General features: G+C 39.4%; 1 long non-coding RNA gene across 1 annotated transcript; it reads right to left on the reverse strand.

Moving 5' to 3' along the window:
* Nucleotides 1-34,521: 34,521 nt before the first annotated feature.
* LOC123851466 (uncharacterized) lies at nucleotides 34,522-60,519 on the reverse strand. The gene is made up of 4 exons (XR_006792608.3): nucleotides 60,287-60,519; nucleotides 57,660-57,771; nucleotides 39,362-39,457; nucleotides 34,522-35,521 (listed from the first exon to the last, which is right to left on the reverse strand). It is a non-coding gene; the product is annotated as an uncharacterized LOC123851466 (long non-coding RNA).
* Nucleotides 60,520-65,654: the final 5,135 nt, after the last annotated feature.

Raw genomic sequence — 65,654 nt, forward strand, 5'->3', positions numbered from 1 at the left:
GGTGAGAATTTTTGCATCCATGTTCATCAGGGATATTGGTCTGTAATTCTCCTTTTTGATGGGGTCTTTATCTGGTTTTGAGATCAAGGTAATGCTGGTCTCATAAAATGAGTTTGGAAGTTTTCCTTCCGTTTCTATTTTTTGGAACAGTTTCAGAAGAATAGGTATTAATTCTTCTTTAAATGTTTGGTAGAATTCCCCTGGGAAGCCATCTGGCCCTGGGCTTTTGTTTGTTGGCAGATTTTTGATGACTGCTTCAATTTCCTTAGTGGTTATAGGTCTGTTCAGGTTTTCTATTTCATCCTGGTTCAGTTTTGGTAGTTGATACATCTCTAGGAAAGCATCCATCTCTTCCAGGTTATCTAATTTGCTGGCATAGAGTTGCTCATAATATGTTCTTATAATTGTTTGTGTTTCTTTGGTGTTGGTTGTGATCTCTCCTCTTTCATTCATGATTTTGTTGATTTGGTCCATTTCTCTTCTCTTTTTGATAAGTCTGGCCAGGGGTTTATCAATCTTGTTAATTCTTTCAAAGAACCAGCTCCTAGTTTCGTTGATCTGTTCTACTGTTCTTTTAGTTTCTATTTCATTGATTTCTGCTCTGATCTTTATTATTTCTCTTCTCCTGCTGGGTTTAGGCTTTATTTGCTGTTCTTTCTCCAGCTCCTTTAGGTGGAGGGTTAGGTTGTGTCCTTGAGACCTTTCTTGTTTCTTGAGAAAGGCTTGTATTGCTCTATACTTTCCTCTTAGGACTGCCTTTGCTGCATCCCAAAGATTTTGAACAGTTGTGTTTTCATTTTCATTGGTTTCCATGAATTTTTTTAATTCTTCTTTAATTTCCTGGTTGACCCATTCATTCTTTAGTAGAATGCTCTTTAGCCTCCATGTATTTGAGTTCTTTCCGACTTTCCTCTTGTGACTGAGTTCTAGTTCCAAAGCATTGTGGTCTGAAAATAGGCAGGGAATGATCCCATCTTTTGGTACCGGTTGAGACCTGATTTATGACCTAGGATGTGATCTCTTCTGCAGAATGTTCCATGGGCACTAGAGAAGAATGTGTATTCCATTGCTCTGGGATGGAATGTTCTGAATATGTCTGTGAAGTCCATTTGGTCCAGTGTGTCATTTAAAGTCTTTATTTCCTTGTTGATCTTTTGCTTAGACGATCTGTCCATTTCAGTGAGGGGGATGTTAAAGTCCCCCACTATTATTGTATTGTTGTCGATGTGTTTCTTTGCTTTTGTTATTAATTGCCTTATATAATTGGCTGCTCCCATGTTAGGGGCATAGATATTTACAATTGTTAGATCTTCTTGTTGGATAGATCCTTTAAGTATGATATAGTGTCCTTCCTCATCTCTTATTACAGTCTTTGGTTTGAAATCTAATTTGTTTGATAGAAGGATTGCCACCCCAGCTTTCTTTTGGTGTCCATTAGCATGGTAAATGGTTTTCCACCCCCTCACTTTCAATCTGGGGGTGTCTTTGGTTCTAAAATGAGTCTCTTGCAGACAGCATATCAATGGGTCTTGTTTTTTAATCCAGTCTGTTAGCCTGTGTCTTTTGATTGGGGCATTTAGCCCATTTACATTCAGGGTAACTATTGAAAGATAGGAATTTAGTGCGATTGTATTGCCTGTAAGGTGACTGTTACTGTATATTTCTGTGTTCCTTTCTGGTCTATGTTGCTTTTAGGCTCTCTTTGTTTAGAGGACCCCTTTCAAGATTTCCTGTAGGGCTGGTTTTGTGTTTGCAAATTCCTTTAGTTTTTGTTTGTCCTGGAAGCTTTTTATCTCTCCTTCTATTTTCAATGACAGCCTAGCTGGATATAGTATTCTTGGCTGCATATTTTTCTCATTTAGTGCTCTGAATATATCCTGCCAGTCCTTTCTGGCTTGCCAGGTCTCTGTGGATAAGTCTGTTGCCAATCTAATGTTTCTACCATTGTAGGTTACATATCTCTTCTCCCGAGCTGCTTTCAGGATTTTCTCTTTGTCTATGAGACTCGTAAGTTTTACTATTAGATGTCGGGGTGTTGACCTATTTTTATTGATTTTGAGAGGGGTTCTCTGTGCTTCCTGAATTTTGATGCCTGTTTCTTTCCCCAAATTAGGGAAGTTCTCTGCTATAATTTGCTCCAATATACCTTCTGCCCCTCTCTCTCTTTCTTCTTCTTCTGGAATCCCAATTATTCTAATGTTGTTTCATCTTATGGTATCGCTTATCTCTCGAATTCTGCCCTCGTGATTCAGTAGTTGTTTATCTCTCTTTTTCTCAGCTTCTTTATTTTCCATCATTTCATCTTCTATATTACTGATTCTCTCTTCTGCCTCATTTATTCTAGCACTTAGTGCCCCCATTTTTGATTGCACCTCATTAATAGCCTTTTTGATTTCTACTTGGTTGGATTTTAGCTCTTTTACTTCTCCAGAAAGGGTTTCTCTAATAACTTCCATATTTTTTTCAAGCCCAGCTAGTATCTTTAAAGTGATGATTCTGAACTCTAGATCTGACGTTGTACTAATGGCCGTATTGAGTAGGTCCCTGGCAGTCGGTACTACCTCTTGTTCTTTTTGTTGAGGTGATTTTTTCCGTCTTGTCATTTTGTGCAGAGGAGAATAGATTAATGAGAGAACAAAATGCTAGCACAGTAACCACATCCCCAGAAAATATACTCTAAACAAATCAGAAAAGACATGAAGTAGTGGGATAAGAAAGGGAAAGAGAGAAAAAAGAAAAAGAAAAAAGAGAAAAAGAAAAAGATAAAGTTAAAAACAAAAACAAACAAAACAAAACAACAACAACAACAAAAAACCAGAATGTGATCAAATATGATCAGGCTGGTATATAGATCAGTGCCACACACTAGATTTGGGGTGTATTTTGGTCTTTTAGAAGAAAGTACCTCCCAAAATTTTAAAGAAAGAAAAACTTATATAGGTACAAAAATAAGGGTTGATATGATGAAGGGATGGAATATGACTGTAAAGATGGAAATTATAAAAAAATTTATAAAAGGAATTGATAAGAAGTTGTTTGAAAAAAGAAAGAAGAGGATTCAAAAAAAGAGAAAAGAAAAAAAAAGGGGAGAGGATGTGATCAGGCAGGGCAATAGAAAACACCATATACTAGAGATTTAGGGTATATTTTAATCTGTTAGAAGAAACTATCTCAAAATTTTAAAGAGAGAACCACTTATATATATAAGCCAAAAATATGGGTAACTACTATTAAGGGATAAAATATGACTCTAAAAATGAAAAATAAAAATGTTTTTTTTTTTTAAAAAGGGATTGATAAGATGTTGGTTGAAAAGGGAAAAATAAAAATTTAAAAAGAAATAAAAAGACAAAAAGACAGTTAAAAAAAAATTAACTTAAGAATCATGGTAAAAAAGCTGTGAATTCTATGTGCAGTAGTCCCCTAGCGCTGGAGTTCTGCCGTCCTCATTGATCGGTAAACTTGGTCTTGGCTGGCTGTTCTCACTGATCTTCTGGGGAGGGGCCTGTTGCCGTGTTTCCAAATGTCTCTGCCGGAGGCGGAATTGCCCCGCCCTTGCCCCCTCCCGGCTAAGTAATCTGCTCGGGTTTGCTCTCCGGGGCTTTTGTTCCCTGCGAGCTTTCCGTACAGCTTTGGAGGCGGAGAGTGAAAATGGTGGCCTCCCAATCTCTGCCCTGGAGGAGCCGAGAACTCGGGGCCCCGCTCCTCAGTGAGCCCCCAGAGAAAAGCGGTCAGTCACTCCCATCTCCCCGGTCTCCAGCCGCACTCCGTGCTCACCCGGCCTGTGACCGCACGTTTCTACCTCTGGCACCCGACCCTGTGTGGAGTCTCCAAACCCAGCAGATCCCTGTGGTGCACTCCCGCGCGGCTCTTCCTGGGGGAGGAAGGTGAGTCTCCCCGGATCTGCCGCTTGTCGGGTCCCTGCTGGAGGAGCAGGGGCCCGACTGTGCCGCGGATCACGGTTTATGGCAACCCCGAGCTGAGAGCCCGCGCCTGGGCTCTGCTCTGCAGCCAGCTTCCCTGCTCAGATACCTGGGAGCTCTGCCACACTCAGGCACCCCCGGTCTTTCTGTGACCCCGAGGGTCCTGAGACCACACTGTCCCGGAGGGTTCCACCCCCCGCTTAGGCACCCGAGTGACGTCCCTCAGCGGAGCAGACTTTTTAAAGTTCCGATTTTGTGCTCCGTGGTTCTATCACTTGCCAGAAGCGGCCAACGGAGGCCCCTCCCCCGCCGTCTATCCTCCCAAATATCGCCTTGGATTCACTTCTCCGCACGTCCTACCTTCCAGAAAGTGGTCGCTTTTCTGATGAGAGAGTTGTTGCTCTTCTTTTCTTCAATCTCCTGTTGAGTTTGTAGGTGTTCAGAATGGTTTGATCCCTATCCAGCTGAATTCCTGAGAGGAGACGAAATCCAGGTCTCCTACTCATCTGCCATCTTGCTCCGCCTATCAATAATGATTAACTTTTATAATGCACAACCAAAGCCCTAACCACTTACTGGAATTCCTTTTGTTTTGAGTATCTATAATTAGTACCTAAAGGAGTACCACAGAAAAGATCTGGAAGTTAAATATCTTGGAAGATAAGGATAAAATTTTAAATGTTTATGGAACAAGGTGAGAAGGAAGCTTTCAAGCATCACTATATATCCCAGATTTTTCAAGCTACATGTGTGCTTTTGCTAAATGAATTTAGAGGTACCTCTGATGCATAGGAGTCTCTCATTTACTTACTTCTAAACCCTTTTTGCTGGTTTATAGTAAGAAAGTTTTCAATATACAGCTAACCCTTGGATAGTGTGGTGTTGGAAGCAGTGACGTTCCACCCCCATGCAGTTGAAAATTCTGAGTATAACTTTGGACTCCTGAAAAACTTAACTACTAATAGCCTACTTTTGACCAGAAGCCTTACCAATAATACAAACAGCCAAGTAACACATATTTTGTATGTTATACATATTTTATACTGTATTCTTACAATAAAGTAAACCAGAGAAAAGAAAATGTTATTAAGGACATCATTAAGGAAGAGAAAATACATGTACAGTCCTATGCTGTGTTCACTGATTCCAAAAGTTTATGTCATCTGTTTGTAGGATGAGTTGTCAATACCTAGTCAATATTGTCTTATACGACACAAAACACTGCAGATGTTATACATATTACTAACACTAGACATCAAAAATGAAAAGATAATTTGAAACAAATTCCTATTTATTTACAGGTGTAACGATTTATGCATTGATCATGAAGAAGCAGCAATATGATTGCTTTACAGTCACCTAATGTAATTGATACAATTGCTTCATGGTTGCCTAGACTATACACTAATAAATGAATGATTACAAAATTTTATGGCATACAGTATTACAGTCATATTCATAATATAGCATTGCAAACATTGTTACATTTAAAAAAACTTACCTGTGATGATGATAGGCTGATATGCAGTTTCTCCAATTTCAAGAGAGAAGGCATACTGTATGGTAATTCTTTGAAAACAAAGTTATAAAACCATAAGAAACTAACACATTAATTTTGTATTAAACATCATTCACCTTAATGCTTATGTAAGGATCGTCTATTCTCTTCCACAAAAGTCTTGCACAAGATGTTCTACAGGATGAATACTTAGGCCATGATGATGGTGACACAAAAGTGTCTCATACAGCTCTTCCCATAGAGTCGCACTACATTTCCACACAGAGATACACATGCACACCAGATAAGTTTGTTAACTACACAGCATGATGATTATTTACCACTCACTGAGTGGAAGTGGGTCATCATAGAGGGCTTCTTTGTTGTTGTCCACTTGATTTCTGACACTGCTTCTTCTACGTCTTCTTCCTCATTGTCCAGCACTGGTTTGGAGGCACTCATCACCATCAAGTCTGTTAATTCCTCTGATGTGGTATCTATTAGCTCTTGAATTTCATCAAGACCCATACTTGAAAGCTTTCATCCTCACCTTTCTTGCCATATCCACAATCTTTTTTCAGGATTTCCTTGATTGGTTCTGTCATAAATCCTGTAAGGTCATTTGCAACATCTGGACACAGTTTTCTCCAGCAGGAATTCATTGTTTCGGGCTCAGTGGCTTTCATGGCTTTTTCTATAATGATGGCATCTTCAGTAGTATAATCCTTCCAGACTTTCATGATGTTCTTCCATAGCATTGACAATCCTTTTCACAGAGTACCATATGTAAAGAATCTTTATGATCCTTATGATCCTCAGATCTAGAGGCTGAGATAGAAATACTGTGTTTGGGGGCAAGTAGACCACTTTGATACCTTTAGTGTTGAGGTCATGGGATTCTGGATGGCCAGGGGCATTGTCTAATGTCAAAACAACTTTAAAGGGAAGTCCTTACTGACAAGGCACTTCCTGACTTCAGAGAGCATCAATGGAACCAACTTGGGAAAAGGTTGCTCATTGTCCAGGCTCTCCTGTTGTGCAATCAAAAGACAGGCAGCTGATACTTACTTTTCCCTTCTATAACAGCTTTATAGATAAGGGCAGTCCTGATCATAAACCTGACTACATTTGCACAAAACAGTAGAGTTAACCTATCCCTTCCTGCCTTAAATTCCAGTGCTTGCTTCTCTTCCTTACTAATAAATGTCCTTTGTGACATTTTTTTCCCCCAGAATAGGGCACTTTTCATCTGCACTAAAATCTGTTCAGGCAGACATCATTTCTTCTCAATGATTTTCTTAATGGTGTCTGGGAACTCATCAGCTTTTAGCTGGCAGACATGATTCTCCTGTTATCTTGACATTTTTTTTAAGTTCAGCCTCTTTCTAAAATTATCAAACCATCCTTTACTGCTATTAAAATTCCCCAGTTTTAGATTATTCACCTGCCTTTTGCTTTGTCATATGACTTTGCTTTTCCTCAAATTATATTCGAGTCTATAGGTATGCCTTTTCTACAACAATTCTGCACCCAGAGAAAAGCTGAATTTTTAATATGAGATAAAAAATTATGTTGCAAAAAGTGCAAGGTTTTTATACCTGCTGGTATAGCTGTAGCGACAGCTTGACAAATTTCCCTTTCCTTTTTTTTTTTTTTTTTTTTTTTACAATGGTCCTTACTTTAGATTCATTTATTTTGAAATGGTGGGCAACTGCAGTTACAGACCTCAATCTATGGTACATATCAAGCAATTCAACTTTTTCTTGTAATGTCGTGACTTTCCTCTGCTTCTTGAGACCACTTCCAGCATCATCAGTGGCACTTCATATGGGTCCCATAGTGTTATTCAAAGTTTACAATATTGTACTAAACACAATGAAAAATACGGGAGAACTGCAAGAGATCACTTTTCACTGGGATATGCAATTTACTGGAGAGATGAACTGCTCACGTAGAGATGATTAGTGTCACAGGGAATTTTAAGCAGATACTCACAATACTTGAGCTCACTGAAATAGCAACAGGAAGTGGCTGCTAAATTATTATGGTAGTACAGTATGAACTACAGTTAATTTTATGCAGTTATGATTTAATACAGTATCTTTGCATTTGTTTGCATTTCTCTAGACTTCAAATGGTGCCATTTAAGTCTGTGTTTGTGTGCATAAGTTTGATAAGCTAACTTTTTATATAGATTTGTGTATATTTTATGGCAGTAAATGATAAAATAGTTTAGTATCTACATATATTTTGTGCATTCATGACATATCTGACTTTTTCTTAATTTTTTGATATCCTAAGCTATGCAATTTGTCTGAGTATTTTCAAATTATTTCAATTGTCCAAAATTTTTTTCAGTGTATTTATTGAAAAAACAGAGTTCAAACTCATGTTGCTCAAGGGCCAACTGTATATTCTTAAATGTGGTATAGCTTGGAGACATGGAAGTATTACTGTCACTTATCAATTGGATATCTATTGTATAATGTATAAGCTTCATCCAAACACTAACACAATAGATTCTGCTCAATATAGAGGCATAGTTCTGGCACCTGGGTGGCTCAGTCAGTTGTCTGCCTTCGGCTCAGGTCATGATCCCAAGGGTCCCGGGATTGAGTCCCACATCGGGCTCCCTGCTCAGCTAGGAGCCTGCTTCTCCCTCTCCCTCTGCCTGCCACTCCCTCTGCTTATGCTCTCTCTCTCTGTTAAATAAATAAATAAATAAATAAATAAATAAATAAATAAATAAATAAAATCTTTAAAAAATATAGAGACATAGTTAATGTGCAAGGAATTATAGGTTATTTTAGTCTTCAAAGAATTTATAATCTAGGATATTGAAAAACATAAGATATTTTTCCCTTGTCATGCAAGCATTTCCTTGTCCTCTGTGAAAAGATAATTGGAAAGAGGATATTAGTGGTACAAATACAATATGCTCAAAGACATAATATCCCCTGCATATTGAATCTTCTATCTGATATGAAACATATGGATATGACCTTCACATGAGGGTAGAGACCACATGGTTAGATTTATGTTTGGGGGAATTATTCCTAGCTGCTTTGTGGAGAAGTGATTGGGAGTTGGGCATGGTTTTCTAGGTAAAAAGTGAAAACAACGCCTACTAGAACACGGTTGTGCCTGCCTGGTGAATGTAAGCAATGGCTTGGATTGGGGCGGGAGGGGGATGAAGAAGATTGCTAGTTATGAAACATTTTGGAGGTAGAATTAGAACAATTTGTGTTTGTAAAAGACCTGTAAAATGAGTGAAGGGGAGGGATTCCCAGGTTTAGGTTTTGAAAAATCATGAAGATGGTGATACATTTTATTGTCAATGAGACAACCAGAAGGTGAGCTAGTTGGGGACAGATATTATGAACCTGAGAGCCCGACATGAAGCCCACAGATAATGAACTCAAGTAAAAGATTTGCTACACCATTTAGGTCTTAGAGGAGAAGTCTGGATGAAGATGTATGTCAGGGAATTACCAGCATATATGAATGGATTTTTGAGGTTAGGAATAAATAAGTAAGTTTAAAGAAAGAGTACATATAGATGTAAGAAAGAGCCTGGGAATGAGCCCTGAGGACTCCAGGATGTAAATGCTACATAGAGAAAGAGAAACCAGAAAAGGAGTGGCATATGAGTTAAAGGAAACTAGAAATGTACTGAAAAGAGGAGTGGTCAATACACTGAAGGCATTGTTTAGTGGGGAAATCTGGGGGGGGGGGGGCGGGCAACTACCTATAACTGATACACCTTGCTGGTACAGTTTGCATCACATATTTCTATGGACAAAAAAGAACAAATAGAAGCAAAATTGCTGCAGTCCTGCCCCCCACCAACGCATGGCATTAGGGTTCATTGCTATAGGGCCTCCTTGGCCATGGGAACAAATAAAAGGAAATTACTAACATTTTGTATGAACACAACATGTCTTTCAATGTGTTAGCACTTTTAAAGTTAGTAGTACTTTTATATTAAAAACTCACCACATCAAAAACAAATGATGTATTGTATGGTGACTAACATAACATAATAAAATTAAAAAAAAAAGAATCACTTCAAAAAAATTTTTGCCCTTTTTAAAAAATTTTTTATTATTATGTGAATCACCATACATTACATCACTAGTTTTTGATGTAGTGTTCCATGATTCATTGTTTGTGCATAACACCCAGTGCCCATGCAGAACGTGCCCTCTTTAATACCCATCACCAGGCTAACCCATCCTCCCAACCCCCTCCCCTCTAGAACCCTCAGTTTGATTTTCAGAGTCCATCATCTCTCATGGTTCATCTCCCCTTACGATTTTCCCCGTTCATTCATCCCCTCCTGCTATCTTCTTCTTCTTTTTTTTTCCTTAACATATATTGCATTATTTGTTTCAGAGGTACAGAACTGTGATTCAACAGTCTTGCACAATTCACAGTGCTCACCATAGCACATACCCTCCCCAACGTCTATCACCCAGCCAACCCATCCCTCCCACCCCGCACATACTCCAACAACCCTCAGTTTGTTTCCTGAGATTAATAATTCCTCATATCAGTGAGGTCATATGATACATGTCTTTTTTTGATTGACTTATTTCACTCAACATAACACCCTCCAGTTCCATCCACACAGTTGCAAATGTCAAAATCTCATTCCTTTTGATGGCTGCATAATATTCCATTGTATATATATATACCACCTCTTCTTTATCCATTCATCTATCAATGCACATCTTGGCTCTTTCCACAAATTGGCTATTGTGGACATTGCTGCTATAAACAAAGGGATGCACGTACCCATTCCGATTCCTATATTTGTATCTTTGGGGTAAATACCCAGTAGTGCAATTGCTGGATCATACGGTAGCTCTATTTTCAACTTTTTGAGGAACCTCCATAGTGTTTTCCAGAGTGGTTGTACCAGCTTGCCTACCCACCAACAGTGTAGGAGGGTTCCCCTTTCTCCACATCCTGGCCAACATCTGTCATTTCCTGACTTGTTAATTTAAGCCATTCTGACTGGTGTGAAGTGGTATCTCATTGAGGTTTTGATTTGGATTTCCCTGATGCCGAGCAATGTTGAGCACTTTTTCATTTGTCTGTTGGCCATTTGGATGTCTTCTTTGGAAAAATGTCTGTTCATGTCTTCTGCCCATTTCTTGATTGGATCATTTGTTCTTTGAATGTTGAGTTTAAGAACTTCTTTAAAGATTTTGGATACTAGCCCTTTATCTGATATGTCATCTGCAAATATCTTCTCCCATTCTGTCAATTCTCTTTTGGTTTTGTTGACTGTCTCCTTTGCTCTGCAAAAGCTTTTTGTCTTAAAATCCCAATAGTTCATTTTTTCCCTTGCTTCCCTTGCCTTTGCTGATGTTTCTAGGAAGAAGTTGCTGTGGCTGAGGTCGAAGAGGTTGCTGCTTGTGTTCTCCTTTAGGATTTGGATGGACTCCTGTCTCACATTGAGGTCTTTCAACCATTTGGTGTCTATTTTTGTGTGTGGTGTAAGGAAATGGTCCAGTTTCATTCTTCTGCATGTGGCTGTCCAATTTTCCCAACACCATTTGTTGAAGAGATTGTCTTTTTTCCATTGGACATTCTTTCCTGCTTTGTCAAAGATGAGTTGACCATAGAGTTGAGGGTCCATTTCTGGGCTCTCTATTCTGTTCCATTGATCTATGTGTCTGTTTTTGTGCCAGTACCATACTGTCTGTGTGATGACAGCTTTGTAATAGAGCTTGAAGTCCGGAATTGTGATGCTGCCAGCTTTGCTTTTCTTTTTCAACATTTCTCTGGCTACTTGGGGTCTTTCCTGGTTCCATACAAATTTTAGGATTATTTGTTCCATTTCTTTGAAAAAAGTGGATGGTATTTTGATGGGGATTGCACTGAATGTGTAGATTGCTCTAGGTAGCATTGACACTTTCACAATATTTGTTCTTCCAATCCATGAGCATGGAACGTTTTTCCATTTCTTTGCATCTTCCTCAATTTCTTTCATGAGTATTTTATAGTTTTCTGAGTACAGATTCTTTGCCTCTTCAGTTAGAATTATTCCTAGGTATCTTATGGTTTTGGGTGCAGTTGTAAATGGGATCGACTCCTTAATTTCTCTTTCTTCTGTCTTGTTGTTGGTTTATAGGAATGCCACTGATTTCTGTGCATTGATTTTACTTCCTGCCACTTGACTGAATTCCTGTATGAGTTCTAGCAGTTTTGGGGTGGAGTCTTTGGGGTTTTCCACATAAAGTATCCTATCATCTGCAAAGAGTGAGAGTTTGACTTCTTCTTTGCCTATTTGGATGCCTTTGATTTCTCTTTGTTGTCTGATTGCTCTGGCTAGGACTTCTAATACTATGTTGAATAGCAGTGGTGATAGTGGACATCCCTGCCGCGTTCTTGACCTTAAGGGGAAAGCTCTCAGTTTTTCCCCATTGAGAATGATATTTGCTGTGGTTTTTTCATAGGTGGCTTTTATGATATTGAGGTATGTACCCTCTATGCCTATACTCTGAAGAGTTTTGATCAAGAAAGGATGCTGTACTTTGTCAAATGCTTTTTCTGCATCTATTGAGAGGATCATATGATTCTTGTTCTTTCTTTTGTTAATGTATTGTATCACATTGATTGATTTGCGGATGTTGAACCAACCTTGCAGCCCAGGGATAAACCCCACTTGGTCGTGTTGAATAATCCTTTTAATGTACTGTTGGATCCTACTGGCTAGTATTTTGGTGAGAATTTTTGCATCCATGTTCATCAAGGATATTCGTCTGTAATACTCCTTTTTAATGGGGTCTTTGTCTGTTTGGGGGATCAAGGTGATGGTGGCCTCATAAAACAAGTTTGGAAGTTTCCCTTCCATTTCTATGTTTTGGAACAGTTTCAGAAGAATAAGTATTAATTCTTCTTTAAATGTTTGGTAGAATTCCCTGGGAAGCCATCTGGCCCTGGGCTTTTGTTTGTTGGCAGATTTTTGATGACTGCTTCAATTGCCTTAGTGGTTATAGGTCAGTTCAGGTTTTCTATTTCTTCCTGGTTCAGTTTTGGTAGTTGACACATCTCTAGGAACACATCCATTTCTTCCAGGTTATCTAATTTGCTGGCATAGAGTTGCTCATATTATGTTCTTTTTTTTGTTGTCTTTCCTTTTTTTTTTTTCTGTTTTCTTAAATATTTTGAATATCACTCAGATTATATATACACATATATTCTTAGGGAAGAGGAATCACTTAAGGCATAAAAATATCTATTTTGGCACTATAAGGTTTTTCATAAACTATGTAATTAATTTGAGTAAGCTGTGTGATTCAAAATTCCATGAGAGGAATACATTTAAAACCTTATATCTTAGGTAGAAGAAAGACAAAATATTCTGGCCTGCTTTGACTAAGAAGAACATAAGGAAAGTGAGAAAGCAATCAAAGAAAGGAAGGACTACTGAAGCAGGAAAAGTGAGGTTTATCTGATATTAGAACAATGACTCTCAATGCTTCTTCTCTTTCCTGTCCACAACTTTGAATAACAGAGAAAACCCAAAAACACACAGATAATGTTTAGGACTCTGCCCCTTATCTACATTTAAGTCACTCCACATAACAGGAGTCAATTTAGATGAAGTCTGGGGGATATAATATAATAATATAAATTTCTACCTTCTGAAAGAGGGAGCTTGAACCTTTGCCTTCTATTTCAGTCTTACATCACTCTCCTTCAAACTGCTTCATTGCCCCATCACACTATCGGACTCCAAGATCTAACATGCCATCTACTTCTTAACACTACAGATGGCTCCCTCTTCCCTCCCTGCCCTGAAAGTTTTCTCATCAAGGTCAATTGCCTAATGACAAGTAATTCAAAAAATACATATATTTTTAGTTCTGATCTTACTTAACCTTTATGCAGATTTACTACATTTTAGCTCTCTTTCTGTTTGGAAAAGCTTTCTTCATTCAAGCCACACTACACTCTCCATAATTTGTCTCTCCTCTTTGGTTTCTTCTGTGAGCTCCTTTGCCCATCCTTTAAGGAACACACTCCTCGGAAATCTGTCTTGGGTTTTATTTTCTTCTTATGCATATTTCCTATGGACAATTTTACTCACTTCCATGGTTTTAATGGTCAACTCTAGGCTGATAAACCCAAATCTCAACATTGCTAGTTCAAGTCTCTTTTCTGAGTTCCAGACATGAATACAACTCCCTGCTGATCAGTTTTACTGACGGTCCATTGAGCAACAGGATGAAACTTAGTGCCAACAACTAAACCAGAAAACCTAAAAAGAGGGTTAATTTGGAGACGGGTAATGACATAAGCAATGAATTCAGTTTTAGATTTGTGAAATTTGATATCTCTATAGACCGTCATATTATGTTCTGGTAATTGTTTGTATTTCTTTGGTGTTGGTTGTGATCTCTCCTCTTTCATTCATGATTTTGTTGATTTGGGTCATTTCTCCTTTCTTTTTGATAAGTCTGGCCAGGGGTTTATCAATCTTGTTAATTCTTTCAAAGAACCAGCTCCTAGTTTCGTTGATCTGTTCTACTGTTCTTTTGGTTTCTATTTCATTGATCCCTGCTCTGATCTTTATTATTTCTCTTCTCCTGCTAGGTTTAGGCTTTATTTGCTGTTTTTTCTCCAGCTCCTTTAGGTGTAGGGTTAGGTTGTGTATTTGAGACCTTTCTTGTTTCTTGAGAAAGGCTTGTGTTGCTATATACTTTCCTCTCAGGACTGCCTTTGCTGCATCCCAAAGATTTGGAACAGTTGTGTTTTCATTTTCATTGGTTTCCATGAATTTTTTTAAATTCTTCTTTAATTTCCTGGTTGACCCATTCATTCTTTAGTAGGATGCTCTTTAGCCTCCATGTATTTGAGTTCTTTCCAACTTTCCTCTTGTGATTGAGTTCTGGTTTCAAAGCATTGTGGTCTGAAAATAGGCAGGGAATGATCCCAATCTTTTGGTACTGGTTGAGACCTAATTTGTGACCTAGGATGTGATCTATTCTGGAGAATGTTCCATGGACACTAGAGAAGAATGTGTATTCTGTTGCTTTGGGATGGAATATTCCGAATATGTCTGTGAAGTCCATTTGGTCCAGTGTGTCATTTAAAGTCTTTATTTCTTTGTTGATCTTTTGCTTAGATGATCTGTCCATTTCAGTGAGGAGGGTGTTAAAGTCCCCCACTATTATTGTATTATTGTCAATGTGTTTCTTTGCTTTTGTTATTAATTGCCTTATATAATTGGCAGCTCCCATGTTAGGGGCATAGATATTTACAATTGTTAGATCTTCTTGTTGGATAGACCCTTTAAGTAGGATATAGTGTCCTTCCTCATCTCTTATTACAGTCTTTGGTTTAAAATCTAATTTGTCTGATAGACGGATTTCCACCCCAGCTTTCTTTTGCTGTCCATTAGCATGGTAAATGGTTTTCCACCTGCTCACTTTCAATCTGGGGGTGTCTTTGGTTCTAAAATGAGTCTCTTGCAGACAGCATATCAATGGGTCTTGTTTTTTTATCCTATTTCATAGCCTGTGTCTTTTGATTGGGGCATTTAGCCCATTTACATTCAGGGTAACTACTGAAAGATATGAATTTAGTGCCATTGTATTGCCTGTAAGGTGACTGTTACTGTATATTGTCTCTGTTCCTTTCTGGTCTATGTTGCTTTTAGGCTCTCTCTTTGCTTAGACGACCCCTTTCAATATTTCTTGTAGGGCTGGTTTTGTGTTTGCAAATTCCTTTAGTTTTTGTTTGTCCTGGAAGCTTTTTATCTCTCCTTCTATTTTCAATGACAGCCTAGCTGGATATAGGATTCTTGGCTGCATATTTTCCTCGTTTAGTGCTCTGAATATATCCTGCCAGTCCTTTCTGACCTGCCAGGTCTCTGTGGATAGGTCGGTTGACAATCTAATGTTTCTACCATTGTAGGTTACAGATCTCTTCTCCCAAGCTGCTTTCAGGATTTCCTCTTTGTCTTGGAGACTCATAAGTTTTACTATTAGATGTCGGGGAGTTGACCTATTTTTATTGATTTTGAGAGAGATTCTCTGTGCTTCCTGGATTTTGATGCCTGTTTCCTTCCCCAAATTAGGGAAGTTCTCTGCTATAATTTGCTCCAATATACCTTCTGCCCCTCTCTCTCTTTCTTCTTCTAATGGGATCCCAATTATTCTAATGTTGCTTCATCTTATGGTATCGCTTATCTCTCGAATTCTGCCCTCATGATCCAGTAGTCGTTTATCTCTTTTTTTCTCAGCTTCTTTATTTTCCATCATTTGGTCTTCTATATCACTGATTTCTCTTCTGCTTCATTTATCTAGCAGTTAGTGCCCCCATTTTTGATTGCACCTCATTAATAGCCTTTTTGATTTCGACTTGGTTAGATTTTAGTTCTTTTATTTCTCCAGAAAGGGTTTCTCTAATATCTTCCATGCTTTTTTCAAGCCCAGCTAGTATCTTTAAAGTGATGATTCTGAACTCTAAATCCGACACCGTACTAATGTCCGTATTGAGTCAGTCCCTGGCAGTCGGTACTACCTCTTGTTCTTTTTGTTGAGGTGATTTTTTGTCTTGTCATTTTTTCCAGAGAAGAATAGGTGAATGAGAGAACAAAATGCTAACAGGGTAACAACGTCCCCAGAAAATATACTCTAAACAAATCAGAAAAGAGCTGAAGCCGGGGGAATAGAAAGGGAAAGAAAGAACAAAGAAAAAGAAAAAGAAAAAGATAAAAACAAACAAAAACAGAACAAAACAAAAAACCCAGAATATGATCAAATATGATCAGGCTGGTGCATAGATCAGTGCCACACACTAGATTTTGGGTGTATTTTGGTCTGTTAGGAGAAAGTGCCTCCCAAAATTTTAAAGAAAGAAAAACTCATATATGTACAAAAATAAGGGTTGATATTATGAAGGGATGGAATATGACTGTAAAGATGAATATTAAAAAAAAATTTTATAAAAGGAACTGATAAGAAGTTGTTTGAAAAAAGAAAGAAGAGGAATTAAAAAAAAGAAAAGAAAGGGGGGAGAATGTGATCAGGCAGGAGAGTAGAACAAAACCATACACTAGAGATTTAGGGTATTTTTTGATCTGTTAGAAGAAACTGTATCTCAAAATTTTAAAGTCAGAACAACTTATATATATATATATTTGCCAAAAATAAGGGTAACTACTATGAAGGGATAGAATATGACTCTTAAAATGAGAAATAAAAATATTTTTTAAAAAAAAGATTGATAAGATGTTGGTTGAAAAAGGGAAGAAGAAAAATTCACACACAAAAAAAGACAGTTAAAAAAAATTTAACTTTGAAAGACTAAAGAATCATGGTAAAAAAGGTATGGATTCTATGTGCAGTATTCCCCTAGTGCTGGAGTTCTGCCATTCTCATTGATCGGTAAACTTGGTCTTGGCTGGCAGTTCTTGCTGATCTTCTGGGGGAGGGGCCTGTTGCTGTGGTTCCCAAATGTCTTTGCCGGAGGCTGAATTGCCCCACCCTTGCCAGTCAGGGCTAATTAATCTGCTCGGGTTTGCTCTTGGGAGCTTTTTTTCCCTGCAAGCTTTCTGTCCAGCTTTGGAGGCAGAGAGTGAATATGGCGGCCTCCCAATCTCCACCCTGGAGGAGCTGAGAACTTGGGGTCCCACTCCTCAGTGCGCCCCCAGAGAAAAGCAATCAGTCATTCCCATCTCCCTGGTCTCGGGCCGCACTCCGCGCTCACCTGGCCTGTGACCGAGTGTTTCTATCTCTGACACCCGACTCCGTATGGAGTCTCCAAACCCAGTAGATCCCTGCAGTGCGCTCTCACGCCGCTCCTCCCGGGGGAGGAAGGGGAGTCTCCCAGATCTGCTGCTTGTTGGGTCCTTGCTGGAGGAGCAGTAGCCCAACTGTGCCGCGGATCATGGTTCATGGCAACCCCGAGTTGAGAGCCCGCACCTTGGCTCCATCTCTGCAGCCAGCTTCCCCGCTCCAATACATGGGAGCTCTGCTGCACTCAGGCACCCAAGGGTCCTGAGACCACACTGTTCCGCGAGGGTTCCACCCCCTGCCTAGCCGCTGGAGTGACGTCCCTCAGCGGAGCTGACTTCTAAAAGTTCTGATTTTGTGCTCAACTGCTCTATCACTTGCCAGAAGTGGCTGATGGAGGCCCCCTCCCCCACCATCTATCTTCGAATATTGCCTCAGATTCACTTTTCTGTACGTCTTACCTTCCAGAAAGTGGTTGCTTTTCTGTTCAGAGTTGTTGCTATTCTTTTCTTCGATCTCCTGTTGAATTTGTAGGTGTTCAGAATGTTTTGATCCCTATCCAGCTGAATTCCTGAGACCAGACAAAATCCAGGTCTCCTACTCCTCCACCATCTTACTCCGCCCCCTCCCCCCCCAAATTTCTTTATTGTTTTTTTTTTTTTTAATTGAAGCATAACTGACATCATATTAGTTTTGGATATACAACATGATGATTCAATATTTGTATATATTGCAAAATTATCACCACAATAAGTCTGGTTAACATCCATCACTGTATATGGTTATGGAACTGCTTTATCTTATGATGAGAAATTTTAAGATCGACTTAGTTAGCAACTCTCAGATATACAGTGCAGTATTATCAACTATAGTCACCGTGCTATACATTACATCCCCAAGACTTATTTATTTTATAACTGGATGTTTGTACCTTTTGACCCCTTTACCCATTTCCCCCACTCTCCACCTCCCATCTCTGGCAACCACCAATCCGTTCTCTGTATCTATGAGTGTGTTTTGGGTTTGTTTGTTTGTTTTAATTCCACATATATGTGAGATCATATGGTATTTCTCTGTCTGTCTTATTTCACTTGGTATGATGCCCTCAAGGTCCAGCCATGTTTTTACAAATGACAAGGTTAGATTCTTTTTTATGACTAAATAATATTCCATTGTGTGTATTTGTGTGTGTGTGTGTGTGTGTGTGTCACATTTTCTTTATCCATTCATCCATTGGTGGACACTTAGGTCCATATCTTGGCTATTGTAAATAATGCTGCAATAAATATGGGGGTGCTTATATCATTTTGAATTCAGTGTTTTTATTTCCTTCATGGATACTCAGAAGTCAAATTGCTGGATCATATGGTAATTTTATTTTTAATTTTTTGAGAAACCTCCATGCTGTTTTTCATAATGGCTGCACCAATTTACATTCCCACCAACAGTGCACAAGCATTCCCTTTTCTCCACATACTCACCACCATTTGTTATCTCATGTCTTTTTGATGATGGCCATCCTAACAGGTGTGAGGTGATATCTCACTGTGGTTTGGATTTGCATTCCCCCGATGGTTAGTGAAGTTGAGCTTCTTTTCATATACCTGTTGGCCATCTGCATGTCTGCTTTGCAAAAATGTCCAATCAGATCCTCCGCTCATTTTTTTTTTTTTAGTTGGATCATATGGGTTTTCCAGTATTCAGTTGTATGAGTTCTATATATATTGTGGATATTAATTATGTACCAAATATATGATAAGCAATTTTTTCTCCCATTCAGTATGCTGCTTTTTCATTTTGTTGATGGTTTCCTTTGCTGTGCAGAAACTTTTTAGTGGGATGTAATGTCACTTGTTTATTACTGTTTTTGTTGCCTTTGTTTCTGGTGTCACATCCAAAATTCATCACCAAGACCAATGTCAAGGAGTTACTCACCTACATTTTCTCCTAGAAGTTATGTTGTTTCTGGTCTTACATTCAAATCTTCAAGTCATTTTGAGTTAATTATTTTATGGCTTAAGATAGTGGTCCAGTTTCATTCTTTTGCATGTGGCTGCCCAGTTTTCCCACACCACTTATTAAAGAGACTGTCCTTTCCCCATTATATATTCCTGTCAACTTTGTCATAGTTTGATAATACATGCATGGGTTTATTTCTGGGCTCTCTATTCTGTTTTATTGATCTGTGTGTCTGTTTTTTGCCAATACCATACTGTTCTGAACATAGTTTTGTAATAGAGATTGAAATCAGGGAGTGTGATGCCTCCATCTTTGTGTTCTTTCTCAAAATTGCATTGGCTATTCAGGGTGTTTTGTGGTTCCATACAAATTTTAGGATTGTTTGTTCTATTTCTGTGTAAAATGCCATTGGACTTTTGATAGTGCTTACATTGACTCTGTAGATTGTTTTGGGTTATTAAGACACTTTAACAGTATTCTTTCTTCCAATCCATAAGCATGGAATATCTTTCCATTTATTTCTGTCTTCAATTTCTTTCATCAATGTCTTACAATTTTCAGTGTACAGATCTTTCACCTACTTGGTTAAATTTATTCCTAGGTATTTCATTTTTTCAGTGCAGTTGTAAGTGGAATTGTTTTCTTTATTTCTCTTTCTGATAGTTTGCTATTAGTGTATAGAAACACAACAGATTTTTATACACTGGTTTTGTATTTTGCAACTTTCTATAATTCATTTATTAGTTCTACAAGTTTTTTGGTGGAGTCTTTAGGATTTTTTATATGTAATATCATGTCAACTGCAAATGACAACTTTACTTCTTCCTTTCTGATTGATTGCCATTGATTTGTTTGTTCATTTAATTAATTCATTAATTTGCCTACTTGCTCTGATTAGGACTTCTAAAACTATGTGGAAAGAATGTGGCAAGAGCGGGCATCCTTGCCTTGTTCCTGACCTTAGAGGAAGAGCTTCCAGCTTCTCATCAGTGAGTATGACCTTAGCTGTAAGCTTGTCATATATGGCCTTTATTAAGGTGAGGTATATTCCCTCTATATCCAGTTTAAGAGTTTTTATATTAAATAAGTGTTGAATTTTGTCATATGCTTCTTCTGCATCTATTGAGATGATCATATAATTTTTATCCTTCCTATTTGTTAATTTGGTGCATCATATTGATTGATTTGCAGATGTTGAAACATACTTGTATCCCTGGAATAAATCCTTCTTGATCAAGATATATGATCTTTTTAATGTATTGTTGAATTTGGTTTGCCAATATTTTGTTAAGGATTTTTGCATCTACTTTCATCAGAGATATTGGCCTTTAATTTTGTTTTCTTGTGGTGTCCTTATCTGGTTTTGGTTTCAGAGTAATAGCGGTCTTGTAAAATAATTTTGGAAGTGTTCCATCCTCTTTTATTTTGGGATGAGTTAAAGAAGGGTGTGTATTAATTCCTCTTTGAGTGTTTGCTAGAATTGACCAGTGATGCCATCTAGATCTGGACTTAGGTTTTTTGATTACTGATTCAATCTCCTTACCAGTAATTGGTCTGTTCAGATTTTTCTATTTCTTCACGATTCAATATTGATAGGTTGTATGTTTCTAGCAATTTATCCATTTTTTTCTAACTTGTCCACTTTGTTGGCATATAATAGTTCTTAGCAGCTCTTAGTTGTTTTGTATTTCTTTGATATCAGTTGTAATATCTCATCTTTCATTTCTCATTTATTTGAGTCCTTTTTTTTTCTTGGTGAATCTAGCTAAAAGTTTGTTTGTCTTCTCAAAGAATGAGCTCTTAGTTACACTGATGTTTTCTATTGTCTTCTTAATCTCTAGGTCATTTATTTGCACTCTGTTTTTTATTGTTTCCTTTATTCTGCTAACTTTTGGCTTCATTTGTTCTTCTCTTTCTAGTTTCTTTTTTTTTAATATTTTATTTATTTATTTGATAGAGACACAGTGAGAGAGGGAACACAAGCAGGGGGAGTGGGAGAAGGAGAAGCAGGCTTCCCGCTGATCAGGGAGCCCGATGCAGGGCTCGATCCCAGGACCCTGGGATCATGACCTGAGCCAAAGGCAGAAGCTTAATGACTGAGCCACCCAGGCGCCTCTCTTTCTAGTTTCTTGAGGTGTAAAATTAGGTTGTTCGAGATTTTTAGTTCTAGAAGTAGGCATTTATTGTTATGAACTTCCCTCTCAGAACTGCTTTTGCTACATCCCATAAGTTTTAATATGTTGTATTTCCATTTTCATTTGTCTTGAGGTATTTTTTGTTTTCTCTTTTGATTTTGTACTGGCCCATTTGTTGTTCAGTACTATGTTGTTCAATCTCTACATATTCATGAATTTTCCAAATTTTTGTAATTGATTTCTAGTTTTATACCATACTTGTGGTTAGAAAATATGGTTGATATGATTTCACTCTTCTTAAATTTGTTAAGACTTGTTTTGTGGCCTAACATATGATGTATCCTGGGTAATATTCCAAGAGCACTTGAGAAATATATATATTCTCTTGCTTTTGGATGAAATGTTTTGTATATATTTGTTAAGTCTGTATGGTCTAACATTTAAGGCCAATATTTCCTTATAGATTTTTTTTTTTTTTTGGTCTGGATGATCTATCTATTGATGTAAGTGGGGTGTTAAAATTGTCCACTATTATTGTAGTGCTGATACTCACTTGAAGTCTGTTAATATTTGCTTTATATATTAGGTGTTCATATTGGTATTCTTTTTAAATATTTTATTTATTTATTTGACAGAGAGAGACACAGTGAGAGAGGGAACACAAGCAGGAGGAGTGGGAGAGGGAGAAGCAGGTTTCTCGCTGAGCAGGAATGCCAGTATCTCCATGACCTGAGCTGAAGGAAGACTCTTAACGACTGAGCCACCCAGGTAACCCTTTATTGGTATTTTTTAAGAACAGAATTTTCTAATCTTTTGGGCACTGTTACAATGCTTCCTTTGTTAAAACAAACGAATTCCACCTTAACTTCTTGTCCCACCAAGATGGAGTAGCCCCATTTCTTCCAGGTCTTCCATTTATAACTAAAAATGTTGAACCTGACACATCAAATGAGGATAGGAATAGGCTGAAAGGTGGAAAAAAGAAGATGGACTGAATTTGAGGAGCAACGTGAACTCGAATTCCTCGAGTTTCCTTGTCACACCCATATGTCCTGGACAGGGAGCTACAGAGCTTCCAACTGAAACTACCAATAGACAAAGACAAAACACCTCCAAAAAAGAGTCTGTTCAAAGGACTTGGAAAAGATGGTCTAACAACAGAGAACTTTTTTGTTTATGTCTGCCCTTCTCCAGCCAAACACCAACAGTAAAGCACATACTCCCACATGGTTTTAGTGGGACTGAGCAGAAAGCTGCTCTTCCTCCTGATTCTCCTGACAGAGCAGGGTGCTGGATTCCTCTGCCAGTGTGTTGGTGGGACTGGGAAGTGCTATCTTTCTCTTTTGTCTGGTAAAAACAGGCAGTGCTCTGATAATCCAGCCAAAGGAGTATCAGCAGAGTGTGAGAACCTGCAGCAAAGAGACATATTCAGGCTGTATGAGGTACTAGGATTCTCACACTTCTCATGTCAGTAAAACTTTGTGGGGGAGCTGAGCTTCTGTCCCAGCCCTGCAACAACAAAGTGAAGTGGCTTATGCTAGGCCCTTCCCCCTTCCTGGTGGCAGCTAAGCTCAAAGAGAAGTTGTTCTTCATTAGAGCCAATGAGATGGTGTTGGTTGATGCTGTTTTCATCCAGAAGATGTCCAGGAGGGTGGAGGAGGGAGATGAACTTCCACACACTTGTCTGCACTAAGGCAGCAGGAGTCCATCCTCCATTCTGCTAGGGTGATGTTGGCGAGGTCCAGTGGGAAGCTGAAAATACACACCCACTGATCCTCACACTATAACTCAACAGAAAGACTGCTCAAAAAAGGGTTTAAATAACATCAGGATTCTCTTAACATAATATTCAATATGTCCAAATCACTTATCTGGCAGGGACTAGTATCTATTGTATATAAAGAATCCTCAAAACTTAATAATTAAAAATCACCAATACACTGAAAATTCACTCATCTTACCAAGAACCAGGAAAATTATAACATGAATGAGAAAAGATAATCAACTGATACCAACATCAAGATGAATCAGATGATAGAATTCCAACAAGGATTTTTAAACAGCTATTAAAAAAGCTTCAACAAGAAGCAAAGTTTTGTATGCTTCCAAAGTTAAGTTGCGTCAATTCAAACTACATTATTAGAAGCTTGGGGTGTTAATTATAATTTTCAGGATAACTACTAAGAAAATACATTTTAAAGTATATAGAAAAGGAAAAAAAGGAAGGAATCAAAATGGTACACAAGAAAAAAAAATCATTTAAACACAAAAAAGGACAGCAATGGAGGATGTGAGAAACAAAAAGATATGACAATTATATGGGGTGCCTGGGTGGCTCAGATGTTAAGCGTCTGCCTTCAGTTCAGGTCATGATCCCAGAGTCCTAGGATTGAGCCCCATGTAGGGCTTGCTTCTCAGCGGGAAGCCTGCTTCTCCCTCTCCCTCTGCCCCTGCTTGTGTTCCTTCTCTCACTGTGTCTCTGTCAAATAAATAAAATCTTTAAAAAAAAAAAAGATATGACAATTATGAAACAAAACAAAATGGCAAAAATAAGTGCTGTATGAGTCAGGGTCCTCCAGAAAAACAGAAACAACAGAAGCTATATCTATAGCGAGATTTATAAGAAATTGGCTCATGCAATTTTGAAGGCTGAGAAGCTCTAAGATCTGCAGACAAAGCATGAGAGACTATGGACTCTGAGAAACAAACTGAGGGTTCTAGAGGGGAGGAGAGTAGGGGGATGGGTTAGCCTGGTGATGGGTATTAAAGAGGGTACATATTGAATGGAGCACTGGGTGTCATACACAAACAATGAATCATGGAACACCACATCAAAAACTAATGATGTAATGTATGGTGATTAACATAATATAAAAAAAAAGATCTGCAGTCAGCACAAACTCGAGACTCAGGAGAGCCAATGATGTAGATTCTGGGATTAAAGGCAGCCAACTCACAACCCAAGAGGAGCCCGTGTTTCAGTTGGAGTCGGAAGGCAGGAAAAGACCAATTTATGCAAGAATTATTTTTTGAAATTTACTATGTTGTCTGAGTAATTTGTGAGACATGCTGAAGGCTACATAAAATTCAATGTTGAGAAACATGTAACCAGGATTTTTTATAAAAAGCCATGCAGCATCTTAAAAAATAGCAACACTCCCCCAAATGGCTTCCAGTGACATCTATACAAAGGAAGAAAATGAAAATGATTTTTCTCACCTAATCTTCTAGGTTTTCTCATAATGCACTTTTATTTTAAGCTTAGCTAATGCAAATAAGTGATTCACTGTTGAAAGTCTCACAAATATCCTTCATAAAATACCGCACTGATTTAGTATGAATCCTCTCAGCAACGTCTTCTCCCACCATGACTGAGTCTATTAAAAGTTGTTCAGGCTGACCTCTTACAAAGACAATTACTAGGGAAGTAAGTCCCTGTGACAATTCATGTCTTTACACATTTCTGAGAACTGTCATTTTCTCAGGCAAGAAAAAGGTATCCTGTCATCTAATAGGAACTTCCTATCTGAGAAGTGATTTCACAGCCTTTCTTTTCAAATGTGCTAATAGTGGCTGGTCCCTGTGCACATTACTAAATGCTTTAACTGCAGACATATGGTGAAAGGACATGATTTTCTTGTTTCCTTTTTCCAGAATGGTTGGCAACAGTAAAACATCCTGAAATAAGTGTATGTCATAGGGTTACTGCAGGTTCATTCCTACCCATATGAAAGTCACTTGGATTTGCTCTGATTTCCAGTAACTTCCTTTAGGTAGATGCCTGGAGATAAGCACCTGTAGTCCCTGGTATGGTCTACATGGTAGTAGGTATGGTCGGTAAACTTGTCTTCCAGTGAACTCTGCCAGCCACCTCTACCTGTCCCCAGTCTGACTCTAATCTGCACTGAAATCATGCTTTATGTTAAACAAAATTCAATTCCATAATTGTGCTAATGTTTAATCCTGTATTTAACAAAGAACTCTAATTTCTACAAATGAAATCCACATTATGAAAGTAGAAATACCTGTATCAGAAAAGATAATAATACTGGCAAACAAAGTGTGAGATTTTCTGACCTAGGTCCTTTTGTTGTTATGATACCAACTAGAATGCCCAGTGGCCCCTCCACCTGCAAGCTGGTGTTGATCAAAGGGGTGAATACAGTCAGTTCCTTCCATATTCTACCCCACTGTCGCCAGCCCTCCCAGCTGCCTTCCTTTGCAATTCCCTCAGTGGGTGCCACATGCATCAGCATCATTTTGTCTTCTCAAACTAATGAGAAAATGATGTCATAACCTCTGCCTGAGACAGGAAAATCCGAGGATATCTTCAACATCAGTCCTTTTAGACAGACACAGATTAAATAACTTAGTCAAAGATATAAAGTTCATCACAAGTGATGGAGGAATTCCAGAAACCCATTTGCCTGCCTCTTCACATTCTGTTCTTCTCAATTATGCTGGTCTTGGCTGATAGCATCTTCTTTATTTCTCATGTTGTTATTTACTTTTCACTTTTCTTATTTCTAAACACACCTATTTTATAGTTTCTGTCCATATTACTTTCATTATCTGTAATTGTTAGGACACAACGTTCTATTATTTGTAGTTTGTGTTGATTCTTGCTCACTGTAGCACATGTACCCATGTTTTGTAATTTTGGATTGTGAATACATTTCCAGTAGGCCTGTACTTGTAGAATAGCATGCTACCTGGATTTAAAAAGTATGGCTCCAAATAAATTCCTTATTTGCTTTTGTAGGCACCTCACTGGCTATTATGTTACTTTTTCATTTGGGAGATTTGGGATCATAAGATAATATAAATTCAAACTTTAAACCCATCTTTATGGGAGACTTGTGATTACAGATTTTTAGGGAGAGTATGGATAGTTTTATTGCACCAAACCCATATAATGATAAACAATCTTCCACACTTTCTCCTTTTATCAATGAGCAATTTCTTTTTACTTAAGACTTCCATTTGGAGGGGGACGGAGCAGGATGGCAGAGGAGTAGGAGACCTGGATTTCGTCTCCTATCAGGAATTCAGCTGGATAGGGATCAAACCATGCTGAACACCTACAAACTCAACAGGAGATTGAAGAAAAGAAGAGCAACAACTCTCTCATCAGAAAAGCGACCACTTTCTGGACGGTAGGACATGAGGAGAAGTGAATCAGAGGCGATATTCGGGAGGATGGACGGCGGGGGAGGGGCCTACGTCAGCCGCTTCTGGCAAATGATAAAGCCGTGGAGCACAAAATCGGAACTTTTAAAAGTCTGCTCCACTGAGGGACGTTGCTCCAGTGGCTAAGTGGGGGGTGGAACCCTCGCAGGACAGCGTGGTCTCAGGATCCTCGGGGTCACAGAAAGACCAGGGGTGCCTGAGGGTGGCAGAGCTCCCAGGTAACGGAGCAGGGAAGCCGGCTGCAGAGGCGGAGCCCAGGCGTGGGCTCTCAGCTCGGGGTTGTCATAAACCATGATCTGCAGCACAGTTGGGCCACTGCTCCTCCAGCAGGGACCCAACAAGTGGCAGATCCAGGGAGACTCACCTTCCTCCCCAGGGAGGAGTGGCGTGGGAGTGCACCACAGGGATCTGCTGGGTTTGGAGACGGGACCCAGGGTCGGGTGCCAGAGATAGAAACACACGGTCACAGGCCGGGTGAGCATGGAGTGCGGCCAGAGACTGGGGAGACGGGAGTGACTGACTGCTTTTCTCTGGGGGCTCACTCAGGAGCGGGGCCCCAAGTTCTCGGCTCCTCCGGGACAGAGATTGGGAGGCCGCAATTTTCACTTACCTCCTCCAAAGCTGTACGAAAAGCTCACAGGGAACAAAAGCTCTGGAGAGCAACCCGAGCAGATTACTTAGCCCGGACCGGGCAAGGGAGGGGCAATTCCGCCTCTGGCAAAGACATTTGGAAACCATGGCAACAGGCCCCTCCCCCAGAAGATCAGCAAGAACAGCCAGCCAAGACCAAGTTTACCCATCAATGAGAATGGCAGAACCCCAGTGTTAGGGGAATACTACACATAGAATTCATGGCTTTTTTACCATGACTCTTTAGTCTTTCAAAGTTAATTTTTTTTAACTGTCTTTTTTTCTTTTTCTTTTTCTTTTTTTTAATTTTTATTTTTCCCTTTTCAAGCAACAACTTATCAATCCCTTTTTTAAAAAAACATTTTTATTTTTCATTTTTTAGAGTCATATTCTATCCCTTCATAGTAGTTACCCATATTTTTGGCATATATACAGAAGTTGTTCTCTCTTTAAAATTTTGAGATAGTTTCTTCTAACAGATCAAAATATACCCTAAATCTCTAGTATATGGTTTTTTTCTACTCCCCTGCCTGATCATATTCTCTCCTTTTTTTTCTTTTTTTAAATCCTCTTCTTTCTTTTCTCAAACAACTTCTTATCAATTCCTTCTATAAAATTTTTTATAATTTCCATCTTTACAGTCATATTCCATCCCTTCATCATAACAACCCTTATTTTTGTACATATATAAGTTTTTCTTTCTTTAAAATTTTGGGAGGCACTTTCTTCCAACAGACCAAAATACACCCCAAATCTAGTGGGTGGCACTGATCTGCATACCAGCCTGATCATATTTGATCACATTCTGGTTTTTTTGTTGTTGTTGTTATTTTGTTTTGCTCTATTTTAGTTTATTTTAACTTTATCTTTTTCTTTTTTTTCTTTTTCTTTTTTCTCTCTCTCCCTTTCTTTTCCCACTGTTTCAGGTCTTTTCTGATTTGTTTAGAGTATCTTTTCTGGGAACGTTGTTACTCTGCTAGCATTTTGTTCTCTCATCAATCTATTCTCCTCTGCACAAAATGACAAGATGGAAAAAATCACCTCAACAAAAAGAACAAGAGGTAGTACCGACTGCCAGGGACCTACTCAATACAGACATTAGTACGATGTCAGATCTAGAGTTCAGAATCATCACTTTAAAGATACTAGCTGGGCTTGAGAAAAGCATGGAAGTTATTAGAGAAACCTTTTCTGGAGAAGTAAAAGAACTAAAATCTAACCAAGTCAAAATCAAAAAGGCTATTAATGAGGTGCAATCAAATATGAGGGCACTAAATGCTAGGATAAATGAGGCAGAAGAGAGAATCAGTGATATAGAAGAACAAATGATGGAAAATAAAGAAGCAGAGAAAAAGAGAGATAAACAACTACTGGATCACGAGGGCAGAATTCGAGAGCTAAGTGATACCATAAGACGACACAACATTAGAATAATTGGGATCCCAGAAGAAGAAGAAAGAGAGAGGGGGACAGAAGGTATAATGGAGCAAATTATAGCAGAGAACTTCCCTAATTTGGGGAAGGAAACAGGCATCAAAATCCAGGAAGCATAGAGAACCTCTCTCAAAATCAATAAAAATAGGTCAACACCCCAACATCTAATAGTAAAACTTATGAGTCTCATAGACAAAGAGAAAATCCTGAAAGCAGCTCAGGAGAATAGATATGTAACCTATAATGGTAGAAACATTAGATTGTCAACCGACCTATCCACAGAGACCTGGCAGGCCAGAAAGGAGTGGCAGGATATATTCAGAGCACTAAATGAGAAAAATATGCAGCCAAGAATACTATATCCAGCTAGGTTGTCATTGAAAATTGAAGGAGAGATAAAAAGCTTCCAGGACAAACAAAAACTAAAGGAATTTGCAAACACAAAACCAGCCTTACAGGAAATCTTGAAAGGGGTCCTCTAAACAAAGAGAGCCTAAAAGCAACATAGACCAGAAAGGAACACAGACAATATACAGTAACAGTCACCTTACAGGCAATACAATCGCACTAAATTCCTATCTTTCAATAGTTACCCTGAATGTAAATGGGCTAAATGCCCCAATCAAAAGACACAGGCTCTCAGATTGGATTAAAAAACAAGACCCATCGATATGCTGTCTGCAAGAGACTCATTTTAGACCCAAAGACACCCCCAGATTGAAAGTGAGGGTGTGGATAACCATTTACCATGCTAATGGACACCAAAAGAAAGCTGGGGTGGCAATCCTTCTATTAGACAAATTAGGTTTTAAACCAAAGACTGTAATAAGAGATGAGGAAGGACATTATATCCTACTTAAGGGTCTATCCAAGAAGAAGATCTAACAATTGTAAATATCTATGCCCCTAACATGGGAACAGCCAATTACATAAGGCAATTAATAACAAAAGCAAAGAAACACATCGACAACAATACAATAATAGTGGGGGACTTTAACACCCCCCTCACTGAAATGGACAGATCATCTAAGCAAAAGATCAACAAGGAAATAAAGACTTTAAATGACACACTGGACCAAATGGACTTCACAGATATATTCAGAACATTCCATCCCACAGCAACGGAATACACATTCTTCTCTAGTGCCCATGGAACATTCTCCAGAATTGATCACATCCTAGGTCATAAATCAGGTCTCAACCGGTACCAAAAGATTGGGATCATTCCCTGCCTATTTTCAGACCACAATGCTTTGAAACTAGAAGTCAATCACAAGAGGAAAGTTGGAAAGAACTCAAATACATGGAGGCTAAAGAGCATCCTACTGAAGAATGAATGGGTCAACCAGGAAATTAAAGAAGAACTTAAAAAATTCATGGAAAACAATGATAATGAAAACACAACTGTTCCAAATCTTTGGGATGCAGCAAAGGCAGTCCTAAGAGGAAAGTATATAGCAATACAAGCCTTTCTCAAGAAACAAGAAAGGTCTCAAATACACAACCTAACCCTACACCTAAAGGAGCTGGAGAAAAAACAGCAAATAAAGCCTAAACCCAGCAGGAGAAGAGAAATAATAAAGATCAGAGCAGAAATCAATGAAATAGAAACCAAAAGAACAGTAGAACAGATCAACGAATCTAGGAGCTGGTTCTTTGAAGGAATTAACAAGATTGATAAACCCTTGGCCAGACTTATCAAAAAGAAAAGAGAAATGACCCAAATCCACAAAATCATGAATGAAAGAGGAGAGATCACAACCAACACCAAAGAAATACAAACAATTATAAGAACATATTATGAGCAACTCTATGCCAGCAAATTAGATAACCTGGAAGAAATGGATTCATTCCTAGAGATGTATCATCTACCAAAACTGAACCAGGAAGAAATAGAAAACCTGAACAGACCTATAACCACTAAGGAAATTGAAGCAGTCATCAAAAATCTCCCAAAAAACAAAAGCCCACAGCCAGATGGCTTCCCAGGGGAATTCTACCAAACATTTAAAGAAGAATTAATACCTATTCCTCTGAAACTCTTCCAAAACATAGAAATGGAAGGAAAACTTCCAAACTCGTTTTATGAGGCCACCATTACCTTGATCCCCAAACCAGACAAAGACCCCATTAAAAAGGAGAATTACAGACCAATATCCCTGATGAACATGGATGCAAAAATTCTCATCAAAATACTGGCCAATAGGATCCAACAGTACATTAAAAGGATTATTCACCACGACCAAGTGGAATTTATCCCTGGGCTGCAAGTTTGGTTCAACATCTGCAAATCAATCAATGTGATACAATACATTAACAAAAGAAAGAACAAGAATCATATGATTCTCTCAATAGATGCAGAAAAAGCTTTTGACAAAGTACAGCATCCTTTCTTGATCAAAACTCTTCAGAGTATAGGGATAGAGGGTACATACCTCAATATCATAAAAGCTATCTATAAAAAACCTACAGCAAATATCATTCTCAATGGGGAAAAACTGAGAGCATTCACCCTAAGGTCAGGAACACGGCAGGGATGTCCACTATCACCACTGCTATTCAATATAGTATTGGAAGTCCTAGCCACAGTAATCAGACAACAAAGGAAATAAAAGGCATCCAAATCGGCAAAGAAGTCAAACTCTCATTCTTTGCAAATGATATGATACTTTATGTGGAAAACCCAAAAGACTCCACCCCAAAACTGCTAGAACTCAGACAGGAATTCAGTCAAGTGGCAGGATATAAAATCAATGCACAGAGGTCAGTGGCATTCCTATACACCAACAACAAGACAGAAGAAAGAGAAATTAAGGAGTCGATCCCATTTACAATTGCACTCAAAACCATAAGATACCTAGGAATAAATCTAACCAAAGAGACAAAGGATCTGTACTCAGAAAACTATAAAATACTCATGAAAGAAATGGAGGAAGACACAAAGAAATGGAAAAACGTTCCATGCTCATGGATTGGAAGAACAAATATTGTGAAGATGTCAATGCTACCTAGAGCAATCTATACATTCAGTGCAATCCCCATCAAAATACCATCCACTTTTTTCAAAGAAATGGGACAAATAATCCTAAAATTTGTATGGAACCAGAAAAGACCCCACATAGCCAGAGGAATGTTGAAAAAGAAAAGCAAAGCTGTTGGCATCACAATTCCGGACTTCCAGCTCTATTACAAAGCTGTCATCATCAAGACAGTATGGTACTGGCACATAAACAGACACATAGATCAATGGAACAGAATAGAGAGCCCAGAAGTAGACCCTCAACTCTATGGTCAACTAATCTTTGACAAAGCAGGAAAGAAGGTCCAATGGGAAAAAGACAGTCTCTTCAACAAATGGTGTTGGGAAAATTGGACAGCCACATGCAGAAGAATGAAACTGGACCATTTCCTTACACCACACACAAAAATAGACTCCAAATGGTTGAAAGACCTCAATGTGAGACAGGAGTCCATCCAAATCCTAAAGGAGAACACAGGCAGCAACCTCTCCGACCTCAGCCACAGCAACTTCTTCCTAGAAACATCACCAAAGGCAAGGGAAGCAAGGGCAAAAATGAACTATTGGGACTTCATCAAGATAAAAAGCTTTTTGCAAAGCAAAGGAAACAGTCAACAAAACCAAAAGGCAACCTACAGAATGGGAGAAGATATTTGCAAATGACATATCAGATAAAGGGCTAGTATCCAAAATCTATAAAGAACTCATCAAACTCAACACCCAAAGAACAAAGAATCCAATCAAGAAATGGGCAGAAGACATGAACAGACATTTTTCCAAAGAAGACATCCAAATGGCCAACACACACATGAAAAAGTGCTCAATATCGCTCGGCATCAGGGAAATCCAAATCAAAACCTCAATGAGATACCACCTCACACCAGTCAGAATGGCTCAAGTTAACAAGTCAGGAAACGACAGATGTTGGTGGGGATGCGGAGAAAGGAGAACCCTCCTACACTGTTGGTGGGAATGCAAGGTGGTGCAGCCACTCTGTAAAACAGTATGGAGGTTCCTCAAAAAGTTGAAAATAGAGCTACCATATGATCCAGCAATTGCACTACTGGGTATTTACCCCAAACATACAAAAGTAGGGATCCAAAAGGGTACGTGCACCCCGATGTTTATAGCAGCAATGTCCACAATAGCCAACTGTGGAAAGAGCCAAGATATCCATCGACAGATGAATGGATAAAGAAGAAGTGGTATGTATATACAATGGAATATTATGCAGCCATCAAAAGGAATGAGATCTTGCCATTTGCAATGGCGTGGATGGAACTGGAGGGTATTATGTTGAGCAAAATAAGTCAAACAGAGAAAGACATGTATCATATGACCTCACTGATATGAGGAATTCTTAATTGCAGGAAACAAACTGAGGGTTGCTGGAGTGGGGGGTGGGGTAGGAGGGAGGGGGTGACTGGGTAATAGACTCTGGGGAGGGTATGTGCTCTGGTAAGTGCTGTGAATTGTACAAGACTGTTGAATCTCAGATCTGTACCTCTGAAACAAATAATGCAATATATGTTAAGAAAAAAAAAAAGAAGAAGAAGAAGGTAGCAGGAGGGGAAGAATGAAGTGGGGGAAATCGGAGGCGTAGACGAACCATGAGAGACGATGGACTCTGAAAAACAAACTGAGCATTGTAGAGGGGAGGGGGGTGGGAGGATGGGTTAGCCTGGTGATGGGTATTGAGGAGGACACATTCTGCATGGAGCACTGGGTGTTATGCACAAACAATGAATCATGGAACACTACATCAAAAACTAATGATGTAATGTATGGGGATTAACATAAGAATAAAAAAAAGAAAAAGAAAAAAGAAAATACAAAAGTAAAACCAAGAAAAAAAAAAAGAAGTAGAATTTAGGGATTTATCACTTACATATAACACCCAGTGCTCATCACAAGTGCCCTCCTTAATGTCCATCACCCATTTAGCCCATCCCCCTAACCGCATCCCCTTCAACAATTACTTAGAAAGAAAACAGAGCATAAGAAGCAGAGTAATATTCAAATAATGGTGGAAAACTTATAAATAATTGAAAAAAATTAATAATTTCAGGAAAATTGTTATTTATAATCCCTGCTGACTTTTAAGAAGGGTTATGTTGTTGAACAGTAAATAATCCCACAGAAAGTGAAAGTCCTGTATTCAAGTAAAGGGACAGAGAAAAGCATGGGAATTAGAGAACAAGTTGGAGGAAGCAAAGGCTAGAGCCAGTGAAATAGGGAACACAAGGCAGCTGAGAATTGAGAGAGGGAAAAAAAAAAAAGATCTAAAGTGGGTATTTGGGGATTTAAATGATGTACTTTCCAGGAGTGCTTGGGTAGCTCAATTGGTTAAGCCTCTGACTCTTGGTGTCTCAGGTCATGATCTCAGGGTCATGGGATGGAGCCCCAGCACTGGGCTCTATGCTTATCGGGGAGACTGTTTGAGATTCTCTCCCTCTGTCCTCCCCTGTCCACCCCCACACTCCCCCTCTAAATAAATAAATAAATAAATAAATAAATTTTAAAAATAAAAAAAAAGACTTCCATTTGAAGGCCAAAGTTTAATGCGAGGTTCTCAGTTCCAGTCCCCCATCTTGATTGTGCACATAATTTTCTTTTAATGGCCATTAAGTATATGCTTCCTGGTTATGGAAATGACGAAATTTCCACGGCAGCTGTGCTGGGTACCTGCTGACCATTGTTTGTCATTTTCTCCTTGCTTTGGGTCCTTGGGAATTTCTCTTACTTTCTTACAAGTTCACCTCTGCCTTTAAAAGTGTATTTGCTGGGGGTGCCGGGGTGGCTCAGTTGGTTAAGCATCTGACTCTTGATTTCAGCTCAGGTAGTCAGATCCAGCCCATGTTGGGCTCCATGGTCAGTGCGGAGCCTGCTTAGGACTCTGTCTCCGTCTCTCTGCCCCTCCCACATCCCTCTCTAAAATAAATATAAATCTTTTTTTTTTAAGATTTTATTTATTTATTTGGCAGAGAGAGACACAGTGAGAGAGGGAACACAAGCAGGTGGAGAGGGAGAAGGAGAAGCAGGCTCCCGCAGAACAGGGAGCCCGATGTGGGGCTCGATCCCAGGATCCTGGGATCATGACCTGAGCCAAAGGCAGACGCTTAACAACTGAGCCACCCAGATGCCCCAATAAATAGATCTTTAAAAAAATAAAATAAAAGTATATTTGCTGCATCACATCCAGCATTTCTAGGTGTCTTGGCAGCAGGAATAGTTCAGATTACCTAATTGGCCAACTTGCTTATGTAGTGATGCTACCATTCTCCTCCACCTCTCCCTGCTACACACACACACACACACACACACACACACACACGCATACACGCACACACCATGGACCCACACTGTTGTGCCTTTACTCTGTGTTTTCTGTTGGTAAGGTATCCCAGAAATAGTTTCTATTTACTCAATGATCAATCATTCCTCTTAGACATTATTTAGACAGCTCCTCCTTCTGTATCTATTTCCATTTTATAGCTCACTGATACCTCCTCCAGAGGAATGGCAGAGAAAGGAATGAGATAAGCACTGACAAGTCTCATTCTATCAGAACTAGTAAAAACAAAAACAAACAAAAAAAAACAGTAGCAGAACTCTAACAACAGTTTGCCAAATTATCTGAAGATCAAATCATCTGGTTTCTCTATTTTTAGCTATAAAATTGTTTAGAAATCACTAAGTCTCTTTAGCATAGGTAAGTCTTTTTTTTTTTAAGATTTTTTTTAATTTATTTATTTGAGACAGAGAGAATGAGAGAGAGAGAGCACATGAGAGTGGGGAGGGTCAGAGGCAGAAGCAGGCTCCCTGCCGAGCAGGGAGCCCAACGCGGGACTCGATCCAGGGACTCCAGGATCATGACCTGAGCCGAAGGCAGTCGCTTAACCAACTGAGCCACCCAGGCGCCCAGCATAGGTAAGTCTTTCATTATGCTGTGTCTCTCTCTATTCTGTTCATTGCACCTGTCCAAGAAAAAAAAAAAGTCTCATTAGCAGACCCACAAGAATAGCAAGCAGATTATCTTTGCTTTTCATGCATTGAGGGGAGGAAAAGCCACTGTTAACCTGAATTGCAAAGGTGTGCCTGGCCTTAATAGACCTGTAGAAACAAGGAAATCCCTTTGCACTCTATTTATAAAGTGACTGAGGAGGGCGGGGGGGAATGGCAGTCAGGGCACATGGCATGTGGTTGCACTCAGAATGTGTCATTAAAAAAATAATTTTCCCCTCAGGAATGGTGAGCCCTGACCCTGATGGGCCCTGCTCCGCACAGATATAATCAGAGGGTTATAGAGGTCTGTGCTACAGAAGGACAGACAAAACTCATCATGTCTCAGTCTTAAAGAGCTTGGTTCTGCTATTTAGTTAACAAAAGGCTGCCTGTGTCATCTCCTGGCAGGTTCCTGAGAATCTTTGTATTTTCAACCCACTTCTCCCTTTTCTCGGTACCATCAGTCCCTCTTCTAAACTTATGTATTCAACATTACCCCTCCTAGTCTTATAAACACCTCCTGGAATTTTAGGGCTTTTTATTTTGCTTTATTTTCTGATTTTTTTAAATTTATTTCTCAAAACAATAGCTCTGGAAGTTCTAAATCCATGCCTGTGTTTTTCATTCAGATTTTTTTTTGTTTAATTTTAACCATAAACACCCCAGGCAATTCTGATGCAGATGGATCTCTAAAATAATCTTTGAGAAACATTGCATTTCTACATGTCTACTTGAAATAAAAATATCATTTTTAATTTAAAAAATTAATAAATTAACCAGAGCACTTCTTACTGTAAAATAATCATGAAATGTCACAAAGAGTATCATAACTGGTGACTGAAGGAGAAACTATTGAAGTTCTCCATCTTAAGCAACTGGCTGAGTTATGATGAGAAACAAATTGCAGTTTTCTCCTCAGTATTAACTTGAAGTCACTGCCCAGGAAGGCATTTCTAATAAAATCACTGATCTCTAATATATTATATATATATCAGACTTCCCCTTGGATTGACAGGGAGTCAGGGATGGGACAGTTCAACCTTGTGAAAGAAATTCCAAGGAGCTTGGTTATAACCTCCACGTGATCCTCAGGAAAATAGTTGTGATATTTACTACACGCCTAGAATGAGTTGAAGTTGTAGATAATAAAACAACAATCATTACTGATCATGTGATATGTACCAAGGAGTATATTATATACTTTATCTCATTTACTGCTCACCACAGAACAAATAGCAATATCCTTGTTTTATAGATAATGACCATCAACAGTTGTAAAACACTCCATGTTCCATGTATTAACCCATTTATCCTTCATGACAACCACATGGCATATTCTATTACTATCTCCATATTTCCAGTGGGAAACCAAGGTCCAGAGAGGTTCAGCAACCTTCCCAAGGTTATAGAGCTAATAAGTGGGGGAGGGTGGAGGGAGGGATTCAAACTCAAGCTCTATCTAGCTCTAGATTCTGTCTCTAGCTTTTGGAGTGGTTGTTCTCAAACTTAAGACTATGCTGTATCAGGAGTGAAGGGCCTGAGAAAGCACACAATGCTACTCCTCATGCTGGGGTTTCTGATGCAGGAGGCCTGGGTTGTGCCTGGGAATCTGCATTCCTAACAAGTTTTCAGATGATCCTGATGCTGCTCCTCCAAGACCGACACTTTGAGAACCTCTCTACTAGACTACATTGTTTATCAGATTTTTTAAACCTGCCTTCAGAATTCTAGAGTGAAGGTGTAACTAGCTGAAATGACTTCTGACAATAAACACTTCCCAGGTTAGGGTCACAGTCTTCCACAGGCCAGCCCTGCCTTCAGACCCGAGTCACCAGCTTGAGGTTCTCAGGGCCAACCTCACTTCTGACCAACAGGCTACAAATTTGAGGGTTCCCAGTCACTGATGTCCAATGATTCACTAGAATGACCCATGAGACTTTTTGTTATAGGGAAAAGGATTCAATATAGGACCATTCAAGAGAAGAGATGCTTACAGTGAGGTCTGGGAAGCCCTGAACACAAAGCTTCTAATGTCATCTTCCCAAGGAATCAGTACACATCACCTTCCTAGCACACCAATGTGAACAATATACCACAGAGTTTTATCAACCAGGGAAGCTCACCTGAGCTTTGTTGTCCAGAGTTTTGGGGTTTCATTACGTAAGTATGATTGATTGAATTATTGAATGTGATTGCTCTGTTTCTTCAGCCCCTGCCCTTCCCCTGAGGTTAGGCTGCTATCATGTGGCTCAAAACCCCAGCTCTCAAATCACATAGCCCAACTCTCCAGCTGACCCAGCCCCCTCCTCAGTGACTTCCTGCACATAAGCTACCAGGGTCCACCATGAATAACAGACATTTCTGTTGCTCAGTGAACTCCAAGGATTTAGAGGCTACCTCCCTCCCAGGAACAGAGGACTGAGGCCAGCCAGTCTTTATTTTACAAAACTAGCCAAAGTCAGACCTTTGGCCACAAGCTAGTAAATGTCAGATGAAGTTGCCCAAAGTTAAAACATGTTAAGTTCCATAGGCATGACTTGAACCTATGTTTTTCAGACATAAAGGCTGGACTCATAGTTGTTATATTTTCTCATTCCTGTTATCTTTTTATTGTAGTGAAAAATGTGTCATAAGTTATTAGCGAAGTAGGTGATGTTGGGAGTCTGGGTGGGGAGGGGAAGTGCAAATTTGGAGAATTATAAATTGCCCCTGCCAAGGCTTACACTGAATTTTCTTTTTAAAGTATTTCTTTCCCGTCTACCTCAGAGGATAAACCTTTCTCACTGCCTTTTCCCCCCTATCTGGGCAGCTCTAACAACACTGCAACTGGTTAGCACATTACCTACAATTTTAATTAACATCATTACCACCAGCAAATATCCTTCTTGCCCTTTTTCGCAGCACTGCTATATATAAGTCAAGTGAAGCCCATCTGTGCTGAGTGGGCCCTCCAAATGTTGGTACAATAGATTCAAGAGCTAATTATGAGTGGCCTATATCTCAGAGTGGCAGCAAGCTTCTCCAGTGCAATTATTTTCCCTTTCAGTGCCATGATAAAATATAGATAAAATATAAGGAAGTAATAAAGGATAACATTTATTATGTACTTACTATGTTCCAGGCCCTGCACTTCATATATCTTACCTCATCCAAAGATCACAACCACCTCAGGAGGGAAGTACTATCATTGTCCTCATTTTCCAAACAAGGAAGCAAAAGCACAGACAGGTTAAGAAAATTGTCAAAGTTGCATATCTTGTAAATAGCAGAACCAGGACATGAACCCATGTGGCATGGTCTGGAACCCACATTCTTAACCACGGTGTCTACCATGTACACTAATATCAAGACCCCTATGCTTCCATTAGCTCTACAAACTAATTCTCTTCATATTTGTGTTGCACTGTTTCACTTATTACATACTCTGTGGTGAGGAGGAGTCTATATAGAAAAGCAGTGGAAGGTGAAGAATGCAAAAAGAGAATCTGTCTGCTGATGTTTCTGGGAGCTAATATGGGTACAGTGTGTCTGCCGTTGCACAGGTGGGGAGGCAAGGTCAGATCCCTACGGTCAGTCCTAGACAGTAAATGCCAAGAGGACAGCGGCTGAACTATGTCCATTTCATCTGCTCCTTTTTCCAAAGAGCCAGACGCAGTGCCTGTGAAGACAGACTTTGTTTTGATTACAAACAACATCATGAGCTGTGATGTTCGCCATGGTACATGGCTGTCGTTGTCTTTCTCATCTGCTGCAATGAGAAAATACCAGACGGGGGTGGGGGAGGGTGGGGAGTCTCACCAGCAGAAACTTACTTTCACAGTGCTGCAGGCTGAAAGTCTAAGACTGAGGTGCCACCTGACTGGTTCCTGGTGTGACCCTCTTCATGGCCTGTGGGAATGACTGCCTTCCTGTTACGTGGGGAGAGAGAGAGAGAGCAAGCATTCTGATATCTCTTCCTCTAAGGGCACTAATCCCATCCCTACTGACACCATCACATTGAGGGTTAGGGTACCAACTTAGGAATTTGACGTGGGGTCAGATTCCATCCCTAGCATGGTACTTTTATGTAACCTTTGTCCAGTGATTCCATATTCCCAGTGAGATGTGTACGCCAAGGTTGCAGTGTGGCTGTCACGGAAGACATGAAATTGGGGGTGTCCACCCCAGCTGCTGTGACAGACGAGGCATCCAAAAGCTGCAGGCAGCCTCCCTGCCAGGACCCCTGTCTGCATCCTCCCTCTGTGGCCTAAGGATGGTCAGATGGTCATTTAAATGCTCAGTGCCTCTTACGGGGAGAAGCTTTGATTTGGGGTTTGCTCTGGGAAGTTACTGGAATATATTAGTGTGTTGATAGGGAATATGCTGAAACCTGTCAAGAAACTTTACTCTGGGAAGTTTGATAAGGAGGCTGAATATAAGATGTAGCTCCTTGGAACTCTTGGGGAAAACACTAATGTGTTCATGGCTTATAAGGAAATCGTTCACAGCCACAGAGGGGTTTTATTAGCGGCCAAGCCTGCCAGGTAAATTTTTTTTTTAAACAATCCTGAACCTGTGTTTATATTATCAAGTCATGATTCTTCTTCTAACAACAGAACTTTATTAACTGTTTATTTGAGTCTTCTGCATTAAGAATTCACTTTTGGCCTGTCAGCCCATGCCCATCCTGAGTTTGCCTCATCAAAATGCAAGTATGTCAGAAAAATGAAATGCTGGCACACTGATAATTAACATAAAGCTCTTGAAAAGCATTCGCTAATGGGGAAGTTCAGTAAATACAGCATGTGTTTTCTTTAAATACAGCAATCTGACAGTCATGTGCTCTATTCACTTGGTATCAACAGCCTCCAAGTGTTTGAGATAAGGCAAAGGATTCCATTACACAGAGACAGGGAATCTGGTCCCATCACACCCACTGCCTCCCGGCAGGAAATCTGCAGAGGCTTCCCAATCGGGCCATGTCTCAGTGGCATGGTCAATGTGTCTGGCAGCTGAGCCATGGCCTCACATGGCCCTTGGCACTGCTTAATGCACTCAGACCCTATTGGACTTGCTACCGGCTGGGTAACTGACCAATGCTTACAACTCAAGTCAGATGCCCTATGCCAACATAGCTGTGTGTTGACTGGTGAATACACACTTCTAGTTTGTTAATTATAGGTCACTTGCTTTAGCCAGTGTCATGTACAGTTATGTCATTCATCTCAGTCAAAACAGTGGGCTGAGTTACATTCTGATGCACAGCCCCATGTTTAATATTTAGAGAAGTCCCTATGACGAAAGCAGGTCATGAGTTGGCTATGTTAGTCATTAGGAGGAAGTTCCCCTCTTAATGTTAAGTAAATTGTATCAGTTTCCAGATATAGATGACCAAGTGCCCTCACCGATGTATTTGATAAGTCAGGCCAGCTCTGGGATGGGTATAATTCATCCTGACAGCCGTTAACCTTCTGAAAAAGGCACATACAATGATAGGGCTTGTTAGTAAGTGTTACTTAAAATACATTTTCAGGCTTGCAGCTTCCTGAAATAATGGACCTTTGGTTTACACATAATACATATATAATTATGTGTTCACAAGAGTTCCTGGCATCTAGACTCCAATATGAAATGTCAATATTTGACATGGAGACGTGCAGAGTGAAAGGGGTGTTTGCCAGCTCCCAGGAGGACACACCGAAGCTTTAGCTCAGGGATACATTTCTGTGGGCTCACAGTTGTTCTTGCAAAGCACCTGACTAAGGGACAATTGTCCTGCGGAAACTCCATTTGGAGGTGTTTGCACAGCTGAGATCAGCTGCAGGTAGGAGGAGGTCAATCCTCCAGAAGTGGCAGTCTGTGGGCTGCACCTGGTCGCAGCAGAACAACACACTTTGTGCAGCTCACCTGGGCCTCAAGCTTCTCGTGCAAACTGGAATGCAAAATAGAGGGCTTGGGCCCTATCATCTCAGCTATATCACCTACCTCCTAGAAATGTTGCCTTCACATGCAGCCTCTGAACCCAGCAAATGCTGTCTATGTAGCTCAAGTCAAGAAGGAGGAGTCCTGAAACCTGTGAGGAACCCACACACAGTCCTGACTCCTCATTTTCTGTGCCACAAGTAGGAGGCTAGTATATCTTTCATGTGATTCTCTGTCAGTGAGGGTACCAAGCCGCTTGCTTCTAGAGGCAGAATGTGAGCATGGGAAGAAGAGAGAAGGGAGATATTGTTTCTGAGAAGGGAGGAATGGAAAAGAAGATAATTTATGGTGGGAAGCTTTAACTTCTACAGAGGAGCCTAATTGTTACAAAGCCTTACTGGGGGAAACTTTTAAAGATAAATGGTTTATTTAATTGAACTACACATAAAATCATGTCTGGAGTAGTCCTTATACATCTAGCTGAAGCTAGAAATCCAAGAAGAAAACAAGCACACAAAAAAGCATGTCCCTGGATGTCTATCGTGAAAGTGGGGAAATAAATTCTTCTATTCTGCCTATCAGAGTGGGTTAGAAGAATTTGGTCCTGGATATGTTTAAGAATAAAAAAAGAATTATAATTTCAAAGCTTCTGCTAGTTTTTCATATTGTTGCAAGTAGACAACATGTATTTTTAGATATACAAAGTAGGCCCAGAACATGAGTGCTTATAAGACACTGTCTGATGGAGAGATAAGAGAAGGGAAGGAGGTGAGTCAGTACCATGGGGGTTACCAGGCACAGTGGAGAAAGGAGAGCCAGGGAGGAATGATGGGTGAGGATGAGTGAAGAACTTTCCAAAACAGTAGCATCAGGTTTCCATTGTAAGTTCTTTCTCTGGCCGTATCAGACTCCATTTGGCATTTTCCAAACCTTTGGCAAGAACCCACTACCACCATAGCCCTGGGATAGAGATGCTGAAGGAGAAAGAAGCAGGGGGGTGAACGTCCAGCCTCCCAGGGAGCAGTGCAGAAAAATTCAGCACTTCTCCGACTTCCTCTCTACCCAACACCCCTCACCAGGTCCTCCAGCTCCTGGCCTCCTCTCAGCTTCTCAAACCCAGGACAGGGTCCTCTGCTCAGGAGTCTGCTGTTTCCTGGACCTCTCAACATCCCAGTTTCCTCTCATGTCACCTTCTCAACAGCACCCTATTGGAAGAGCCCATCCCAGCTCACTCCATGTCACCCTGTCTTATGCCATTATACCACTCGTCATTACCTGAAGTTTCTTTTTTTTTTTTTTTAAGATTTTTTTTTATTTATTTAATTGAGAGAGAGAGAGAGAGAAACAGCATGAGAGGGGATAGGGTCAGAGGGAGAAGCAGGCTCCCCGCCGAGCCGGGAGCCCGATGTGGGACTCGATCCCAGGACTCCGGGATCATGACCTGAGCCGAAGGCAGTCGCTTAACCAACTGAGCCACCCAGGCGCCCTACCTGAAGTTTCTTTGTGTCTATGTTCTTTTCTATATTGCTCGCCTCTGTACCAACAGTGCCTAGTCCCATGCTCCATGGATGTCTGCCAAATGAGTAAATCCAGAAAGAAACATGACAGTTGAAAGCCAAAACTGGAATAAGAGCCTAGTGAGGTTACAGAGGCAGGCAACAGCAAGCAATAATTCAGCACAACTTAACCACTGTGAATGTCCAGATGTTATATATAGGATGAAAATGCTATGGAAATCCATTAAAATATTAAAGAAAAAGCTGACCTCAGAAGACCAGAGGGCTTGGGGACACATGGGATGCATATCTTTCTTTTGTTTTAGACCTAGAGCCTTTTTTTTTTTTTTAATTTTTGAGTACACTCCACACTCAACATGGGGCTTAAACTCACAACCCTGAGATCAAGAGTTTCATATTCTACCGACTGAGCCTGCCAGGTGACCCTAGACCTAGAGCCTTTTTATCTATACAAGTCCTACTCAATCTCATCCAGTTCTTAATAAGAATGGCTATTTGCTTTTATTTTTATGTATGTATGGTTTCCTATAGCCACATTTATTTAATAATACTTGCATAGCACTTCTTATATGCCAGGCACTAAATACTTAATAATACTATTGTGTGCAGTCTTTATCATAACCCTATCAAGTAATTCCTATCATCATCCCTGCCTTATGGATGACAGAACAGATAAAAACAATATCTTGGCCAAGAACACAGAGCGAGGAAGTGGCAGAACAGGGTCCACACCAGGAAGTGTGGCTCCAGAGTATATGCTCGTAAGAATTCGGACACCTCTCCTATGGAATCATCCAAATGGCATCCAATCTCAAAGTGCATGATAATGTTAAAATGCATCCTCCCTTAAAGTACATCCCCAGAAGACACTCATCACAGAAAAGTGCTGTGTATGAACAAGGCCCACACTCCTGAATGTTCCATGCTGAAAGGGCTTCAAGATTCCAGGCAAGTCAATGATCCTAATAAGAAGTGATGGGTTGAATGTGCTGTGCAGTCTTAGGTGTATGTTTGTCAAACAGAAGCTACAGATTGCTTCTGTTTTAATATGTGACGGAAATTGCTGAATATGTGTAACCCTCGGGGCTCTGACCAACATAATGTCTGCAGAGACTAATACCAAGGAAACCCCCAACAATGCCCTTAAAAGTAACACTGTTAAAGTCAGTAAAGGGAACACATTTATTAAATTGATGGCAGAGCTTAATTTAATGCTATCTAACTCTTTGACAAGACTATCAAGTCTCTTAACAGTGTTTTATCCTGCCATTAAATTGTTATAATTACTCAGTATTTGACCAGATGGCAAATAATTTCTAAAGTCAGACCAGGTGTTCAAGAAGCAGAGATAATCACAAAGCTGATGAGTGTGGTGAAACTAATTTAAAATGCTGTCACAGTGGCACAGTGGTGCCTCCAGAAAGACTGACCAAAAAGTAAGAAAAAAATTGATATTTCCTGAAAATGAAGCTAAATAAAGGCAGGTGTGAGAAAGGAGTGTATAATTCCACTGGTCCTAATGCTGAGTTTTATGTCAGTCAACAAATGCTTTCACAGGTGTAATGTCTATGTGAGCCTCAAAAAGGAGGGCTGGCAATAAACACTCAAAAGAGCTTAAAATGAGCACCAGTGGCAGACAATGCCGACCCAAATAACTATCAAGCTTTGATGCAACCTGACTTTTCTCACATCCTCATTTCAAGCATAGAAGCATGGATTTCATGGTCACAATTAGAAGTCACAGAGTTCTTAATTCATTTTCAAAGGAAGAGTTCCCACGAGGCAACCTTCCTAGCTTCCTATCCCTAGTCCCTGCAGGGAGGACCTAAGCAATACTGGGATTGAACCAGAAGAGGGCTTGTTTTTTTGATTGTCCAGAGTGACAAGAGTCCTTGGAAATATCTCATGATGCTCTGTTAGGTGAAACTATTGGCAAACTATAGAGCACTTCACATCTTTAGTAAAGGATCATTTTAATAAGGCCATGGTTAGATTGGCTCCAAGGGCTGGCTCCAACACTGACCGGGTGCTTGTCCAGCTCTGTGGATGTGGGTCCCCTGCCCAGAGACACACTTCAAAGGGCCCCATGCCCAGATCCAGTTCTCTGCTGTCACCATTCTGGAATTCTTAATAATTTTTGAACAAAAGACCCCACCTTTTCATTTTGCACTGAACCCTGCAAATTATGTAGCTGATCCTGATTGGGTGAGTTATTTAATCTCTCTGAATTACAATTTCATTGTCTGTCAATTACAGAATAATTCTAGTACTCATCTTACAGAGATGATTTGAAGAAAAAATGAGGTAGTCAAACTCCTAGCACATAGTAAGCACTCAATAAAAGCTACTACTATTGAAGTTTGTCATTGTTATTTGTTGTTATTCCTATTAGTAGTATTGTGAGTTTTTAAGGTAGCTAACTTGCCTCTCAAGAGCAACTGGCAAAGTCGATCATTCTCTCCTCCTAGAACCTTTGTCTACTTGCCTTTCAGGACACCCCACCCCCCTGACTTTCTTCCTACATCTCTGGTCTCTCATTTTCAATCTCCTTTTCTGGTTCCTTCTCATTTCTTTAGCCTTTAAATATTGTAGGGCTTCAAGGCTTGTCCTTATTTCTTTGATATTTTCTTTTTTTAAAAAGATATTTATTTATTTATTTATTTGAGAGAGAGAGAGAGTGTGTGGGGAGAGGGAAGAGGAGCAGAGTGGAAGGGAGAGGAAGAGTGAGAGAATCTCAAGCAGACTCCACAGTAAGTATGGAGCCCAATGCAGGGCTTGATCTCACAACCCTGAGATCATGATCTGAGCTGAAATCAAGAGTCAGACACTTAACCAAATGAGCCACACAGGCACCCATTTGCTATTTTCTATCTAAACCCATTCTAAATGGTCTTATCTAGTCAGGTTTTAAAAACCACATATGCTATGTCATGGGCTGAACTGTGCCCCCCCATTCATATGTTGAAAACCTAATCTCTGGTACCTCGAAATGTGACTGTAGTTGGAGATAGGGTCTTTAAAGAGGTAATTAAGTTAACCTGAGGTCATGAGGGTCAACAGATCAAGAAGTCTTGATCTTAGACTTCTAGCATCCAGAATTGTGAGAAAATGAATTTCTATTTCTAAGCCACCCAGCCTCTGGTACTTTGCTATGGAAACCCTAACAAGCAATACAGCCAACGACTCTCAAATTCTTATCTCCAACTCAGACATCTCTCCCAAAATCTAGATACATATTACTGTCTACCTGACATCTCCATTTGCTGTCTGTTCACCACCTCAAACTTAACATGGGTTCCTTAAACTTGGATCTGTACCTCTTCCCTATCTGAATTAATGACAATCTCAGGCTTTCAGCTGGTTAGAACAAAAACCTTGGAATCATCCTTGGGTCTTCTCATTTTCCCATGCTCTGCTTTGCATCAGTCAGCAAATTCCACAGGATATGACTGCATACTGTATCCTGAACCTGACCTCTTGGTACCACTTCTTCACTATCACTCACCTGGCTAATTCCATTTGTCCCCTCAGTCTAGTCTTCATCACAGCAGTCTTAGATCATCTGAAAAATCTAAGTCAGATCATATAACTCCTATTTTCAGAATTCTGCAGTGGCTTTCCATCTCATTTAGAGCAAAAGCCCAAATCCTGATTGTGGCCTTGAGGTCCACCACACTCCCATTATCTTTCTGACTTCAACCGTCCTTGCTCAACTTGCATGGTGCCATTCCTCCAACATTCCACATATGTTTACATATAAGGCATGTATACACTGTGTTCCCCTTGATATCCTCGCGCCCTCCAGCACTTCCTTCTAGGTATTTACATAAAAATCAACTTCTGAATGGGGCCTTCCTGAAAGTGAGGACTAAATTTTAACCACTATCACCTAAACACTTCCCATCTACTTTATTTTATATTTCCTCCCCAGGACTTACTATTTTCCAACAGACTTTTTACTTATTATATTATTCATTGCCTTTCTCCTCCTGCATAATTCTAAGTTCCTTTAAGACAAGATTTTTGCTTGTTTTGTTTACTGTCCTATCCACAACACCTAGTGCAGGATCTCATACATATTAGGTTGTCAATAAACACTTGCTGAAATAAATACTTGTAGATGAAAAATAGTAAAGGTACCTTCTTTTGTTGTCCTATACACTTAAACCACATTAGAGGTATAGTCAAATATGGGCATTAACATTATGCTTACATGATACCATTCACAACATACCGTCTCTCTTCTGGGCATGGTCAGTTTATTTTTTATGAAATTCTGTTGGCTTTTAAAAGATATGCTTTATTCTCCAGAGAAAATGATGTATAATGAGTTATTCTGACCTTAAAAATTCTGTATCTTTTATTTGTAATGCACATAGACTTAGTGTATGTCATTGTATCTATAACTAAGTACCAAACTATCTCAAAATTTAATTTTTATCACCCAAATCACAACAGGAGAGAGTTGGTTCTGCAGCAGCATAAAATGGGTAATTTTTTTCTAGACTTCAAATACAATTTAAATTGCCTGGATTTTCTCCTGAGCCTTCTCTGTGGCCAGCTCAGACTTCCTCTTGTGGCATCTATATTCCAAGAAAGCAAAAAGGAAGACATGGCCTTTGGAGGTCTCAGCTTACAAGGCTCTCAACATCCCATCTCTTTTATTCTGTTGGTCCAAGCAAGTCACAAGCTGGGCTCAGATCCAAGGAGGTAGAGAAACAGACTTTATCTTGAATAGAAGGTGGTGGATAGGGATCACAGGATCTTCTGGTCATACTGCAATTTACTACAGTCCACCATCTGTCCTAAATTATTCATGTTACTTCTGTCGCAAAATGTTCATATCATCCCTGAAACTCAGTAAGTCCCATCCCAATTATAGCATTCAACTCAAGTTGAGAATCTTTGCCCCGCAAAGATATGGATATGGAGGAAGCTCCTCAGGTGCAGTTCCTTAGAGACACCCCATCTTGACCCAGAGCCTATGCACCAATAAGACATGTTATCAGCTCTCCATATGTGTAAGGAGTCACGGAGAAGAAAACTACAGCAGGCATTCCTATTCAAACTGGGGAGGAAGAGAAGTCTAAAGCTGCATTAGCCTACAGAAATTCTGAAGCGCAGCCCAGACACGTGGCCAGAGCCCACTTCTCTGGCCACAGGGAATGTTCCTTGAATGTTTCCAGTTTTGTTCCCTGGGAGTGACCCCCTTATCCATCGTTCCCCTGTGTTCTTTGGCTGTAGCCTCTGAGATATCATTCTTATCCAAAAAATAATTATATGTTTGCAGTTGCAAAGCTTTCTCTCAGCTTCTTGCCCACGGAAAATTGGAAGTCCAGAGATCTCTTTCCAGCTTTAAATGTTTCTGGCCCTTTTTGTTCAAGCAATAGGGCTAGCACAAATATGCCTTTTTTTTTTTTTTTACATTTTTCTAAATTTCTTTTGAAACTTATTGGTGTTGACTCCATGCCCCAAAGCCACATCCATAGCTCTTTGCAAGACTGATACCTATTCTGGGCATGTCAGGCTATTGCAGGAAGCATATTTAAGATTCTTACAAGCCAGGAGCACCTGGGTGGCTCAGTCAGTTGAGCATATGACTCTTGATTTCCACTCAGGGCATGATTTCAGGATCATGAGATCTAGCCCTGCATCAGGCTACACACTCAGTGGGGAGTCTGCTTGAGATTCTCTCTCTCCATCTCCCTTTGCCCCTCCTTCCCCAGATCTCTCTCTCTCTCTAAAATAAATAATCTTTAAGAAAAAAAAAAACATTCTTACAAGCCAAAAAAACAAACAAAAAAAAAGATTCTTATAAGCCATTTGTCTAGCTTAGCAGGTCTACTTGCCATAGACTTAAACCTGGCTAGGTCAGTGCTTCACAAAGTGTGGTCTTCAGACCAGCAGCATCACCTGAGAACTTGCTAGAAATGCAATTTTTCAGACCCCACTCTGAAACAACTTAATCAGAATCTCTTAGGAAAGAAAAGAGACCCTGTGTTTTAACAAGCTTTTCAGATAATTTTGAGGGATACTTAAGTTTCGGAACCACTATTGTACATAAGGGTCTTACATCCACACCTTTGACTTGGTCCTTCTCAGAGATCATATTTTACAAGGATAATCATTTGCAAACTAAGCAAATTGGGGGTGAAAAGCAGTTTCATTTTCAAATCCAGCAAGTATCAGACACACTATACTCCCTCTAAATTCTACTTGCAAGCTGAAAAGTTCCTTCTTTGGTTTGTCTCTCTCATGCATCTAACAGACCACATGCAGGTAGAAGAACCTAGAGTTTTCAACATTCTGCCCAGAGAGCTGCTTAGCCAGATCCACATGTTTTGTTAGGGACCTCTTCTACCATCTAAGTTCTTCTACAACTAAATGCCACAGGTTGCCCATTTTTAGCATTCAGTAACAATTTTCTCAGATTCTTCAGCCTCCATAATAGTTTGCCACTTATTTTTTTCTGTTCTGGTTAACAATTTCTTCACTGTCTCTCCAGTCTTTGGTGTCCACCTTGACTACCGCTAAAGCAAAGGCCACATGTTTTCAGTGATTGGTACAGCAGCATCCTACTTTGAAGTACTAAATTCTGTATTCATTAGCTCTTGCTGTGTGCCAACCACCCCAAAACTTAATGTTTAAAACAATAACTTTGTATTTCTTCCTAACTCTTTGGTTGGCAACTTGGGTACAGTTGAGCGAGCACCAGCAGGTCTCTCAGGCACTTGGAGTCATTTGGCAGTCCTGCTGCTGGCTGGCTCGGAGCAGTTAGTCTCACTCATGCACTGACAGTAGGTTGGGGCTATGGGTGGGGGGGCTTGTCTTTCCCATGCCCTCTCAAGCAGGCTACACTGGGCTTTCTCACATGCAACCAGGTACCAAGAGGGCAAAAATGGACACTTCAAAAACTCTTAGAGCTTCATAGCATCACTTCTGTTGCATTCCCTTGGCCAACACAAGTCCCAAGCTAAACCTAGTTTCAAGGGAATAGAGAAAGGGACCACCTTTTGTGGGAAGGAGCAGGAAGATCACATTACAAGGGGGCCTATGTACAAAGACTAGAGAAACATGTAGCCATATTTTGCAGCACACCACATTAGGCTTGGGAAAATTATTTACACAATAAGCTCAAAGCCAGTTTGAGTTAATGATCTGTCATATAACCTGGAACCTTGGTTTAACTACTGCAGTAGATTTTAATAATTCTCTCAACCAAGAGACCTATGAATAGCTTTATTAAAGGCATCATCTCAATGAATAATTATAAGCCAGTGTGTTATGGCACCAAACATGAAAAGAGGTGAACAAAGTGATACCAATGGTGACTTTCAAAATGGCAACTCCCAGCATTTCTTAGGGATCATATACCACTTGATTGATTGAAAATTGAAAGCCAAATAAGGGAAAGATAAGAGTGAGTTAAAAGAATATTGGTTAATGTCCTGAAAAATATGATTAAATCAGAAGATGCACTAAATGAGACTGGAATTGCAAATATAATATGAAGAAGAATACCTGTATGGAGTCCCTGGAAATTATAGGATCTTCACATACTTTCACCTAAAATTAGAGGGGAACCAACCAGGAAGTGGTAGATTCCTACTTATTAGATAATGTGAGACACATGCCAGGGACACCATAACATGAAGCCAGCAAATGAAATCAATTATAATGAAATGTGAAGAAAAAGGAACACCAAAGGGGGGGGGGGGAAGAAGTATGAGAAGGAGAAAAAAGGGAGCTGGCAAAGAAAACAGAATGGAAAGAAGAAAGAATCTTTGGAACAATTTGTCACATCTATCCCAGTTACAAGGAAGATCAGTTTGCTCCACAGACAAATTCCAGTTTCCACCCTGAGCACGTGGATGTGGATTTAGTAGCTTGAGAAATGCAACTTGGATCCATAAAGGTATTTCCATGTGAAGTATAGTCTCAGAGCTTCCTATGACCCCACATACTTACCCTTAAATATGGACAGACAAGAAATGGCAAAAACTTAACATTTCACCATTGCACTTGCCAAAACACAGCTGGAATGATGTTTCAGATGTACTTTTTTATTGTGTCAGTCCCACCCTCCCAGACGAGAACTGTTTCTCTTTGGTTCAGTCCTTTGTCCTGAGTCTGGACCAGAGCCTGACATGGAGTAAACACTCCTTGTTCAATAAATGAACAAATAAATGAATGGAGCGTGCAAGTGTGTGACAATCTGGTGAGTATGCATAACATTTGCTTAATTGTTTAATTCAAGAAATTATAAATTGTTATGTTAATTAAGTTATATTCATATCTATTCTCTCATCTGGATCCTGGAATAAATTTCCCTTTAACATAAGACTGACAGTTAAAAATAGAAATGGAAGGAAAACTTTCAAACTCTTTCTACGAGGCCAGTATTACCTTGATCCCAAAACCAGACAAGGACCCCACCAAAAAGGAGAATTACAGACCAAGAGCCCTTATGAATATGGAAGCCAAAATTCTCACCAAGATACTAGCCAATAGGATACAACAGTACCTTAAAAGGATTATTCACCACAACCAAGTGGGATTTATTTCTGGAATGCAAGTGTGGTTCAACATCTGCAGATCAATCAATGTGATACACTGCATTAATAAAAGAAAGGACAAGAACCATATGCTCCTCTCAATAGATGCAGAAAAAGCATTTGACAAAGTACAGCATCTTTTCTTGATTAAAACTCTTCACAGTGTAGGGACAGAGGGAACATACTTCGATATCATAAAAGCCATATATGAAAAGTCCACAGTGAATATCATTCTCAATGGGGAAAAAATTGAGAGTCTTTCCCCTGAGGTCAGGAACAGGGCAAAGATGTCCACTATCACCACTGTTGTTCAACATAGTACTAGAAGTCCTAGCCTCAGCAATCAGACAACAAAAAGAAATAAAAGGCATCTGAATTGGCAAAGAAGAAGTCAAACTCTCACTCTTCACAAATGACATGATAATCTATGTGGAAAACCCAAAAGACTCCACCCCAAAATTGCTAGAACTCATACAGGAGTTCAGTAAAGTGGCAGGATATAAAATCAATGCATAGAAATCAATTGTACTTCTATACACTAACAATGAGACAGAAGAAAGAGAAATTAAGGAGTCGATCCCAATAACAATTGCACTAAAAACCATAAGATATCTAGGAATAAACCTAACCAAAGAGGCAAAGGATCTGTACTAAGAAAACTATAGAAAACTCATGAAAGGAATTGAGGAAGACACAAAGAAATGGGAAAGCATTCCCTGCTCATGTATTAGAAGAGCAAATATTGTTCAGATGTCTATGCTACCTAGAGCAATCTATATATTCAATGCAATCCTTATCAAAATACCATCAACATTTTTCACAGAGCTGGAACAAATAATCCTAAAATTTGTATGGAACCAGAAAAGACCCCGAATAGCCAAAGGAATGTTGAAAAAGAAAACAAAAGCCAGTGGCAATTCCAGACTTCAAGCTCTATTACAAAGCTGTCATCATCAAGACAGTATGGTACTGGCACAAAAACAGATCAATGGAACAGAATAGAGAGCCCAGATATGGACCCTCAACTCTATGGTCAACTAATCTTTGACAAAGCAGGAAAGAATGTCCAATGGAAAAAAGACAGTCTCTTCAACAAATGGTGCTGGAAAAATTGGACAGCCACATGGCAGAAGAATGAAACTAGACCATTTCCTTACACCATACACAAAAATAGACTCAAAATGGATGAAAGACCTAAGTGTGAGACAGGAATCCATCAAAATCCTAGAGGAGAGCACAGCCAGCAACCTCTGTGACCTCAGCTACAACAACTTCTTCCTAGACATGTCTCCAAATGCAAAGGAAAAAGGCAAAAATGAACTACTGGGACTTTATCAAGATAATAAGCTTTTGCACAGCAAGGGAAACAGTCAACAAAACCAAAAGACAACTGACAGAATGGGAGAAGGTATTTGGAAATGACATATCAGATAAAGGGCTAGTATCCAAAAATCTATAAAGAACTAATCAAACTCAACACCCAAAGAACAAATAATCCAGTCAAGAGATGGGCAGAAGACATGAACAGAGATTTCTCCAAAGAAGACATCCAAATGGCCAACAGACACATGAAAAAATGCTCAGCATCACTAGGCATTAGGGAAATACAAATCAAAACCACAATGAGCTACCACCTCACACCAGTCAGAATGGCTAAAATTAATAAGTCAGGAAATGACAGATCTTGGTGAGGATGCAGAGGAAGGGGAAGCCTCTTACATTGCTGGCAGGAATGCAAGTTGGTGCAGCCACTCTGGAAAACAGTATGGAGGTTCCTCAAAAAGTTGAAAATAGAGCTACCCTATAACCTAGCAATGCACTACTAGGTATTTACCCCAAAGATACAAATGTAGTGATCCAAAGGGAAACATGCACCCCAATGTTTATAGCAGCAATATCCACAATAGCCAAGCTGTGAAAAGTGCCTAGATGTCCATTGATAGGTGAATGGATAAAGAAGATGTGGTATATATATACAATGGAATACTACTCTGCCATCAGAAAAATGAAACTTTGGGGACGCCTGGGTGGCTCAGTTGGTTAAGCGACTGCCTTCGGCTCAGGTCATGATCCTGGAGTCCCGGGATCAAGTCCCACATCGGGCTCCCTGCTCGGCAGGGAGTCTGCTTCTCCCTCTGACCCTCCCCCCTCTCATGCTCTCTCTCTCTCATTCTCTCTCTCAAATAAATAAATAAAAATAAAAATTAAAAAAAAAATGAAACTTTGCTATTTGCAATGATGTGAATGGAACTAGAGGGTATTATGCTGAGCAAAATAAATCAATCAGAGAAAGACAATTATCATACGATCTCACTCATATGTGGAATTTAAGAAACAAAACAGAGGATCATAGGGGAGGAGAGGGAAACAATAAAACAAGATGAAATCAGAGAGGGAGACAAACCATGAGACTCTTAATCATAGGAAACAAATTGAGGGTTGCAGGAGGGGAGGGAGTTGAGGGGTGGGGTAACTGGGTGATGGACATTAAGGAGGGCACATGATGTAATGAGCCCTGGGTATTATATAAGACTGATGAATCACTGAACTCTACCTCCGAAACTAGTAATATGCTATAAGTTAATTAATGGAATTTTTAAAAAAGAGTTAAAATAATCCAAATCACCTAGTGTTTTTGAAATTCACAAAATATATTAATCTTAGGGATAGTAATCTTTAGGATTTGGGAATGAGACATCAGAATTCCCTGAAATGCTCAGGAATTTCTAAAATCATATTACACTGAATTTTTCACAAAACTTTACTTATATCTTTCAAAATAATGATTGGTAACTATAATAACAAACAGTGAATAATTTTTCTGAAACTAAAAGTTTTAGAGATTTTCTATTTAAAAGAGATAAATAAATTGTTTAGTACTATAGAGAGAGACAATATTATATATTTCAATGTATAAAAATTTCTCTTTGATTTGAACATTTAATAATAGAAAACATCAAAAGAATACTCACACAGAATAAACTTCAATAAAAAACATTTGGGGGTGCCTGGGTGGCTCAGTCTGTTAAGCTCTTGATTTGGCTCAGGTCATGATCTCAGGGTCATGAGATCCAGCCCAGCCTCAGGCTCTGCACTAAGCAGGGAGTCTGGTTGAGATTCTCTCTCTCTCTCCCTCTGCTCCTGCCCCCCATCTTGTGTGCTTGAGCCACACACTCTCACTCTTTCTCTAAAATAAATAAATAAATGGTTTTTTTTAAAAAGCATTTAAAACTGAAATGTAATACCACAAATATTCAATATTTAAAAGTTGTTTTTAAAATGAGATCTTAAAACAAAAAGCTAATCGTTCTGATAGTTTTGGCCTTGCTTCATCACAAATATTCCAAAACAAAACAAAACAAAAATGCCTCTCTTTTGTTTTAATCATTTCTTTTTAAAGATGAAAATATTTTTATCTACTTGCTTTGATTTTGGTTTTGCCATTGGAATTGATATTGCTCTGGCTAATTCAGATTTTAGATCAGCTGCTGATTTTACATCACAGTATCACTCATCAGTCCCATCTGTTCTTTGCATTTCTTCTATTAAAGAACAAATACCTATGCTGAATATTTTAACATGAAAACACCAACAAACCTGGGTGTCATCCAAATAATGCAACATCCAGGTCCTCTAGCAAAGTCAGCAGCACTACACAGAATCAGAAGTTGAAATTGTCAATTTCGGGGCTCACTTGCTTTCAATACTTATTTCTTAGAATATCATTGTGTTGATTGTTAATTTTTAATTCCCACAGGAGACTTATGTTACTTTTTTTCATTTTTCTCATTTCTTGATTTTTTTTCAGAACCTGGAGTTCTGAAAAACATAAATTTCCTGAGAAATACTAAGAAGAAATTTTCCCTTAGAAACACTACATTTGGGGCGCCTAGGTGACTCAGTCGTTAAGCGTCTGCCTTTGGCCCAGGTCATGATCCCAGGGTCCTGGGATCGAGCGCCGCGTCAGGCTCTCTGCTCAGCAGGGAGCCTGTTTCTCCCTCTCCCACTCCGCCTGCTTGTGTTCCCTCTCTCACTGTCTCTCTCTGTCAAATAAATAAATAAAAGCTTAAAAAAAAAAAAAAAAGAAACACTACATTCACTTTGCCATATACTATTCTATAAAAAAATCTTGAAATCTTGCCTTTGTGCTTTAAAACAATTATCGGGGGGGGGTTCTCTGTAATTAATATTCATATGAGGCTATTCTGGAATAAAATAAAGACCTATATTCTTTTGGATAAGATTAAATATCTGTTATCTGGTATTTTATTTTCTCTCCAAGCTGCACCTTGCTTTGTAGAGATGCAGTCAATTTTATGCCTTAATCTCAAATTGTTCAGATGTCTGCAAAGGTGCCGTCCAATATTTTAGTTCACATTTTATTAGCACTTATATTATGAAAATACGGTATTTGTCAGTTGGTAAACCTGCTTTCATTGCCACAAATGGGCCAATGAAAAGACTGAATAATAACAAATTTCCCTTATTAACACTTAAACAAAAATTCTCAAACATTCCACTTGAGTATATAAAATGTAAGCATGATTTTTGTACCTGTCCAAAGAGAGACCCTTGTAACTTTTTTTTTTTCTGGCTTAAAATAATCCCGTGCTATTTCTTTCTTTTGTTGTGCCCTTTCATTCCCTTCTGTTAGTGAATACCTTACCAAAATGCCTTTTGGGATACTTAGGGTTTGTGTCACAGGAAATTTTCCCAAATCTGATCAATGTGGTTGTTATTCTTTCTTTTACCTTATAAAATGTGATTTTGAGTTATGCAGATACCTACTTGCCCAGAAGCTCATTCTGATAACACTCCCATTTTTAGATCCCAGGAAATTTAGATGCTCCTCCTGACACCAAGAAACAGCCAAAGGCCATCAGCAGTGGCTCCTTTATGATATGTTCTTGGAGAGAGCACACGGAGAGACCCCTCTGGATAAAAATGAAGGTCAAAGGTCAAAGCGTTGTTAGATCTCTGCTTGTTCAAAAAACGTCTTTAGAGTAGCTTGGTGCAAATGATTAAGGCCCTTTATTTATTTGTCCTGATGTTGGAAATGGTGGAGGATGGGAATGGGGTGTCCTCACAGCTCCATAATGGATGCAGAAGTGCTGACACTTTACAAGGAGCACAGATTCTACAACTTCCAGTGCCCCTCAATATCCACACAGCCCCAATACACAAACTTACCTCCACTCTCACTGGCCAGGTGTCTATATTTATTCTGCAGTCTATATCAGGAAGCCAGCAAGCCAGGCTCCCTCTGCATATTGAACTCAGAATGCAGTCTCGCCATTAGAGTGCCTGCAGCCAGCCACAGATCTCCCACTTCCAGCTTCAGGAAGAGCCATACTCTGCCTCCCACACTTGTCCACCCTGACAGCTAACATTCCATCCAGTCATGCCTTTTGTAGAGTAGCCTCTGAAAAGGTCACTGGGTTGCTACGTAAGTTTTATTATCCTCCTGGGTATTGGTTTCCATTGTGCCCTCGAGTGCTAGCCTCTGGATCATTCTCAGCTTCAAACTGAGAAGTCCTGTCACCTGGCTGGGGCCCCAGTCATCATCCTGACTGAAAGGAGATTTCAAATAGCAGGGGCAACTCAGTGACAATGTCACAGGCTCCACAACCCCCTGGGGCCAACCCCTCTGCCCCATGTCTCCCCTCAACACAAAAGGCCCAATTATCATTCTCAACAAGCAAGGCAACCTCCAACTAAAGATCCTAATTTATGGACTGTGGTAGAACACGAATGCTATGAACATAATGTATACACGTGTTGATTAAGCAAAATATAGCAATTCTGATATCCCTATTAACAAACACATGCAAAAAGGATTCAGAGCAGAAGCCTCACTAAAAGAATCACAAAATGCATTTTATGAAATAGTATAGAACAGTAAGTGCTCTTACATATAGAGAAGATATGATTTTAAAGCTCAAATCCTTTTTTTTAGAGCGGTAGGAGTTCATTAAGTGAAGTTTTAAATACAGTTTCACCTTGCATTTTCTTCTTCAAACCATTCCCAAAGATTACAAGTTCAATATCAGCACCACCATATTCTGGAAGTTGGAAGGGTGATAGACACTATATTGCTGTCTACATTCTTCTTTAACTATATTTAAATTAGGACTTACACCTGAATTATGTATGTCTTCCATGTCCTCAGGTATCATGGCTGCATCCAGGTCACCAGGGAGTCTCCACGGCCTGAGGTTGTTGCTGTGCCTTCTCTCTTCCCATTTCTTACTAGAAAACATAAGTTACCGAGAAGTCAATGGGTACATTCCCCAATTACTACTGGAAAGGAACACAACATTTTCATCTTATTTGGTGTTCACATCCAGTAGAACACCTGCTTTACCTTTGATGCTCTGTTTTTGTTGACAGGACTTACATAATAGCAAGCAGCAACAACAACAAAAGCCCAAATGTGTCCTAAGGGCTTTGTACAAGCAGTTAGGAGAAAGTAGCACCAGGTATACAACTGTAAACCAGCTTCTTTTATTTCTTCTTTCTTGACGAAATGAAATGAATCTCTTATAACAAAAACTTTTTCTCCTCCTCCTCCTCCTCCCACACACAGTGGGAATAAAAATGACAAAAGAGTGACTTGGAAACTTAGCATGAAACCATCATCACTGTTACCATCAGCATTATTTTCAGCTTCACCATAAGGAATATCCAAAACTGAGAGTGATTGCTGCCAGCCCCACACTAGGGATTGTCTACATAAATCATCCCTTACATTGTCATAAATGCCTAAAATTCCATCTGGTCAAGTGACATTTTAAAATTTTTAAAAATTACACAATATCCCACATGTTAATTGAGTTGTTTTATATGTTTAGTATTTATATTTTCATTATATGTAATGAAATTATATTAACATATTATATAATATACATTATACGTCATAACATATATTAATATATCACATTAATATTACTATAATATTTATTATTTAATATATATTAATAAATATATATTCAGTTGTTTATAAGTGATTGTGCCTAATTTTTCTGGGCATTGAGCTCAATTTGGCTTAAATTGTATTTATTCATATGTATCATGTCCCAGATTGTTTTGAAATGGGTGCTTATTAATTAGCATTATCATATGTAGCATGATTAAAACTGAACAGAGAGAAACGGAGAATGGAAAATAGTTCCACCTGCACCAGGAATGGTATGGCATGAGGTAAAAATCAAGTTGAATCACATTGAGAGTCAGCTAAAAGCCTGCCCTTACTTTCATGTCACACTAGGGAACCAACTTTCAAGCTGTATTGTTCAGTTCATTAGGTTCTTAAAGAACTAACTTCTTTTTAAAATCAGATTCAGATCCTAGCTCAGCCAATCAGGAAAGCCCAGTGGTCCTAATTCTCATTACAGCCCTCATATCTACCACTCCTGAGTGGGAAAGCTCATCAATTTCAAAGGTTTCCCTAGGAAGCGGCACAAGGAGGTTCACATGACACTGGGGTCATATGACCTCTTCTAGGAACTATTGGAAAATTCTAATATAAAGCAAGCAAAGTTTCTAAGAGATCAAAATCTCTTTGATTAAAAGTGTCAGAAGTGGGGCGCCTGGGTGGCTCAGCCGGTTAAGCGTCCGGCACTTAATTTCCACTCAGGTCATGATCTCAGGTCATGAGCTTGAGCCCCATGTCTGGTCTGCTTAAGATCCTCTCTCCCTCTCCTTCTGCCCCTCCCCTCCTCCACCCCCCCCCCCCCACCATGTGGGCCCTCTGTCTTTCTCTCTCTCTAACAACAACAAAAAAAAGTATAAGAAGTAAAACACATACCAACGAACATCAGGAAATTGTCCTCTAGGACTGCCAAATCATTTTACCAAGGTTAACAGATCTGTAATATTTTGAATTGGCTCATTCCTATCTTCCCCTTGTTATTTAACCTCACATAGCCTCAGAATTCATGCTAAGGAAGATCATGTTTTGGTACATAATGTTCTTGTTGACTCTGGCTTGACTAATTTTAACACAATTGTCAGACTTGCACTGACTCAGTCAGGTTTCTGACCTGTACCCAAGTAAGTATAGCATAAAGAGAAGGACAATTTTTCCATACTGGGATCTGAGTAGAGGAAATCTCCCTTGTTCTCTGGAAAAATTACTGGAAGTCAATTTTTGATGTGGTAGTTCTAGAGGTTTCCCTGGTTTGTCTTGTCATTTGTGTCACAGAGGGGTGAGAAGAGAGAAACTTTTGTTCAAAAGTGATGCTATCCATTTTTCTGCCTGAAATGTTTGAAAATTTCATCTTACTGTTTTGAGAATGAAGGCCTGGATTCAATGAGAGGGAAAATTTGTTTATATTGCCTTTGTTTTCTCAATGAAGATATATTTGGGCAATATTGCAGAGAAATAATGAATCACCACAATTTTAATTATTTACTTAGAATAAACAAACGCCTTGATTTCCTTACAAATGGAAGCAGAAAAAGAGCTCCAATACAATAAATCATTCTCCAAAATGAATTTTTCTGATTCCTTTTCAGAGATTTACAACCAAAGGACTACAACTTCCAGGATAAACTACTCACCAAAAGATATCAATAAAAAGAAATTTAAAAAGTCATAACATTTTATCAAGATCATTCTTGATAATCCCTACCCCTCTGGCTCAGGCACAAGGGAACCCATGAGCCAGGTAACTGACACACCCAGGCACAGCCAGAGCAGTGCTGCTGTCCAGGTAGCCTCTGTGGGCTGGTTCCCTGATCACAGCTTCTCCCCTGTACTTACAGATTCTGAGACAGAAGCTGTAGATCTCACATCCTTTCAAGTTCATGTCCAGTAACAGGAAAATGTCCTTTTCAGAAATCTCTTTTTGCCCACAAGTCAGCTCATGTGCTTCTCCGCGATCAATCCCTGTAGCCAGAGAAGTGCAACATCCAGGGTCCTTGTTGCACACTTAGATTCTTAGCTAAGACATCCACTGAAGCCTCATGGTCTGTGACTAGAGGACAGGGTAACTTTCCACAGGAAAATGAAAGTATGGTTACCAGGAAGCAAGCAAACGCTTTTTGGTGGGGAAACAAGACAAAACAAAACATGCTCACACACAAAACATGCTCACACAAAGACATTTTTTTCCCTTCTGTGGAGAATTTGGGATCTAAATCAAGAAGAAATCTAACAGTATCCACTGCCCCAATATCCAGAAATATATTCTATTAATATTTTAATGTATTTCTTTTGAAGATACCTAAATTTTTTTCCAACATAGCCCAAACTGCTTTATTTTTAACCAATGGACTTGTTTCTTCACAAAGTTAAAATCTACATGTTCTTCAGTAATGTACTTATCTTTATTTAACATTATTCTGTGAAGACTTTTAGAAGTATCAAGAGAGTCCTCTTGTTAAATCCCCCTAGAGCAAAATGCATATCAGAAAATCTCATACTTAAGCTTATTCTGCTCTTAGGGCAAAGTAGTTGTGTGTGAAAAGGGTGCAGAAATGCCTCTTTACCAATCATATATATTTAATATAATTGAGAACCTGCTCTTGAAATAGCTCCACCACCATGCAGCATTGTATTTTGATTGTTTCTACTATATGTCACTGAATGATATTGACAACATGAATATAAATAGTACTTTGTATCCCTTTGTCTGGATATTCCATAATTTATTTGGCTGATCTCTACTCTGGCACTTCAATTATTACAACTTTTAACTATTATATATAAAAAATAACTTCAATGAATATTCTTGAATATAAATCTACACTTGCATCTCTAATTATTTCCTTAGGATAAATACTTCAAAGCAGAATTACTGGGTAGGATAGTCTCAAATGTTGTAAGTCTTTTGGTACATATTACCAAAATGGCCCCTGGAAAGATAGTTCCATTTATCTCCACAATCCCACTCTTGCTAACACTCAGTATTAAAATTATTTTATTTCAAATTTAGAAATAGTATACTCATATAGTTAAGAAATTGCAAACAGTCCCATTATTTCAATAAATTCTACTTTCAATGCATCTGCTGATTAACACTATAAATCTATGGAATCTCTTTCTGTTTCCTGATATATCAAATTTGAATTGCATTTATTAATTTCTGTGCTATAAAATAAGAAAAGTAGTTTAACACGTATACCACCTCCTTCTCCATCCCTTCTAGCAATTCTTTATATTATTATATTTAGATCTCAATATAATTTGATCTAAAACCAACAGTTTTACTTTTATCCTTTGGGGTTTTATTAAATTTGGACAGAATCCTACACCCCTCCACTAAGGAAGATAGAAAATTTGTTCAGAGTAACTACTCCCCACCACCAGCTCCCTCTTGCCTCCTGTCTCCATGTTGGCAGCATTGTTCCTCCATTAGGGAGGGGCCATGCAAAAGTGTGGGGTCAACAGAGGGATGTGCTTTAGACCACATCCTGGATACAGTGGAAGCCACAAGATCAAGGCATGAAGAGCATAGTATATTAATAAGATAATATTTAAAGCTTTTTACTTCGTCCATAGCAGGGCTTTTCCACCTTAGCTCAATTGACCTTTTGGACCAGAACTTCTTTGTTTGGGGGTCGTGTTGTCCCTGCAGGGTATTTTCAGTGTTCCTGGCCTCTGTCCCTCAGACACCAGTACAAATCCTCCCACTGTGACAATGGAACATGTCCCTGGGTATTGCACGTCCCCTGCTGGGGCAATATTGCTGGTGGCAGAGCACTGGTCTATACAAATTCCCCCATAGGTCTATCCATACTGCTATTTTTTATTTCAGTGGGAAGATTAGCCTGACTCAAAGCACTCCAGATGGACACCTGGGTGGCTCAGTCAGTTGAGCATCTGCCTTCAGCTCAGGTCATGATCCCAGGGTCCTGGAATCAAGTCCCACATGGGCTCCTGCTCAGTGGGGAGCCTGTTTCTCCCCCTCTGCCCCTCCCCTTTGCTCGTGATCTCTCTCTCTCTTTCTCTCTCATGCTCTCTCTCAAATAAATAAATAAAATCTTAAAAAAAAAAAAAAAGCATACCAGATGCAGTTAGGGGCAGGTATCATTATAGAGCAACAGAGGAGTGAAGCAGGCAGGCTCTTCTGCTTGGTGCTTTTCCTTCCTGGGAAGAACTGACTGTTTTTTTCTCTTTTCCTCTTCAGTTTTGCTGTGGACACTTCTGTTCTCCTTTTTCCTCAAGGGACACCCCCACCCAGAGCCAGAGCAACAGCTCTCAATATTTAAGTTCCCTTACAAATCTATGTGTAATGTTTACCTCCTAATGTTTTGCAGTTTCTTTATGGATGCAAGCCCTACCTTCAGCATTTTGAATAATTTAAGCACATGTCTTTAAAATTGTTTTCAAATTGCTCTGAATTTATAGTTCCTTCATTGTGAATTCTCTCTGTTACATTTTTACTTTTAATTTATGACTCTGAACTTATCTTTGATGTGAATCATTTTCTACGGGAGTCTTGCTAGGGTCTGGTGATGAAGATATTAGTGCAGAGAAGTTTTTGCCTCTCACTGGGCACTCTGAGTTTTATCAGTTCCACTAATCAAGTATTTAAGGTTAATTTCTCAGCTCATTATTTCCTCACCATGTACAAAATTCAAGATTGGATCCCATCCTCCTGCAGAACACAAATTTGTATATATGTTTTCTTGCTCCTGGAGGCTCTTCCACATCCAGGGTCCAAGGCAGATGGCATGCTCCATGGGACATCGCTGGCCTGGTGAGCACAGTTTCATTTTAGTTCCCATTCCTGTATAGAACCCTCTTCCCAGCTCCCTCATTCAAGGACCTCAGTTCTATTTCATATGGAGCACAGGGAATGCAGCCTTAACTCTTCAATAGAGAATGGGTCTGAAAACGCCACTTTAAGATAGAGATCAAATTCTAATAACTTTTTGGGTTAATGGACATTCTATTCTGGTTGTCAAACACCTGAAGATGTCCCCTACTTAACTTTAAGCTCAGCTGTGCATTTTCTTTTATATTGCTTTATTTTGTGCTGTTGTTATAAATTGTTCAACTCCTCTCTGTGTTTAGAATGGAGGTAGGAGTCAGGCAGGGCACATCAGTCTAGTCTGCCATCTTGACTCAGAGTCTCCTAGAAGTGGTCCAGCAAACATGGTGGGGAAAACCAAGTTAGTATAGGTAGAGATTAGACGCATGAGGAATGGGATGCACAAGAGCTGAAGTGGTGAGGAAGACACCAAATAGATGTCAAGGTTCTCACAAAGCACAAAAAGAAATCCATGCTTTTTTGTCCTTGTAGGACCAGAGGTTAATGGAAATTTTAAGTAATTAGCAATGTATAACCAAAGGGTTTTTTTGTTTGTTTGTTTGTTTTTTGAAGCAAACTCTGACAGTGTGTAAGATTGATGACATGGAGTACAAAACATCTAGTGAGCAAAGACAATTAGAGGGTGGATGATAGTGTCGGGCTAAGATGATAAGGAAGAGCATTAATGCAGTGGTAGCCATGATGGATAGGAGACAAAATTTAGGGAAACTTCCTGAGATAGACTTGCAGTGTTTAGCAGAACCAAGATTCAGTCCATGGCAATACCAACAATTAAGGGGCAGGTGGGGAAGGAAGAATGAAAACCACAGATAAAAGACACAGACACAGTAGGAGAAGAATACAGGAAACATGGCCACACTGAGGAGAAGCAGGACGTTCAGGAAGAAAGGCTCCATCAGCATCATCAGTGCTGCAGAAAGTGAAGAGAGAAGTACTGAAGTTAAGAAAAAGGGATGAGGTGAGGATTTAAACGGACTGAACCATTTTATTTCTTAAAAGGGGAATACTGAAGAAAATACGATAAAATATTAATATAAGATAAAATCTAGGTAGTATATTTGTGGATATATTATTTTGTATATTTCCTATACTTTCCACATGTGTAGAAATATGTCATATGTGATTATTAAAATTTAATAGAAATATAAAGTGAAAAAAATTAAACCACTGATTAGATCAGGCAATTAGAAGGTATTAGCTATTGGTGGTGCCTGGGTGGCTCAGTCGGTAAGCGTCTGCCTTCAGCTCAGGTCATGATCCCAGGGTCCTGGGATCGAGCCCCGCATCGGGCTCCCTGCTCCGCGGGAGGCCTGCTGCTCCCCTTGCTTGTGTTCCCTCTCTCTCTATCAAATAAATAAATAAAATCTTCAAAAAAAAAAAAAAAGGTATTAGCTACCTTATGAAAACTCTTTCCACAATAGGAGTAGGCATGCATGTCAAGTCATGGTAGATACAGGGAGATTGGCAGTAGAGTAAGTGAGGACCAGGAAGACCAGTTATTCTTCCAGAAAGTTTAGAAACATAGAAATGGTGGCAATTAGAGTAGTTCCTGAGGTGGCAATAGGATTGTGGGAAAGATTTGTAGAACAGGGCACTAGTTGGTGGACTCATGGAAGAAGAAGAGAGGTGGAAGATTTAGTAGACAGAAGAAATTATTGATGAAGAATCATGGAAATGATAAGCTTCTTCAGATTAATAACTAAAAGCCATGTGGAAAAATTTTAAATGCAGCATTCAGATCATCAGTTACTGCTGTGTAACAATTTGAACCTAAACACCAGTTTTTTGGGACACAGAATATATTTTAAATTGAGATATCCTACCCCAGCTTTACAAAAGTAACTGCCAGTGGGCTCACTCTCAGAAAACACCTCCCCTTGCCCTGGAGCTGAGTTGGAGAGGGCATGTTACATTGATGCTCTGCACACCTGAAAGGGTGGTAGGACAGAATTAACACTCTGATACAATATTCATCAATAAGTGTACTGGTGAGTATTCCCTGTTTAGCAGACCCTCAGTGAATACAGGCATTCAAAATAATCATTATCCCAGGAAAATGGATCTTCCAAACCTCCTTCAATTTTAATTTCATCAACATGTAAAGTTTATGTTAAGCATGAACTACAGTAAAAGGAATCTAGTTTTCATGATTTAGTTTCAATTGATTCACATTTTTTGTATATTTGTCATAAAATTTTAGACTCATTTAAATAGAACAGAGAGCTATATGGTGTAGTATCCAGGGAATATTATTTTTATCTTTGCTTTGTAAGGATCTTAATTGACAAACATTGTTTGAACATCAGCTATATAAGCACTGAACTAGACATTGGAAAGATTATGATAATAAAG

This window comes from Mirounga angustirostris, unplaced genomic scaffold (assembly GCF_029215605.1).
Source record: "Mirounga angustirostris isolate CCGP_5_RB_7025 unplaced genomic scaffold, mMirAng1.0.hap1 SCAF_10, whole genome shotgun sequence".
Classification (NCBI taxonomy): Eukaryota; Metazoa; Chordata; class Mammalia; order Carnivora; family Phocidae; genus Mirounga; species Mirounga angustirostris.